At 35.2% G+C, this 72,089-nt stretch overlaps 1 protein-coding gene across 1 annotated transcript; it reads right to left on the bottom strand.

The window, feature by feature from the left end:
• Positions 1 to 44,023: 44,023 nt before the first annotated feature.
• Positions 44,024 to 44,571, bottom strand: LOC141519987 (pituitary tumor-transforming gene 1 protein-interacting protein-like). Its single transcript, XM_074231906.1, has one exon. It carries the CDS (start codon positions 44,569 to 44,571, stop codon positions 44,053 to 44,055), a length of 519 nt encoding a protein of 172 aa, XP_074088007.1. The 3' UTR covers positions 44,024 to 44,052.
• Positions 44,572 to 72,089: the final 27,518 nt, after the last annotated feature.

Below are 72,089 nucleotides of genomic sequence, written 5' to 3'. Positions count from 1 at the left end.
AAGTTTGTAATTTTGCTTTCATTGAGTCAAAAACTATTCGACACTTGACAAGTCATAATTATTTGATGTTTTATTGTTGTTAATATCAATATATTTTTATATTTAATTTTGATGTTATTTCACTCTCAATTTATGTAAAATAAAAATTTTAAACATTTAAAAAAATTTGTTTCATATTCTTTGTCATCAACATTCCCCTCCCTCTCTTTGAGAAGGAAAACATATGTAATATGGATTATAGAGATTATATATATATATATGTACAATTGTGCACAGTATTTCCAAATTAACCATGTTACAAATTAAAATAACCCTCTCTCTCAAAAAAGATGAAACAAAAAACAGAACCCAAGAATAATAAATACATTTATAAAAATATGATTTTAATATGTATGCAGACTTCATTAGTTTTTTTCTCTGAAGATGAGTAGAAATTTTTATCATTAAAATTTGAAATTTTCTCGGGGCTTTCCTGAGAAAAACTAAGGCATTCATACTTTATCATCATACTGATATTATTGTGTATAATGTTCTCCTGGTTTTGTTCATTTCATTTTGCATCAGTTCATTTAAACCTTACCAAGTTTTTCTGATAGCCTACTTATAATTTCTTATAGTACAAGATTTTCTATCACAAGCATTCAACAAAACGTAATAATTTCTCAATTAATGGAAATTTCCTCAATTTTCAATTCTTTTCTACCACAAAAGTGCTGCTATACATATTTTGTATATATACATATATATATATATATATATATATATATATATATATATATTAGTCCTTTTATTATATCTTTGATAACTTTGGTGCACAGACCTAGTAATGGTATTGCATAAAAGGGTATATATCCTTTTGGGCATAGTTGCAAATTGTACTCCAGAACGATTAGATCACTTCACAACAGCATGCACAACAGTATGCACATCCCCTCTAAAATTTGTCATTTCATTTTCTGCCATATTAGCAATTCTAATAGTATAAGGTGGCACCCTAGAGTTCTTTTAATTTGAACTTCTCTAATTATTAATGATTTAGAGCTTTTTTATATGATTATAATTAGCTTTGATTTCTTTTTCTGAAAATTGCCTGTTCATTTCCCTTGATCATTTATCAATAGGATATTGAATCATATTCTTATAGATTTGACTTAGTTCTCTACTTAACTTGAAAAATTAGGCCTTTGTCAAAGTAATTAAAGAAAAGCTCCCCCCCCCCATTTCCTGCTTTGCTTCTAATCTTGGCTGCATTTTTTGTTGTTTATTTTTATGCAAAAATTTGATGCAATCAAAATTTTAAATTTAATATTAAAAATTTTAAAATTTAAATCTTTTAAATTTGATACAATCAACAATACCCATTTTTACATCCTGCTATATACTCTTTATCTCTTATTTGGTTATAAATAATCCTTATCTTTATCCATTAATCTGGCATAAATAGTTAATGTTTTCCTTATTTTCCTATAATATCACCCTTTATCTCTAAATAATGTACCCAATTTAATCTTAGTTTGGAATATAGTGTGAGGTGTTGGACCATACCCAGTCTATGCCAAATTTCTTTCCATTGTTCCCAGAATTTTTTCTCAAATAGTGATTTCTTGGGGCAACTGGGTGACACAGAGCACTGGCCCTGAAGTCAGAAGGACTTGACATCAAATCTGGCCTTAGACACTTCATAATTACCTAGCTGTGTGAATTTGGAGAAGTCACTTAACCCATTGACTTACAAAAAAAAAGTCAAAAAAAAGGAGAAAGAAATTCAAGTACTGACTTTTTTGACTCAAAATTTTGGATCTTTTGGTTTTTCAAATGCTAAATTACTATGATAATCAACTTCTATTAATTGTGTAACTAATCTAATCTGCTGATTTGCTACTCTATTTCTTAACCAGTACCATATTGTTTTAATGAATACCACTGTGCAATATAGTTTAGATGTGGTACTGCTAAGCTACTTTCACATATTTTTATTGATTCCCTTGATATTCTTGAAGTTTTTGTTCTTTTACCTGGATTTTTTTCTACCTCACTAAAATATTTTCAAAGATTTAATTGATGTAGCCCTAAATAAGTATATTAATTTATGTAAAAGTTTCATTTTTATTACATTGGCTCTGCCAATAAATTAACCGTTAATATTTCTCTAATTCTTCAGGTATGATTTCATTTTTTGTGAAAATCATTTTGTAATTACATTCATTCATATCACTTTAAAAATAAATTCTCATTTAGGCTGGTTTGCCAATTTGCAAGATAAATGCAAGTTGAGTTCATTCTCTGGTCAGATGGGATTAGTATAAATAATTTCTTTCTCAGTCAAGTACTCAAGAGTATTTTTACTCAGGTCTTTGCTGAATTTTGTTTGTAATTACTTTCACTCCTAGTAAAGTGTTTTCTTAAAGTATTCTTTGCTCAGCCTACTTCAATATCCTTTGCTATATAATAAAATTGAAGTAGATTTAAGATTGTTGGTTATTAGTATCACAAGGTCATTTCAAAAGAAAACTAATGGAATCCAAATGAGGGTGGAGGTAGAGTTAAGTGTTACAGTCATATCCCTTAGTTCTATCTTCTGTAGTTCTGAGAATACTGTTAAAAAATTCTAAACGTCTCCCAGAAGACCAGAATCTCTCTGGTCTCCACTCCAATCAAAGGTATACAGAGCTTATCAGCACACTCTTATTATTATTGACCTACTCATATCCAGGAGGGAGAGTCAAGGGGGCAGAATGAAAATAGTTACTCTAGTATCAAAGTTTACTTCAGCATCACCTGTTAACAAGTATATCTATCTCCAGTTCACACCTTCTGGGACTCAGGGTCACACTTGACTAGACCTCTGAGTCTTGTCCAAACTTTCTGCTTTAGTAGACTTCCCAGTCTTAGCTTAACAACTGCTTGACCTTTAACAATTTTCCTGTCCACCAAATCTTGTTTAGCATTTTAAAAATTACTTATCTGATCATGTTAAATTGTCAGAACCTTTCTAGCTAGTCAAATTCTAAGTCTAGGCCATCATAGTAACCCTTGCCCTATTGTCACTCATACCCTAGTATAAAAATAATTGTCTTCTTTTAGGTTTGGTCTATTTGGGTTAGATAATAATAGAGCCTATCTCACACCAGTTTTGTAAAGATTAAGATAATTCGTGTAAAGAATTTTACAGACCTTCAAGTTACATGCATTTTGCTCATTGATATTATTATTAAATGCTATTATTAAATAATTGGTGATTCATTGAACCTAAAAGTTAGGTAAGTAGGAGTTCAGATCTTTGTTCCTTCTTCCAGTCCAACCATGATCAGTAGAAGCAACTTGTGTGGAGAACACTTTGCCAACAACTTCCAACCAAGTGTCAAATACATGACAGGTAAACCAGTCAAGTTGAATTCAGAAAGCACCCTAAGAGAGAGAGATAGGGACCATGTCAGATAAATCAGATGCTTACCACCCTTGCTCAGATCTTGAAGGTGAGAGCTCAGGATACTGAACCAAAAACATCAGAATAGCAATATTTCCAGATCAATATCCTTGGCTATCATCTTGGGAAACTATTCCTTTGGAGATGCAGCCTGACAACTATTCCTAAAGGTGATACACACACACACACACACACACACACACACACACACACACACACACACACACACACAGACAAACAAAGACACAGAGCACCTAAAGGTGATAGTTTCAGAAGACTCAAAAGAAATTTCTTTGAACAAAAGGTTTTGACACTGTCAAATATTTCTTTATCAGAAACCAATTTCATTTTTATGAATGGAAATGATTTTAATGTAGGTCATTCAGCATATAGGGGTCAGGCAACATTCATTGATTGCTTGTCTAAAGAAGAAGCATGAATAGCCTCTTTGCCCATTGTCACCTAAGCACCATGGAGTTTTTCCATCTGACATACATGAAAATTGTTCTCTGTGTCACTTCCCCTTTAGAAGGTGAACTCCTTGAAAGCAGGGACTATCTTTATATTTGTAATCCTAATGCCTAAATTCTTTATTCATACATTATTAGATTATCAAAATAAGAGGATTTCATGGACTTTATTTCACTGAAAGAAAACTGTAAGGACACACCTAAGAACAGCCTCAATCTTTCCTTGGGCAATCCAAAGTTTATCAACAAAATTTATTTTGGTTATTATTTTCCATTTTTAAAAAATTTTGCATCAACCAAAGTTTCCTGAATTCTGAATATATGAAGATGAAAGCATAGTTGAGAATTCTTATGATAATATATAAAACAGACAGCATTAAGTAAACGTATAATATATAGCAACTGTAATCAAATGTATTTACTGCTGATAATTTTAATTAAGGAAGTTGTTAATGGAGTTGTGTATATTCAGGAAGGATTTCATGACTTTATTTTTAGAAGCACACACATTGAAATTTACAAGTCATATGAATTAAATGAATCTAGTGATCTACATGTAATTGAAAGCCATCCTTCTAGTACCAGGGAATAATTTTAATTGCAAATGTTATTAAACTGTCCTTGTGAATTTATATGTGTGAATAAAGTTCTTCTTACTGTAGGGCTGTTTACTTGTGACATACACTGAGCAAACATTAAAAGACATAAAAAATTAAAGTAAGTTCATTTCATTTTCATTCATTCTTAGAAATGTTTACTTTGAATTAACCCCCAATATCTCTAAATGCCATTCTTTTGATACAAACTCCACCAATAACATTCTTTGTATAGAATTATTGAACAAGAAAATTTCCAAAATGGATAGATAGGGAATCAGTCAGTCAGTTAATAAGTAATTATGAACTGCCTATTAAGTGTCTGATGATATTCTAAGTTCTAGGAAACCAAAGAAAAGGAAAAGACAGTCCCTGATCTCAAATAACTAACAGTCTAAAGGCATCACATAATTTAATCTCCTGATTTTACAGAAGAGGACTAAATCCTAGAAAGTTTGAATTATCTGCCTAAGATAATGCACAAATAAAATGAGATGGAGTCAAAGTCTTTAAGATACACACACACACACACACACACACACACACACACACACAAACTCAATTGAACAAAATAAATAAACTGGTAGGTTTGTGTTTTTTTTTTATTTTCAAGTGATTGGTTCAGTTAGACATTAGAGCAACTTTTTTGGTATAGTCTTCAGAGATAATAAAAATGAATTCACCAAGGTCTGTTTCCATAACATATCCATAGTGATGTTCAGTGCAAATTCAATAGGGAAAGGGATAAAATTGACAATTCAAATCTGCAGCAAATGAAATATGAATCCAAACTACATGCTCTTTACATCCACAGACAAATACGGGTAAAAGGAATTAATGGTAATGATAAGACTGTGTCTAAAAACTACAAGTAATGAGATAGAAATCTATGTATCAAACCTCTTTTATTTTTTGTAAAGCACTTTACTTTTATTTATTTTTTCACGTTATTGCAATACCCATGTCGTAAAAGTAAACATAATTTCAACCCTATCATAAAGAAATAGAAACTTCCGAAAAAATAAAGTGAGGGGTAAATATTCACTATCATTTGTGTCTTTGAAATGGAAAACATTCTTTTTTTCACTAATCTATCAGAAAAATTGTTTCAATATCTTTCTCACAGTTGTTATTGCTATCTGTATTTTCCTTCTATTCTCTTTCTCCTTTCTCCTTATCCCTCCTCAAAACTGTGTTGTATCTATCTACCCTCTCCAATGATTTTCCTTCTCTTCTATTGCCTACAGCCCCCTCCCCATCCCCTTTCTCCATCCTTTTCAATCCCTAGGGCAAGACAGGTTTTCCTCTCTAAGCTACTTTCAATGACAATAAAGGCTCACTTACTTCTCCTCACTGTCCCTCCTTTCCACTCCCTTGCAAAAGTTTTTTTTTGGCATCTTTTATGTGAAATAGCAGTGCATTCTATCCCCCCTCTTTCCTTTTCTCACAGTACATTCCTTTCTCACCCTTCCCATTGTTATATTATACCTTCATATTCAGCTCCCTCCTGTGCCTTGTCTATATATGCTTCTTCTAACTGTTCTAATAAATTAGAAAATTCATATGAGTTATCAGAATCATCTTCCCTTGCAGGATTACAAGCAGGTCAGCATCATTAAATCCCTCATAATTGACCCTTCCCATCCACTCTCTCTATGCTTAACTTGTGTCAAACTTTGTGTTCAACTCTGGCTGTTTCAATAGAAAAGCTTGAAAATCCCCTGTTTCTTTGAATGTCCATCTTCCTTAGAAAGTGAATGTTCAATTTTTCTAGGTAGTTGATTCTCTTTTGTAATCCAATCTCTTTTGCCTTCTGGAATATCGTATTCTAAGCACCATGACCCCTTAATTTAGAAGCTGCTAAATTTTGTGTTATCCTGATTGAAGCCCCATGATATTTGAATTGTTTCTTTCTGTCCACTTGTAATATTTTCTTCTTGACTTAGGAGTTCTGAAGTTTGGCTATAATATTTCTGGGAGGTTTTTTATTCTTTCAAGTGGTGAGTGGTGGATTCCTTCAATTTCTATTTTACCTTTTGCTTCTAGGCTATTAAGACAATTTTCCTGGATTATTTCTTAGAAAATGAAATCTAGACTCTCTATCTGGTCATGACTTTCGGGTAAGCCAATAATTTTTAAATTATTTTCCTGCAGCTGTTTTCTAGGTCAGTATTTTTAAATGAGATATTTCACTTTTTCTTCTAGATTTTTTAGCATTTCTTTTTTTATTTTATATTATTTATAAATGTTGTTGGAAGAGTAATCAAAAATCCTCCTCCCCACAAAAGGAGTTGCATTCTTTATCATAAGCCCACCAAAGAAGTTGTTTCAATACTTTCCCCACAGCTGCTATTGATAGGTGTATTTCCCTCCACCTTATTCCTTCCCACTCTCAGTTTTTTTTTTCTGTTCTCTTTCTCTGTTCACCCTGTCTGTGCTCAGAAGTGTGTTATATCTGAGTACCCTCTCCCTCAGTCTTCCTTCTCTTGTATTATCTATTCCCCCTTCCCTCCTCCCATTCCCCCTTATCCCATCCCTTTCTTTTCATTTTTCTCTAGGGTAACATAGGTTTCTATACCCTATGAAGTGTGTATGTTATTTTCTCTCTGAACTATTTCTGATGCCTCCCCCTCGCTTTTCCCCATTCTACTCCATTGTAAAAGCCTCCTCTTGACTCTTATGTGAAATTTCTTAATTTCTTCTTCATCTCTTTTCCCTTCCTCCTATTACTTTCCTTTATCATCCATCTTTTTTACTATATTATACCATTGTATTCCATTCCTTCCTGTGTCCTGTCTATATATTCTCCTTCTAACAGCTCTTATAAATGAGAAAATTCATGAGTTATCAATATCTTCTTCCCATGCAGGATTACAAATAGTTCAATGTCATTAAGTTCCTCATCATTAGTCCTTCTCATCTACCCCATCTATGGTTAACCAGAGACCAGGACTTAGAAATCAAACTTTCTGTTGAACTGTGGTTGTTTCAATAGGAAAGTTTCAAAGTCCCCTGTTTCATTGAAAGTCCATCCTTTCCCCTGAAAGAGAATGTTCAGTTTTGCTGGGTAGTTGATTCTTGGTTGTAAACCAAGATCTTTTGCCTTCTGGAATATCATATTCCAATCCCTATGGGCCTTTAATATAGTTGCTTCCAGATCCTGTGTAATCCTGACTATAGAGCCATGGTAGTTGAATTGTTTATTTCTGTCAGCGTTTAGTATTTTCTCCTTGACTTTGGAGTTTTAGAATTTGGCTATAATATTCCCAGAAGCCTTTTTTAGGGTCTCTTTCAGGAGCTGACCAGTGAATTCCCTCAGCTTCTATTTTTACCTTGTGCTTCTAGGATCTCAGGGCAATTTTGTTGGATTATTTCTTGAAAAATGAATTCTAGACTCTTTTCCTGGTCATGACTTTCAGGTAGCAAAATAATTTTTAAATTATTTCTCTTGGATCTATTTTCGAGGTAGGTTGTTTTTCCAATGAGATATATCATATTCCAATGAGATATTTTATTCTAATATTGGCTTTCTTGGAGCAGTTTATTTCTTCCTGATTTCTTGTGAAGTCATTAGCTTCCTTTAGTTACATTCTGCATTTGAAGGAGTTATTTCCTTCAGATATTTTTTTAGATCTCCTTTTCCAGGTGAACAGTTCTGCTTTTTAAAGGTATTCTTCTCATCATTTGCTTTTAGTTTTGCTTTTTTTTCCTATTTGGCCTAAACTGGTTTTTTAGCATGTTATTTGCCTCAGTATTTTTTATATTTCTTTCACCAAGCTGCTGATTTGGTTTTCATGAGTTTTCTACATTTCTCTCATTCCTCCTCCCAATTTTTCTTCCACCCCCCTTAATTGTTTTTCAAAGTCTTTTTTGAACTCATCCATAGTCTGAGCCCATTTTCTATTTCTCTTGGAAGTTTTGCATATGGAAGATTCGATTTTGTCATCATCTGAGTATGTGTTTTGATCTTCCATGTGACCAAAGTAATTATCTATGGACAGATTGTTTTTCTTTGTGAATTTTCTCAGCTCAAGATGAATTTACCACACTTTGGGTTTTTTTGGGACACCCCTCTGGGACCGTTATTCCTCCAAGGTTTTATGATCTCTTGCCTTCACTTTGATATGTAGATGACCACAGGGCTCCCCTCCACCCTAGAATTGTGAGTAGCATCCCTATTATCTTAATATGGAAGGCCAAACTGCAACCTGGATCTGAGTGTGGGAAAACAGCAGAGTCCCACCTCAGGGAGAGGAGAGAGATTATTTCTGTGGTCTCACCCAACCACCCTACCATCTGTGGGTTATGCTCTGGAAGTGCAGGCCGGTTTCCCTGATTCCTACTGCAGGTTCTCTCCTCAGGGCTTCTCTGATGCCAGTGCTCATCACTCTACCCTCATTCTGGTGCAGCAGAGTTCTCTCACCTCCTGTTCAAGCTGTTGCCAGTGATCGCTGGGCTGGACTGGGCTGCGCTGTGTCCAGGGCTTTTTCCAACCCCCAGTCCCAGTGAGACACACCTTTCCCATGGAACTTCAGAGTTATCTTGTGATGGGAAAATGTAACTCTCAGTCTTTCTGTGGGTTCTGCACCTCTAAATCATGGCTAGAGTTATAATTTGATGGCTTTTCCAGTTGTTTAGGGAAGGAGTTTCTAGGAAATGGTACATTCATGCTGCCATCTTCACAGCTCTAGTTATTTCAGTAAGAAAGTTTGAAAGTCCCTTGAGAGTCCATCTTTTCCTTTGAAAGAGGATGTTCAGTTATGCTGAGTGGTTGATTCTTTTTTTGTAAAACAAGATCTTTTGCTTTCTGGAATATCATATTCCAAGTCCTATGAGCCCTCAATGTAGATACATCCAGATCCTGTTTAGTCCTGTTTATAGAGCCATGGTAGTTGAATTGCTTGTTTCTGGGAACTTTTAGTATTTTCTCTTTGACTTGGGAGTTCTAGAATTTGGCTATAGTATTCCTGGAAGTTTTTCTTTATGGATATCTTTTAGGAGGTGATTAGTGAATTCCCTCAATTTCTATTTACCCTCTGCTTCTAGTATCTCAGGGCAATTTTGCTGTATTATTCCTAGAAAAATGAAGTCTGGCTCTTGGTCATGAATTTCAGGTAGCCTAATAACTTTTAAATTATCTCTTCTGGATCTGTTTTTTAAGGTCAGTTGTTTTTCTAATGAGATATTTCACATTTTCTTGTAATTTGGGGGTTTTTATTGGTACAATTTTATTTCTTACCAGGTTCTCATAAAGTTATCCACTTCCTTTAGTTCCATTCTGCATTTGAAGGAGTTTTTTTTTTTCAGAGAGCTTTATTATTTCCTTTTTCACCTGGCCAACTATGCTTTTTTTAAGGCATTCTTCTCCTCATTTGCCATATGTGTTGCTTTTTCCATTTGGCCTAAACTGGTTTTTAACATATTTTCTTCAGTATTTTTTGTATTTCTTTCACTAAGTTGCTGACTTGGTTTTCATGATTTAATCTCCATCACTCTCATTTCTCCTCTACCTCCCTTAATTGCTTTTCAAAGTCTTTTTTGAGCTCACCCATAGCCTGAGCCCATTTTCTATTCTCTTGGAGGTTTTGGATTCAGAATTTTCAATTTTGTCATCATCTGAGTATGTATTTTGGTTCTCCATGGGAGCAAAGTAATTTTATATGGTCTGAGTTTTCTTTTTTCTGTTGTTTGCTCATTTCCTCAGCCTATGACTGATTTACTACACGTCCAAGACTTTGGTGTTTTTTGAGACAATCCACAGGGATCTTAATTACTCCAAGGTCTTATGAGAGACTTCAGGCCTCCCCTGTGTCCTACAGCTGTGAGGATGGTCTTTGCTCAGATATGGTAGTGTGGAAGCCTGAGTGTGGGCAAACATCAGAGTCCTGCCCCAGGGACAGCAGAAGGATTTCTGCAGTATCCCCTGACCCCCTTAGCATCTATGGGTTGAGTGCTCTGGACATGGTGGGTGGCTCTGCCAATTCCCACTGCAGGTTCTCACAACAGGGTTACTCTGAGGCAGGAGCTCCATTCCACACTCAGTCTGGTGCAGCAGAATTCAGCACTCCTTCTGGCTATTCCTGATGATTAAACCGTCCCCTTTGTCACAGACCGAGGCATCCAGCTCATCTGTGCTGTGCTGTGGCTGTGGCTGTGGCTGCACTGTGGCTTTTTCCAACCCCCTTGTCCTGGTAGAACAGACCTGTCCTGGAGATCTTCTAAGTTATCTTGGACTGGGAAATTGTATCACTAAGTCTTTCTGTGGGTTCTGCCCCTTTAGATTTTGGCTATAGTTATAATTTCATGACTTTGGGAGTTTTTTGGAGAATGAGTTTCTGGGAATTCCTGACTTCACATCACCTTCTTAGCTGTGCCTCAATTTTTGTTTTAGTTTTACATTTTTTGGTTTTGTTTTATTATTTCTTGATTTCTCACAAAGTCATCAGCTTCCCTTAACTCCATTCTAGATTTGAATGACATATTTTCTTGAGAGAGCTTTGTATCTTTTCCATCTGGCCAATTCTGCTTTTTAAAGTCATTTTTCTCTACATTGGCTTTTTGGACTGCTTTTTGTCCATTTGAATTAAACTGGTTTTTAAGATGTTATTTTCTTCAGTACCTTTTTTTTGTAATTCCTTCACCAAGCTGCTGACTTGGTTTTCATGATGTTCCCATATTGCTCTCATTTCTCTTCCCAATTTTTCCCCTGACTCCCTTATTTGATTTTAAAAATCTTTTTTGAGGTCTTCCATAGGTTAAGACCAATTTTTATTTTTCTTGAGGGCTTTGGATTCAGAAGCTTTGACATTGCTATCTTCTGAACATGTATTTTGATCCTCTGTGGGATTGAAGAAATTGTCTATGGGTGGATTTTTTTTCTCTTGTTGTCTGTTCATTTCCCCAGCCTATGATTTGATTTTAACTCTTTGTCAAGTTCTGGCTGTTTCTAGGGTACCAAACCTTTGAGGGTTTTTGAAGTTTTTTACAGGGACCTTCCCCAGGGACCTCAATTCCTCCAATGTCTTATCAGAAACTCTGATCTTCTGGTCAGTGTTCTGGTCTGTGGATGACCACAATCACTCCTTTCTGACCTGGATCTGTGAGGAGGGTCCTCACTGTGCTATGGCAATAGGGGGCCCCAGAAAGCAACCTGGATGTGTGTGTGTGGGCAAAGCAACAGAGTCCTGCCTCAGAGGTAGCCTAGAGACCTCTGCAGTCTCCCTCAACCCCCTTACCATACAGGGACTGCGTGCTCTGGAAGCAACTACCAGATGGCTCCCTGCCTGGTGGCTCTGAAGATCTGCTCCTGATTCTGAGGCCACTTCTGCACTGAGGCCTGTGCTAGACAGGACTCCCCACTTACTCTGGTGTGGCAGACTTTTCCCACAGAACTTCCAAGTTGTGTTTGTAAATTCCAAAGCTTAGAGGTCTGGAAATATCCCCCTGCTTGGGCCCTGGTCATAAAGTCATGTCCCCCAGGGGGCCTGTAGGCTTTCCTGGATGACTGGAGCTGGTTTGCTACATTACCTGGGCTGCGCTTTCTAACCCCTGTGTAACAGACTTTCCTGCAACTCTTCCAAGTTTTCTAAGGCTAGAAAATTGTTTCACTCAGTCTTTCTGTGTGTTCTGTCACTCTAGAATTTTGTTAAAATTGTTATTTAGAGGTATTTGAGTGATATGCGGGAGAGTTGCTGGGATTTCTTGCCTTCACTCTCCCATCTTCCCCCTCCATTTGCTAATGAATAATCTATAGATTGGTAGAAAAACAGATAGATGGATATAATGATAGATGTATCAATAAAAACATTGTGCATGTATCAACTATATTTTTGGATGATAATTTTAATTAAAAAAATTAATGGAATTGTATTTATTCTGCATACAACAGATAAAGGATGCCTCCAAAACTCTCGTTGCAATTTGAAACTATTAAAAGATAAAACTACACAAAGATTCTGGGAATATTCTGAATATATTTATAGTAATCATCATAATGTCTATATCCTCTCTTCAGATTCAATTGAAGGATTTTGCTTATTTTTGAGGGTAATTAGGCTGATTTCTAGCAATACCTTTTTATTTTGGAATATTTTGCATTTGCCTTTGTTTTGTTTCTCATTTTCTAATGTACTTCATTTAGTATTTCCTTAGTATTTATCCTGTTTGATTGTGGACTGAAATGATTCTTTAAAGACCAGATTTAATTGGTAAAAATAATAAAGTATTATTTTAGGAAAGAAATACTAGGTTTTCCCATGTGCAACTTCTTCAAATATCATTGTAAGTGTATTAAGAACTACAATTTTTTCACATATTCATCCTTAAAAACCACAGAATTAAAAACACACAAAAGATAATAATGAAACATGTGTCACTAAATGTGGTGCTCAACTGATAGGAATCTAACTAAATTTGGGAAAAGCAACTTAATATAGTTTTGTCTGGTAAAGGTCAAATATGCATAGTTATCCAAGTAGCAGTAGATTCACAGATACATAACAATTGATGCAACAAAAAAGTAGTTATATCAAAATGACAGCTTATCTCAAGGAAATTATATGCAATTGTAATTTTGTCATGTGTATTTATATACATCTTTTAGTCCTTAGTCTTTGAATGACTGTAAGGGGGAAGGGCATATGTTGGGTCAGTTACATATAAAGCCAGGACATGGAAAAATCAGAGGGGAGTCCATGTGATATTCTACTCCCCATACAAGGCATATGTTGATACAATGAAAAGAAAGCTTCTAGATTATTTAATAGTGCCCTTTGTATTAGGTGGTAGATATATAGAATGAAATATCAGCAGTTAAGTAGTACAATGGTTAGAGTGCTAGATTTTCTTTTTCTGAATTGGGATTAAGTACATTATTTTCTCTTCTGTTAATTTGGGCAATTTAAAGTTTTGTATAATTATTCATCCACTTATAATGCCAGATTTGTTTGCCTACATTTGGAAAAAATGGGTCTTAGTTTCCTCTTCATGGACTGTGAATTCAGTTTTTTTTCATTTTTGATACTGGTAATTTGTTTTTCTTCCTTTAAAAAACCAAATTAAACAAATATTACTTTTATTGTTTTTAATAAAACCAATTCTAAGTTTTATTCATTAGTAAAATAATTTTCCTACTTTCAATGCTATTAATATATTCTTTAATCTTCAGTGTTTCTAATTTATATTTTGTTCTTTTTCTAGCTTTTTAAGTTGCATGCCCAATTCTTTTTATTTTGCTATTTTATTTATGGAAGCATTTAGAGATTTAAAATTTCTGCTAATGGCTTTGGCCATATCCCACAAGTTTTGTTATGCTGTCTCATTATTGTCATTGTCTTGGATGAAATTATTGATTATAGTATTTGGTGTGCTCATTCTTTAATATTAGGCTATTTAGTTTTCAATGAATTTCAATCCATCTTTCCATGACTTTTTGTTAAACCTGATTTTTAATTCATCATTATATGAAAAGGATTCACTTAATATTTCTACCTTTTATCATTTGTGAGATTTTTATGCCTTAAAAGAAGTTTAATTATTTGTGTAGGTGCCAAGTATAGAAAAGAAGGTATATTCCTTTCTATCTCCATCCAATTTTCTTCAGATATCTATCATATGTAACTTTTCTAAATTGCTAGTCATGCCTTTCACTTTCTTGTTTGTTTTGTTGTTATATTAATCTTATTCTGAGTGAGTGAAATAGAGGTCCCCCCAATAGTATAGTTTTCCTGTTTATGTCTTCATCTAGCTGCTCCTCTAAGAATCTGAATGTCAAACCACTTCATGCATATAGGTTTAGTATTAATATTATTTCTTTGACTATGATACCCTTTGGGAAGCTGTGGTTTATTTTTTTTTATCATTTTTAATGAGACTTATTTTTGTTTTTACTTTATCTGAGATAAGGTTTGTAATTCCTATTTTTCCACTTCCATAGAAGTATGATATGTTATACTCTAGACCTTTACCTTAAATTGGTGAGTATCTCTCTATTTTAATGTGTTCCTTGTAAACAGTATATTGGGGAATTCTGTTTTTTTAATCCTCTCTATCTTCTGATTCCATTTTTTGGGGGATAGCTCACCCCTTTTACAATTGCAGTTATGATTAATCAGTCTATATTGTACTTCCTATCTTTCCTTAATTTAAACTTTTTCTATCCTTTCACCATATTATTCCTCACCTATTATTTTGCTTCTAATCACAGCCTCTCTCATCCTTCCTTCCCTTTTATCAACCCCCCCATTTTCTTTCCCCTTTCCCATCCTACTTTTATCCTATCTTCTTTCATTCCTTATATCTGTCCTTCTTTCCTTTCTCCTTTTCCTTCCTAATTCCCTGAATGGTAAAATAAAATTTTAAACTCATCTAAACTCTGTTATTCCCTCTTTGAGTCAAATCTGATGATGAGATTGAAGTAATTCTCACCCCACTCCCTTTTTCCCCCCTCTACTGCAATGGGTCTTTTATTTCTCTTCATATGATATAATTTACCCCCTTCTGCTCCCCCTTCCTTCCATACCAGTACAATCCCCATTATTTTTGTATCTTAATTTTTTTATATTCTCCTATAAAAATAACCTTATGCCCATATCTTCGATCTTTGCACACTCCTTCTAAGGGAAATACAATTCTCAAGAGTTCCAAGTATCATTCTTCCATGTAGGGATGTAAGCAGTCTAATCTTAGTGAATAAAATTCTTTTTTTCTCCCTGTTTATCTTTTTTTTAAATTTTTTTTTGCAAGGAAATTGGGTTAAGTGACTTACCTAAGTTCACATAGTTAGGTAATTATTAAGTGTCTGAGGCTGGATTTGAACTAGGATCCTTGTGACTCCAGGGCTGGTGCTCTATCCACTGTGCCACCTAGCTGTCCCCATGTTTATCTTTTTATGTATCTCTTGAGTATCATGGTTGAAGATTGAAATTTCTGTTTAGTTCTGGTCTTTTCATCAGAAAAATTTGGAAGTCATATATTTTGTTAATAATCCATCTTTTCCCCTGAAATTGTATGCTTACTTTTGCCTGGTGTATGATTCTTGGTTGTAATCCAAGTTTATTTGCCTCCACAATATCATATTATAGGCCCTTCAGTCTTACTATTGATACTGGAAATTTTGCCTTATTCTGTCTGTGGTTCCTTGGTATTTGAATTGATTCTTACTGGTTGTCTACAGTATTTTCTACTTGACCTAACAATTCTGTAATTTAGCTACAATATTCCTTAGTGTTTTGATTTTGGTATTCCTTGCAGGAGGTGATTTTGGGATTCTTTTATTATCTATTTTAATCTCTGGTTCTAGGATATCAGGGCAGTTTTTTCTTGATGCTTTCTTGATAGATGACATTAACCAGGTTCATTTTTTCTGAACATGATTATTAAGTAGTCCAATAATTCTCTAATTATCTTTTATTGATCTATTTTTCAGGTCAGTTATGTTTCCCATGAAGTACTTAACATTTTCTTCGTATTTTATCACATTTTTGTTATTGCTTAACTGATTTTCTCATTTTTTGGGATTTTTTTTTGTATGCAAGGTAGTACAGTCCCCACGGTCACACAGCTAGGTAATTATTAAGTGTCTGAGGCTAGATTTGAACTCAGGGCCTACTTACCCCATAGGCAATGCTCTATCCACTGTGTCACCTAGTTGTACCCTTGAATAATTCTTGATCTATCTTGAGTCATGAACCTCTCCCTGCCTAATTTTATTTTTCAAGGAATCATTTTTTTCAATTAGTTTTTTATCTCCTTTTCCATTTGGCTAATTCTATTTTTCAAGAAATTGTTTTCTTTTGCCACTTCCTCAATTGTATCATTGAATGAATTGCTTTTTTTTTTATTTATCCCATTTTATTTTCTGAAGAGTGGCTTTCTTTGTCCATTTTCCCAATTCATATATATATATATATATATATGTATATATATATATATATATACATATATATGTATGTATATACAATCTTTCTAATATACATATATTAGAAAGATTTTATTTATTTTGAGTTTTGCAATATTTTCACCATTCTTGCTTCCCTTCTCCCACTCCCCGAAGAAGGCAGTCTGTTAGTCTTTACATTGTTTCCATGGTATACACTGATCTCAGTTGAATGTAATGAGAGAAAAATCATATCCTTAAGGAAGAAAACTAAAGTAGAAGAGATAACAAAATTTCATAATAAGATAACAGTATTTTTTCCTAAATTGAAGGGAATAATCTTTGGTCTTTGTTCCAATTTCACAATTCTTTTTCTTTATACAGATAATATTCTCCATTGCAAATAGCCTAAAATTGTCCCTGATTGTTGCACTGATGAAATAAGCAAGTCCATCATGGTTTATCATCACTCCCATGTTGCTGTTAGGGTGTACAATGTTTTTCTGGTTCTACTCATCTGGCTTAGGATCAGTTCATGCAAATCCTTCCAAGCTTCCCTGAATTCCCATTCCTCCTGGTTTCTAATAGAACAATAGTGTTCCATGATATACATATATCACATTTTTCTAAGCCATTCCCCAATTGAAGTACATTCACTTAATTTCCAATTCTTTGTCACCACAAACAGGGCTACTATGAATATTTTTTGTACAACTGATTATTTTAGTCTTTTCAATAATCTCTTCAGGGTATAGACCCAGTAGTGCTATTGCTGGATCAAAGGGTATGCACATTTGTGTTGCACTTTGGGCATAATTACAACCCAATTCCATTTTTAAAGAACTTGTTTTCTTCAGTCAACTTTTGTGCTTCAATTTTCATTACGTTGCATTTTGTTGAATTTATCATTCCCCTCTTCTGCTTTTCTCATAGTACTCTTTTGTGTTGTAGTCTTTTGAAATGGTGTTCTGATCTCCCCTATCTCCATTGTAGCTTTCTATGGTCAAGGTTTCTCTCTCTCTCTCTTATCTTACTCATTTTGATCTCTACTCCTGGGAAACAGGGACATTGTTCTAAGCTATTTGTGTTTGAGGAGGGATCCACTCACAGACCTTCCACATTAGGGATTCAAGTGGCTTACTCACTGGATTGGGGCCATCAAGTCTAATTGCACTGGTTGAATATGGGGTGTGAGGCTCCCAGTTCACTTCTGGACTACTATTTGTGCCCTACCAGCTGATCTGCTGTACAATTAGCTTACTGAACCAGGACCTTAGCCATGGATATTTTCTGTGTCTAGATTTTGACTAGATTCCTGAATACCTCAATTGTCCCATGATAGAGATTTGTGCTGGTCTCCCTTCCATGTACCAGGTCATGTTCTCCCTCCACCCTAGCAAGACAGGCCTTTTCTAAAGTCTTTCCCAGTTACTTTTTTTTAAAAATTAAATTTATTTTTATTTTCATACCTATGATATTTTTATACATTATTAATATGTTCTTGTTTAAAAGTAAACATAATACCCCTCCCCCAAAAAATATAGATTCTCATGAGCAATAAAGTAAAGGAAAGAGAAAAAACTAAAATTAAATTTAAAAAATGATAATAATAGGGGAAGCTAGGTGGTGCAGTGGACAGAGAACCAGCCTTGGAGTCAGGAGCACCTGAGTTCAAATCTGGCTGCAGACACTCAACAATCACCCTGGGAAAGCTACTGCAACCCCATTGCCCTGCAAAAACAAAAGGGAAATAAATAATAATAATAATAATAATAATAATGATGATGATGATGATGATAAATGTGTTTCAGTCTGAATTCCAACACCTTCATCTTTCATGGGTGGATCACATTTTTATGATAAGGTCATCACAAAATCTACTTCCATATTTTTCAATGGTTGCTGTTGCTGATCGCAACTCTCTCCATTTGTACTTCCCCACTAAAATACATTTTATTTTCTCTCTAATTTCACTCTGTCCATCTTCTTAAATGTGGTGTTGGGTAGCTGAGTGACAAAGCATACTGATCACCAGCCCCGGGGCCAGGAGGCTCCGAGACCACATAACACTACTAAGGCCCATCAACCACCTGGTCCTCTGGTACCTGACAGGCCATCCAATCTCAGTTCTTTGCAAGAAGGAAAAAATAAATGTGTTAAACTTTACCACTCTTCCCCCACAGTCCCTCCTTTCCTCCATCATTCACATCCCCACCCTTCCCTCTATTCCCCTTCTCTCTTTCTTACTCTAGATGTCTATATTGCAATGAGGATATATGCTGTTTCCTCTCTGAGCCACCTCTGATGAGAGTGAAGGTTCCTTCACTCCCCCTCGCCTTCCCCCCTTCCATATCATTGCAATAGTTCATTGTAATAAAAAATCTTATTATATTAAAGATCTTAACCTATTTCACCTCTCTTTTTTCTTACTCCCATTACATTTCCCTTTTAGCCATTGACTTCATTTTTACAGTACATTATATCTTGAAATTCATCTCTCTCATGTGCTTCATCTATAAAAGCTCCTTCTACCTGCTCTATTAAATGAGATATTTATTATGAGTATTATCAGTATCATTTTTCTATGCAGGTATACATGCAGTTCATCATTGTTAAGTCTCTCATATTTTACCCTTCTCCTCCACTCTCTATGCTTCACCTGAGTCCTGTATTTGAAGATCAAACTTTCTGTTCAGTTCTAGCCATTTTAACAGGAACATTTTAAATTACCCTGGTTCATTGAAAGTCCTTCTTTTTCCCTGGAAGAGAATGTTAATTTTTGTTGGGTAGTTGATTCTAGGTTGCATTCCAAGCTCTTTTGCCTTCTGGATATTATATTCCAAGCCCTAAGAGCCCTTATTGTAGCTGCTGTAAAGTCCTGTGTGATCCTGACTGCAATTCCATGATATTTGAATTGTGTCCTTCTGGCTGCTTGTAACATTTTCTCTTTGACTTGAGGGTTCTGGAACTTGACTATAATATTCCTGGGGGTTGGTTTTTTGGGGATCTCTTTCTGGAGGAGAATGGTGGATTCTCTCAATTTTTGTTGTACCCTCTGCTTCTAGGACATCTGGGCAATTTTCCTGTAGGAATTCTTTAAAAATGATGTCAAGTCAATGATCATAACTTTCGGGTATCCCAATAATTTTCAAGTTATCTTTCCTGAATCTGTTTTCCAGATCAGTTGTTTTTTTCAATGAGATGTTTCAAATTTTCTTTTAGTTTTTCCTTCTTTTGGTTTTAAAGTATTGTATCTTGACTTCTCATAAAGCCAGCAGCTTCCTTTAGCTCCATTCTAACTCTGAAGGATTTGTTTTCCTCAAAGACCTTTCTTATCTACTTTTCCATCTGGCCAATTCTGCTTTTTAATGCATTCTTCTCCTCAGTAACTTTTTGGACTGTTTTATCCATTTGACCTATGCTGGTTTTTAACATGTTATTTTCTTCAGCATTTTTTGGATCTTCTTGACTAAGCTAATGAATTCTTTTTCATGGTTTTCCTGCATCTCTCTCATTTATCTTCCCAAGTTTTCTTCTATCTGCCTTACTTAATTTTCAGTCGTTTTTGAGCTCTGTCATAGCCTGAGCCCAAGTATCATTTTTCATGCAGTCTTTAAATGTGGGAGCTTGTACTTCCTCATCTTAAGACTGAGTATTTTTTTCCTTCTTGGGATCATAGGCAATATGTTTCTCAGTGTTGTTCCTATTTTACTTATTTCCCCTGCCTGTGCCTGATCTTGGGGTGCTTCCTGAGTTTTTGAGTTATTGGGACCCCCCCACAAGGATCTCAATGTGTGAGGCTCTGTCTTCCCCCTTGGTCTGTGAATGACCACAAGTGCACCCCTATGCTATGGGGCTGAGGTGGGGAATGCTGTTCTGTGGGCGGCCTAGACTGTGATCAGGATCTGAATGGGGTCAGAGCCCCAGAGTACTGTTACAGGTACAGAGGGCAGACCTCAGAATTTTCTCTCCACTCCCCTACCTTTGGTGAACTGAGCACTCATGGATCAGTTGCTTTGGGGCTCCTGCTTCCTGGCTCTGCCTGCTTCTGGTTCCTGGATCTGGGCTGACCCTGTCACACTGCTCACTGAGTACCTTGAGGGCTGGGCTTCACAAACTCACTCTGGCAGAGGTTGCCTCGCTGATCTTCCAAGTTGTGCCCAGTGTTCCCTGGGGTGAAGGTCAGGAAGCTGGCCCCCTGCCATGAGCCGTGGCACCCAGGAGCCCTGGCATTGCCTCAGGGAGGCTGAAGTTACTTTACTCTGGCTGGCTGTCCCTCTAATCCCATGGAGCCAAGCCTTTCCACTATTTTCCAGGTTACCTTGGGCTGCAGAACTGCCTCAATGGACCTTTCTCTGGGTTCTGTCTCCCACAACTTTAGTTAGAGTCATTATTTTGTGAGTTTTGAAATATTACATATATAGAGAGAGCACCTAAGAGTGGCTCTTCTGCCATATTGGCTCTGCCTCCTCCCCAGTTATCTTAAGGTTGAAAATGCTCCACTCTCTTCATTTGTGGGTTCTGTTACTCCAGAATCCATTTAGACTAGACTTAATGTTACTTCTGGGAGTGCTTAGATTACGTCCTAGTTTCTCTCTGTCATCTTGATTCCCTCCATCCCCACCCTATAGCTCTAAATTTTAAAATAATTTATGCCAACTTCCTTTAGATTTTTCATATCATAAGATTGCTAACAATATTTAATGCAATGGATTTTTTAAAAAATTACATCTAATTTCTTTCAATTCTAAATCAAATGTTCTATTTGGATAAAAGCTTTCAAATTTTCTACAATTCATATTTTGTTTTTTTAATGTCATATTTAGATATATAATTTTACACCATACATAGTATAAAATTACTTTTCATTATTATCTTTATATGGAGAAACTTCTTTTATTTATAGTACTTTCAGATAAAGTATTATCAAATTCAGAGATAAATATTTTGTCTATTCTTTCATTTCGTACCTAAGGACAATAAGGTCCAGAATGATTATGTGATGTAACTTTCCATTTGAAATAAACATCAGAGTCAGCTAACTCAACTCTTTTATTTTATAGATAGGAAACTATTGCCCATATGTATTAAATGACTTGTTCCAGGTATTTTTTGTCAGTAAATGGAAGATACACAATTTGAAGTCTTATGCTTCAGTTCCAAATTTATTACTCTTTCTATTACAAGGCACTCTTCTAGTTTATTTATAGTATATTTTGTAAAATATTGGCCTGTACTCTCAGTAGTTGATGAATATTATATTCCCTTTCTGATAGTTCATGTATTTGAATTATCCAAATACATGTCTATTGTGACATGTTTTTTCTGAGTCTTTTTATTTTATTTTTCTCTGATTAACTTACTGATTTTTATCCTGTATCAGATTTTTTCTATAATTACTGTTTTGTATTGTAATTTGAGATCTGATAATGCCAAGCTCTTTGCCTTACTACTTTTAAAAATTATATTTCTGGACATTCTTGACCTTTTATTCTTTCAAATTAATTTTGATATTCTCTTGTCTAAACTTTAAAAATATTCCTTTGGCATTTTGATTGCTACGATACTAAATCTGTAGAAAAGTTTAAGTAGTATTTGTAGTGCATTAAAATTTCCTAGTCATGAACCTAGATTATCTCTCAAATTATTTGGAACTTCTTATATTTTCATTAAAATTATTTTGTAGTTAATTTATATCACTAATATATCATACATATATTAACCTACCAAGATATGCAATTGCAATTATATAAACCTTGTGTATGTTTTGGCATGGGAATTCCAAGATTTTTAATATATTTTATTTTCTATCTTAAATGGCATTTCTTTCCTTGCCATTTTCTCCTGGATTTAGTTGTTAGCATACAGAGTCATTGATGAATTTTATGGATTTATTTTGTATCCTGCTATTTTACTGAACTTATTGATTGTCTTATTTTTTTCTATAGGTTCTCCAGGGTTTTAGAAGCAAATCTCTGTATGATTGGCAAAAAGAGAAAATTTATGTCCTCATTGACTATGCTTAATTCTCTAATTCATTTTTTCTCACCTGATTATTAAAGTTTCTATTTATAACACTGAATTAAATAATGAACTAAACAGCAAGTATTCTTGTTTTATCCCTGATCTTATTAGGGAACACTCCATGTAAAAGCCAATCCCCTTGTTTGCAAAAAGATTCTTATCTTACAAAGTAAATCTTTAATTTATATGATTTTGTGTTTTTTTAAAACAAAAGAATGCTGCATATTGTTGAAAGAATTTTCTATTCTTATCAATAGTCATGTAATATGAGATCTGCAATGCACTATATATATCATCTTGAATCAGTCTCATCTCATTGTCCTTCAGTTTTATCTTTAAAATAAGAGTACATTCTAGGAGACTTCAGAGAAGGAAAGAAAACAAAGAAAGGGAATAAACATTTATTAAATGCCTAGTGCATGCCAGGTTCTATGACAAGCACTTTACCAATATTATTTTATTTGAATTATCACCCAACATGGAATTATTAACCTATTAATATATTGTCATGTAAAGCAATTTTCTGAATTTTAAAAATGGTGTTGCTTTCTGTGATTTTTCTCTAATTATTTTTGATGTATAATTAATTAATTGGTTTCTCTATTTCCATTTTCCTTTATTTTTCCTCTTCCTTTGAGTATAATCTACTTTGCTAAACTCTTCAAACTTCTGTTACCAACTCTGAGTTTTCCTTTTGAACTTTTCAATAATAGCTTTAATATTGATCCAGCCACTTTCTTCAGTATTTCTGACCACTACCCTCTCTATGGATTCTGAAATTTTTATGTTCATTCTATTTTCTTTTTTGAGTTTCTAGTTGTACACATTTATATAATTATTTTTCTGGAGATTTTTTTTCCCTAACATTTCTACCAGGATATTTGTTTCTTCAGTATCTTTGCTAATTTTTTTCAGGGATGCCTTTGTGAGAATTCTTCTTCTTTCTTCTCTCATCTTGTAGCACTTTTTAAAAATCTGATAAATATTTGTTTGCTATTTTTAAGATGATAAATTTACATATTTCCCTTTTTTGTTGGAAATCCCTTTAAGAATCTTGGAAAAATTAGGGCTTCAAGTAATCTAAATTATATATTTTTGCAAGGCAAACGGGGTTAAGTGTCTTGCCCAAGGACACACAGCTAGGTAATTATTAAGTGTTTGAGACTGGATTTGAACCCAGGTACTCCTGACTCCAGGGCCAGTGCTTTTATCCACTGCGCCACCTAGCCACCCCAAGTAATCTAAATTAAAAGACATCTTAGATGTCTCACACATTTCAATGTCTTCCTCTGTAGAAATTGCCTCTCCAATTCTTTATTATAGAATAATTATTCATATTTCTACACCTATGCATTGATGTGTCCCAGAGTTCCATTTTCAACAGTTTTCATCCTCCTCTCTTACCTTTTTCCCCCCTTCCTCTCCTTTACATTGTTCTTTTCCCCTCCCTCTCCCTTTTCTTCTATCAACCCAAATGAATTAGTATAACTTTCTAAGCAATTTATTCCCAAATCTACATACTCAATTCTAATCGTCTTCTTTATACTAGCCTTGTATCTCCAACTGTGTGAAGACATCTTCACCATAAGCATCCTGAATTAATTTCTCTTACAATCTCCTCTATTTCTTTAAAGTATATAATCATCATTCTAGTTATACTAGGAACTAAGGAGTTAGTATCCTTAACTCTTTATTCCCACATCCTACCTAGCAGATGCGCTCACATTCCATCTTGTCAATCCTACCACCACAAAATCTCTTAGAGATGTAACCTCTCTACTCACAATACACCTATTTTAATTGAGGCCTTCAGGATCTGTTGGCCACCCCATTGGAACAATCTCCTAATTGGTCTCCCTGCAGCCAATTTCTTACTCTCTCAAACCTATCTCCCACACAGAAAACAAAGTACCATTCTTAAAACATATATGATCATGTCATGGCTCTGCTCAAGAATAAGTGGTTCCCAATTGCCCCCTGGATGAGGTAAATATTGTGAATATCTTTTCTAAAAAAACAAATGATGCATCTTTATTTACATGTCTTTCCATAATGATTGCCTTATTATTTTACCTCTTCAACACATACATACAAATTCTAAATTCTCATCAAACTAGGTTTCTTGCAGATTTCTCTATAAAGTTAGGCTTTACAACATTCAATTTACTCTTACTATGCATGTTCACATAAAGTAAGTTTCCCATTCCTGGATTGCTTTTCTTCATCACCCCTCAGTTCCCTTCAGGGTTCACCTTAAATTCTCACTCCAACAAGAGATATTTTCTGAATCTCCCATATGTTAATGCTTCCCTTGAAATCACTTAGCATGGATTTTTTGGTCTATGTGGGTATATGTACATATGCCTGTCTCTCTCTCGCCCTCCCCTCCCCTCCCCTCCCCTCCCCTCCCCTCCCCTCCCCTCCCCTCCCCTCCCCTACCCTCCCCTCCCCTCCTCTCCTCTCCTCTCCTCTCCTCTCCTCTCCTCTCCTCTCCTCTCCTCTTCTCTTCTCTTCTCTTCTCTTCTCTTCTCTCTCTCTCTCTCTCTCTCTCTCTCTCTCTCTCTCTCTCTCTCCTTTTATTTCATCTTTCTATCCCAGACTATAGAACTATAGAAGATAATGAAGGGCATGGAGAACAGTTTCAAATTTTTGTCTTTTATTCCCAACACATTCATAGCAAAGAGTCAAGCAGGGGTCAGAGGAAATATGGGGGTGTGTTTGTGGGGAAGGATAAATATATAAAATATATAAAACATATGTAATATTTAGCAACTTCAGACAACACATAGTAGGCACTTAGTGAACTATACTAATTTGAATCTTATCTAAGTGATCATTTTTAGTGATGCTTCATAAAACAGCCTACTCCATTATTGGGAAACTAACTTTTAGGAAGTTCTTCATTTTATTGAGTATAATTTGCTTCACTATAAACCTCCATCCATAAGTTTTACTTTGCCCTGTGAAGCCATACAAAGTCTATTCTCTTCCTTATATGACACCCTATCATATACCTGAAGACAGATATTCAACATATCTCAAATGAGGAAAGATATGGGAAGAAACTTCCACATCACATTTTTTGCAAAAATGAGATGTTCACAATGTGTATATTTTGTTTTGTAGATTTTGCATATTTTGAAATGTTATATATTGATCAAGTATGCCCTTTCATCTACCTCCTTTTTTTTCTTAAAACATATTTGTTACATGGGATAGCTCATTAGGAGAGGGAAAGGAAGAGTTTGAGAAAACCATATTGATGTAAAAAGAAATACATCAACAAAAAACTTCATTGAATAAACCAAAAAATCAATATAGTTATTTAAAAAGAAAACAACTATCTGTGTACTCTCCAGTCCCTTTCTTCTCCAGACTGAAGTTCATCCTAACTATTATTCCAATGTTATTATTTCAAGATTCATAACGAAAAATTGAAAAACAGTCAACACCATTATAGTGGGAAAAATGGAAAGAGAACATTTGAGAAGAATTATTTTTTTAACAGATTAAAACAGACTTTTCATAATCTCTTCAACTCAGGATAGAAATATTTATGCAATTTTTCTGGCACTCTAATCCAATGATTATTTGTATTTCCCTGAAGTTTTAAATGAACTTCTGCTTGATCATTCCATGAAATGTTTTTGAGGATATCTGTCTTCATAGGAAGTGCTGTCAGTCTTTAATTAACTCAACTTTCAAATCTTGCCTCTGAAGCTCATGACCAGTGTGACCCTGGACAAGTTATTCAATCCTCTCTGAGTCTCTCTAATGCCTCATATGTAAAAAGAAGAGATTAGCCTACATGGTTTAAAGGTCTCTTCCAGATCCTAATCTATGATGTTATGAATGAGACTTGTAAGCATGTGTTTTTTTTTGTTTGCTTGTTTTAAGTTATAATGAAGCCCCACTTCTACATATCATGTCTTTACAAAACAGTCTTCCAAAACCCTAGTCTCAAAATTAATTGATCCATGGTCAAATCACATCTTTCAAATTTGATTTCAATCCTTTTGTTTCCCAATTCTTTGTTGGATAATTTGAAATGTCTTAGAAAAATCAAATAATAAAAAGTGCATATTCTTTCTTTGAATTCATGGTGTGTGACCTCTATCACTCAAAAGTTCCCCAAACTCCCATTTTTAACTAAGAACATGCAAGTCTTTTCTTCTCTATTTATATAATGTTCTCATCCTTGAATTTCCAAGAAATTATATCCATGAACTTTCTCCCTAGGGAAATCATCACAAATATATATGATCCAGAAATACAGCAGTATATATTTTTAAAGCTGTTACTCCCTTCCTGTTCTCAATCTCCCCACCCCCTTCTCCATTAAAATGTCTTCATAGAAAATCATAGTCATGGTAGTGGAAAGCAGTATCCATCTTTTCCTTTTTAACAAATGTTACTGATACTCTCTACATTGTATAGAATTAATGAAAGATCATCTTTCTTCTAGCATGTTGTTTATAAAAGATCATTAGACCCTGAGATCAATGGGGACATAACCAGTTTTGAGTTCAGTAGATATAATGGGAACATACTTGTAACCACAGGAATAAGGTGGTTTGTGGGATACAACATCTTTTGGGACTGAAGTTTGTAAATCATGTCCCCTTGAAATCAGACCACTTCTCATGGTCTTGGGAAAAAGAAATGAAAGAATTGACTCTGCATTCTTTCCCATCCTATTACATGTTTGGAAGAAGCTGAAGGATTCCATTGAGATTCTTGGTTCAGTGATGCTGAACATCTAACAAGAATATAAGTTGAAAAGAAGAAAATGATCTTTTAGATTTTTCATGTGAGTGTGTGTATGTGCACACCCAGATTGTGAAGCTTTTCTTGGCCTAAGTTAAAGTTAAGTCCCAAATAAATAATTCATAAGTAAAAGGAATATGGTATCCTAGCCCTCTAGAAGACAAAAGAATATATTACCTAGTGTATGTCCTTTGAACATGGAAAAGCTTTTTTGCTTGTTTTAGTAAGACCTGGCATTAGATGATAAAGTAATATGACTAAAACCTCTAGGAAATCCCCTTTTTGGATTCTGACTTCTGAAAAATGCAGAAAATCCTTTTCTTTCTATTTTGTTCTGTTGCAATTGACTGTATAATGGTCTCACTGTCCATTCAGAACCTGCTGTATTCAGTAGTTCTCCAAAAAGGATGACATTAGGAAAGATCCATGAGTCCAGGAGCATAATTTTGTGAGTACATCTAACTCTAGGGAGGGTCACTGGGAACTTCACAAAACACCAAGCTCTTTGTGACTATAGAGAATTACAATTCCTTCTTCATTGTAATTCTAAATCACAAGTCATTTGAAAGTAATATGATTGAATTTCTAAATGTCAGATCAGCAAAGTAATACTTTGAGATGACAAGTCAGCACAACTGAATTATTTTTAACATCTGTGGGTTGGCAAATATTTTACCTGGGGAACCTGGGTCAGGGATAATATGGGGGTGTGTTTGTGGGGAAGGATAAAAATATAAAACATATGTAATATTTAGCAACTGCAGACAACAACGTATAGTTAATAAATGAGGAACTGGCCTCATTGGTATGAGCTCAAGAGTCTTACTGAAGATACATACTGGCAGCATGAACTGAAAAATCTTTAACCTCTTGATGTTTTAAACAACTCTCTAGAATTATAAATCTTATTGAATGTATTGGTAGAAATCTATTACTGTTACTAGCACAAATACTACTATAGTACTGGTACTACTAGTTGTAGTGCTAATACTTCTACTACTATGACACTTCTGCTGCTGTTGCAGCTACTGTTGCTTCTACTACTGTTAGCTAACCAGGTACCTAGTTTTTATAAAGTACCTCTTATATGCCAGACACCGGGCTAGAGTACCTTAGAAATATTACATTAGTTGATTCTCACAACACTCCTGGTTGGAAGATTATTATTATTACTATTATTATTATTGTTGTCGTTGTTGTTGTTGTTGTTTGTAATTTTACAGTTGAGGTAGCAGAAGCAAATAGAGGTTAAAGTGACTTGCCCAAGATCACAGAGCTATTCAGTGTCTGAAGACAGATATGAACTTGTCTTCCTGATTCTAGACCCAACACTCTATTTACTGAACCACTTATCTGCCTATGAAAAGCTTATTCATCTAAGAATTTCTTGTGACAATAAAATCCCAGTTGTGGTCCCTATCCATATTTAACAACTCCGCAGTCATAGCTGGGAATACTGTGAGTTAAAAAGTGGTATAGTCAAAAGAGGGGAAAATAACCATTTTCAAATGGGGCATTCAGGGAAGTCTTAAAGGAGAAGGTGAGATTTAACTTTTGTTTGTGTGTTTTTTTTTAACAGAAAAATAAAGCCTAAGACCCCACACTGTTCTCTTGTTTTCCTGGCTCTGTGACTAAAGAGTTGTAAGGGAGGGGTAGGGGGAAAGGGTAATAAAAATTAATTTCAATTTTTCTCACCATTAATTAATTTTATCCTATCACTTTCAGTAATACATTTTCAAGGTGGGGTGTATTATCTTTAGCCAAAAGATGATGAATTTAAGAGATAAAGTTGCCCTTTAAGTGTTTTTTTTTTTTAGGTTTTTGCAAGGCAAATGGGGTTAAGTGGCTTGCCCAAGACCACACATCTAGGTAATTATTAAGTGTCTGAGACTGGATTTGAACCCAGGTACTCCTGACTCCAGGGCCAGTGCTTTATCCATTGCACCACCTAGCTGCCCCTAAGTGGGCTTTTAAAGAATTAATAGAATCATGAGAACATGATGTCTCAGGAGATTAAAGGAGCAGAGAGTAGGAAAGAGGAGAGGAATGATTAACAGTACCAAATGTGTAAAGGAAAAGATTACTTGAATATACTTGGATTGAACAGCTGATTCACAAGCTGTACAGATCTACACAGTTCTTAGCTGAATTTGAATTGAAATTTAATTCCCCCTAAAGTGAGGAAGAAGGGAGAAAACAAAAGGACACCAATTGGAATAAAACAACACTACAGGGTTTTTTTTTTATAATTTTTATAATTTTTTTATAATTTTTATAATTTTTTATTTTAAGGCAATAGGGTTACGTGACTTGCCCAAGGTCAGACAGCTAGGTAATTGTTAAATGTCCGAGGCCAGATTTTACTGCAGGATTTTTTATGAATTTTTTTCCTGACAAAAATCTCACCTACTGATTACTTAAAGTTATTTCAGATAACTTTATGCTCTTAGTTCATTAGGAGAGATTTGTACAGTAAGGTTATTCTAAAACCAAGCTGTTGACTTACAAATATTTGATTTATTAATGAACCACTCCCCCTTCCCCCCTTTCAGATTAGATCTGGAATTTTAATGATACTTGGGACTCCCTAGTGAAAAGAAGCTACTTTTACCAATGCAGATCAACACTTACACTGCCATTTGTAGTTTTAGAGAGGCACTTGAGCACTCGGGCCACTCAACTAGGATGTCTTAGAGGTGAGATTTGAAACCAGGTTTTCTGATGCTGTGCTAGCTCTCATGTTCTATATATGGGAAAGAGAAAAGGGCACCAACAGACCTGCCATCCTGATATCTTGGAGATATTTGTCCTTTTCTTTCCATTTAAAGTTCCAGAAATGACACAGAAATGATATTCAGTCTCCTAGAAGGAATTTAACTCTTCCTCCATCATCAGAAAAAAAGAAATAAGCAAGAAATTAAGAGTCAAGTGATGGTTATTGTGCTAATAACTACCTGAAAAATCTGAGGGAATTCGTGTCTCAATTTTGAGGCTCAATTTATTCATTTACAAACAATGGGGCTGGAATAGATGAAATCTAAGGATACCTCCACCTGTAAATCATATGATCCTAAAAGACAAAGTTCCTGCATTCATGGAATTAACAGTCCAGATGCAAAGACTTTACTGCTAGGCATTAAATGATTAGGGTTGCATTGATTTTTAGTTTGACTTATAGTAGGGCTCAACAAATGATCTGTACTTTCTATCTTTCTATATCTTGTATGTATTTGTTGTATACCTGTTACATTGTAAGCTACTTGAGAGAAGAGAAGGGGTTTTTGTATCCACAATTTTAATTGAGTGTATGACTCAGAATAAGTTTTTAATAAACTTTTGTTGACTGACTGTTGACTGATTTCAGTTTAGAAATTTGTAGTTTTAGAAACTTGGCATTATCATTGAGTCTTCACTCTTCCTCTCCCAGATATTGAATTTGTTGCAGGTTCTACAATATCTAATTCCATTTGTCTTGCATCTTATCCCTTCTTTCTGCTTGCATAACTTTTATCTTGTCTGACCTTCACAACCTTTTGCCTTGATTATGACAATGGTGTCTGTCTTGGTCTTCCTGCCCCAAGTATTCTCTATTATCTTTCTCTTTGCTTCCAAAGGACTCTTCTTTAAATGCTGCTGTATGCTACTTCTCTCTCTCTCTCTTCAATATATTTTATTGATCCTAGGGAAAAAAAATAGTAACTACTCTCTTCAACTTTCAAAAACCTTTTTAACCTGATACTAACTTCTTTTTCCAAGCTCATTTATATATTGCTCTTCTTTTCACACTACTCATCAGTCAAACTGTCCCTTCTGTTTCATACACACAGCAGAAACTCTATGCACCATCCTTGTATCTTTAGCACTGGCCTTCTATCCGCCAAGCACTCCCTTCTCATTTCCACCATTAAAATCACTTATTTCGAGAAACAGTTAAAATACCAGTCTCTACATGAATTCTTTCCTAATGCTCTCAGACTTCAAGGGCCCTCCCTAATGACTGTTGTAGAAATGATAGTTAACATGCAAGGTTTGTGAAATACTTTATATACATTATCTCATTTAATCCTCTCACAATTCTTGTGAGTTTCATATTATTATTATTGTCACTGTACAGATGAAAAAACAGATTTGAAATCTGGGGCATTATTTGAACTCAGATCTTTCTTTTTTCAAACTTATTATTCTGTCACTAAATTACCTAACTGCCTTAAGTTCATCAAAAGTTGTACCTTATCAAATTTTTCTTTCTCAAGAAATACATATTTGAGAATAATTAACTGTACAGTGGGGATACAGAACAAACTCTGTAGGATAGGTTGACTCTCTATAGAAAACTATATGTCTATTACCTTAGTCAGTTCTATATGCATTCAGAGAGAAACAAAATGTGGCCCTTTCCCTTTGATAAAAATGATGTAGAAACAATAGCACCTGAGGGTGAATGTGTCTGTGTGTGTGTGTCTGTGTGTGTGTCTCTGTGTGTATATGTGTGTGTGTGTGATACATGAAAGCCACCAATGATTGACTAAAGGTAGGATGCCAATACCTTTCTATATTTCATATTAGAGGGGGGCCTTACTCTGCCCCTTGCTCTAGTGGCAGCCTCTTCAGCAACAGTTTTGCAATCCTTCCTTAAAATTGCTTGCTTTCTTGGAATTGGAATTCTATGTTTCAGTTAGTGTTAAATGACAGTGAAGCTTCTTAGGGTATTGAGCTCCTTGCCAGCTGACAATGGAGGAAAGTTAGTTAGACTGGTGAATCTCTAGTTAACAACAAACACAGTCAAGAAGTCGATAATAGCTTCAATGCTATAAAGAAACATTTGAATGATTCTGTTGCCATCTGTCTTTATTTTGCTAACTCACTCCATCAAGATCCCTAGGAAAGCCATGCATGAAGAAGTAATGAAAAGGAAAAAATAAAATCACACTGCCATAATTTGGAAATGGACATTTCTATTTTTTATGATCTAATGGTGAATCCTTATCCCCTGTCTCCATAATATGTTTTCAAAGTAGAGAAGAGCCATAAAAGGGACCAAATTCTAAATTTATTTTTTACTTGGACCCAATCATATTTATTTTAAAGAATATTTTACAAGAATGCCAAAAAGCAACGTGTTATTTACAGCATGGGCCTGCTACCACAGTACTTTACATTAATTTATATAGGATGGGGGGGGCAGAAGTTCATTTACATAAAGCCACAAGAAATTGCAAATTAGACCATACTTTTGGGGAGATGGAAATCAATCCCTTTAGAAGGGTCAAGCTTCTGATTGAATAATGCCTGTGCACACTGATAGAAAAAAGAAGACAGATTCACCAGCTATTGATCTCACAGCCATTATCACCCATGTTCAATGATATCAAAAGAGCATTTTGTTTTCATTAAACATTGGATAAATTAACAAGGAAACCCAGAATATAAGTCTCAGTGGTGGTCCCTTTTGGACTCTTGTTTCAGAGATTTTATTATGACTCCAACAGCTATACTTTCAAATGATCTTTCCCCTTTCAGTATTTATAAATATGTTGTACTGAGACTGGAACACATACCTATATTAAAACACACCTTTAGGAGAGTAGCTGTCATATTAACTGTCATGGTTAATGAAACATGGGAATTTGCCCTTCTCTTGCAAGAGAGTTAGGTTTACAAGTACTTGAGAGTGGCAAGTGCTCTATCTTCTCTAAATCAGGATCTTTATATTTGGAGACAAAGATAAGCATTGTAGAGTGCCTAATCTGCACCAGATACTGTAATAAATGCTTTGCAGATATTATCTCATTTGATATTAAAAATAGACTTGGGAAGAAGGTATTGTATTAATTCCATTTTATTGTTTTTTATTTTTAATTTACATTTTTATTTATTTACACATTACTAAAATAGTCTTGTTGTAAGAGTAAACATAATCCCTCATCCCCACCAAAATAAAAATAAAAATCCTCTTGAGAAATAAAGTGAAAGAAAGAGAAAAATAAGTCCTTCAGTCTATGTTCTGATACCATCAGTTTTGTCTATGGGGTGGATTGCCTTCTTTAATGAAAGTTCATCAGAGAAGTTAATTCCATAGTTTTCCACAGTTGCTGTTGCTGATTGTAATTCCCTTCATTCATTCCTCCCCACTACCATTTATTATATTTTCTCTTTCTTTTCACTCTGTCTCTCTTCATATGTGTGCTATGTCGGGCAGCCAAGTGGCGTAGGAGACAGAGTACCAGTTCGGAGGCCAGGAGGCCCCAAATCCACATCCCATCCCAGACACCCAGCAACCACCCATCCCCTTGGTCCTGGACAAGCCACCCAATCTCACCACCTTGCAAAAAGTAAAAAAGAAAATGTGTTATATCTAAATATTTTCTCCCATGATCCCCACCTCTTCTCCCCCATCCCCTTTCCCCATCCCCTTTCTCTCCCTTTTCTTCTAGATTTCTATATCCTATTGTGTATTTATGTTGTTTCCTTTCTGATCCATTTCTGATGAGAATGAAGTTTCCCTCATCCCCCATCACATTTCCTGTCTTCCATACCATTGACTCTTTTACATGAAATATCTTAGTCTATCCTACCTCTTCTTTCCTTTTCTCTCAGCACATTTCCTTTTCGCCCATTGATTCCATTTTTACAATATATTATACCTTTAAGTTCAGCTCTCTCCTGTGCTTTGTCTATATATGCTCTTTCTTATTGCTCTAATAAATGAGAAGGTTCGTATGAGTATTATCAGTATCCTCTTCCCATGCAGGAATACATGCAATCCATTAAATCTCTCAGAATTTACCCTTCCTGTCAACTCTTTCTATCCTTCACCTGAGTCCTGTACTTGAAGATCAAATTTTCTGTTCAGCACCAGTCATTTCAAAAAGAACATGAAATTCTCCTGTTTCATTTAAAGTCCATCTTTTCTACTGGAAGAAGATAATCAATTTTGCTTTTAGTTGATTCTTGGTTGCATTCCAAGCTCTTTTGCCTTCCAGAATAGTACATTCCAAGCTCTATAAGCCCTTAATGTGGATGATGCTATATCTTATGTGATCCTGACTGTAGCTCTATGATATTTGAATTGTTTTGTTCTGGTTCCAATATTTTCTCTCTAATTTGGGAGTTCTGGAACTTTGCTATAATATTCCTAGTCTAGGGATTGGGTTTTTTTTTTTATCTCTTTTAGGAGGAGATAGGAGGATTTTTCTCAATTTCAGTTTTGCCCTCCACTTCTAGAATATCAGCACAATTTTCCTGGAGATATTCTTTACAAATGAAGTCAAGACTCTTTCCTGATCATGACTTTAAGGTATTTTTTCTCTCCTGGATCTGTTTTCCTGGTCAGTTGTTTCTCAGTAAGATATTTCATGTTTTCTTCTAGCTTTTTTCTTTCTTTTGATATAGTTTTATTGTGATTTGATTCCTCACAAAATCATCAGCTTCCTTTAGTTTCATTCTACATTTAAAGGAGGTGTTTTTTTCAGAGAGCATTCTTATCTCCTTTGCCATCTGGCCAATTCTGTTTTTTAAGGCTTTCTCCTCTTTCAATTTTTGACTGCTCCTTCATTTGACCCAAACTGCTTTTTTAACATATTTTCATCAGCATTTTTTTGGATGTCCTCCACCAAGCTGTTGACTTGGTTTTCATGTTTTTTTTTCTGCATCTTTCTCTCATTTCTCTTCCCAAATTTTCCTCTCCCTCCCTTACTTGATTTTCAAAATATTTTTTGAGCTCTGACATAGTTTGAGCCCAAGCTCTTATTTTTCTTGGAGGCTTTAGATACAGAAGTTTGGACTTTCTCATCTTCTGAGTATGCATTTTGATCCTCCATGGGACCAAAGTCATTATCTATGGTCATATTCCTTTTTTCCTGTTTACTCATTTCCCCAGCATGTGGCTTGATTTTGGGGTGCTTCCCAAGTTTAAGTATTATTGGAACACTCCCACAAGGACCTCAGTTCCTTCAAAGTGTTATGAGAGGCTAAGACTGCTCTCCTTGGCCGTGTTCTCATCTGTGGATGACCATAAGCACATCTCTCTGCTCTGGAGCTGGTAAGAGGGTCTCTACTCTATGGCAATGGGGGATCCCAGACTGCATCCAGGGTCTAAATATGAGCAAAGTATGAGAGTCCTGTATGAGGGCCTGAGGAAAGACCTCAACAGTCTCCCTCCACCTCCTTTCCTTCTGTGGGCTGAACACTCTGGAAGCAGCTGCTGGATGGTTCCCTGCTGAGCTGCTCTGTGGGTCTGCCATTTCCTGGGATCTGGGCTGTGCTGACAGCCACAGCCGCACCAAGCAGGGCCATGTTGTCCTGGGCTTCACACTTGCTCTGGCAAAAGTTTCCCCACTAATCTTCCAAGTTGTGCTTGGTGTTCCCTGAGTTGGCAGGTCAGGAAACAGCTTGTCCTGCCAGTAGTCAGGGACCCAGGGACCTAGGCACTCCACAGGCTGTTCCCAGAGGGCTGGGACTCCTTTACTCCAGCATGGTGATCCTAATTGTGCTGCCACCCCTTCCAACCACATGGAACAGGGCTTCCCATGGTATTCCAGGTTAACTTGGACTGGAGAATTGCCTCACTGGATCTTTCTGTGGCTTCTTGCCCTCATAATATTTGTGAGAGTCACAATTTTTAGGTTTTTGAAAAATATTTTGGAGAGAGCTCCTGGGAAAGACTGTTCTCATGATGCCATCTTGACAACACCCATATTTCTATTTTATTGTTGAGGAAAATGAGTCAAACAGATGTTAGGCAACTTATCCAGGTATAAAGAGCTAGTAGGTATCTAAAGTTCTGTGGGAACACAGGAATTCTGACTCCAGCCTCAAATTCTGCCCATTGTTCATTGATTTCACTAGTACTGGGTAGCTTGAGTTAATTATCTACTTTGATGATCACTTTGTGTAAACGTATTTACCAAGCTTCTGACATAGATGATACCAAGATGGGGTCTATATTAATTGCCTAGGGATGAATATTAGTGAGAGAAGGACTGGATTTGGGTTCAGAAGTCTTGGTCCTTCATTTTATTACTGATGGAACCTAGACCAGTCACTTGATATCTCTGAACCTGTTTCCTTATAATATATATAATGAGATAGTTGAGCTCAGAAATTTCTCATGAACCTTCTCTATGATCCTATATATCCTTCAAGGAGCTTACAATCTAATTGAAGAGACAAAATTCACTATTATAAAACAACATAAGACATCTCACCAAAATGGTGGAGAGAAGACAGGCACTATGCTAATGTCTTCTCTCATATATAATATGAAACAAACTTCTTAACAGAAATTAGAACCACAAAACCCAGAAAAAGAAATTAGGAGAAGAATATCTACTAGCAAGGTCTAACTCCAGGGATCCAGAATATAGAGAGCCAGCAGGGATGTGGTGAGATCCAGGCTAACTTAAAATCAGCTGTGGAGGCTTTGAGTGTAGGATACATGATCCAAAAGCCAACCAGTCCATGGAGGGTTTGGCAGTGGGAGTAGCAGTCTAGGGATCTCCAGAAGGGCTAGAGGGTGAATTCAAGTGCAGACAGTTGTAGAGTGTGGCTGGAAATCAATCCACTGGGCTTGGTTGGTCTGGAGGATCATGGACTCCATACTTTCATTTCAGCAGAGTCCTCTTCTCAGAATAACATGGTAACAGGCACCCTCTTCCCCCAGGCTCAGGCATGGCAGTGAAGCTCCCTCAGTTAATTAGAGAGATAAGCTACCTTGCCCCAGGGCCCAGCACATATTGATCAAGGATAAAAGTACCCAGCAGCACCACCCACACCCTCCAGGCCAATGGAGAGGGCCTGAAATCAAAGTCACAGACATTCCAGAGAAAACAACCAAGACTGCCTACTAGCTGGCCCACTTGGAGATAATAAGCCAATTCAGCAAAACCTCTAGGGATCTCAACACCAAATTTCTGTGAACCAGCCCCTACCCCACACAAGAGCTTAGGAAAATGAAGAAAGGCCCACAGAAAGGGGTGGAGAGTCCATAGAAAACTATCTAGAAAGTAACTCAGAGAGATATAGGACATCTGAGGAGAATATGATTTGGTGTTCAGCCCCAAAAGACTTCCTTGAAGAAATCAGGAAGGAGTTTAAAAATCAAGTGGAAATTTTGGGAAAAGTAACTCAAGAGAAAATTAACACCTTGCCACAAGAAAACAAAATCCTAGAAAAATACAATTAGGCAAATGCAAAGAGAAAATAATTCTCTCAAAATCTCAATTGAACAAATGGAAAACTCCTTCAAAAATAGAATTAATAAATTGGAAAAAGAGTTGCAAAAGGCAATTGAAGAAAATTCTTCTCTAAAAAAAAGAATGGCATCTGTGGAAAATAATGACTTCATAGGACAAGAATCTCTTAAACAAAACCTAAAACATAAAAACTAGAAGAAAATTAAAAATAACTAATCACCAATACCACTTAACTCAAGAATAGATCTAGAAGTGACAACTTAAGATTCATTGGACTAGTTGAAAATATTGAAGAGGAAAAAAAACCCTGGACTTAATATTACAGCATTTAGTGATGGAAAATTTCCTTGACACCATGGAAACAGAGGGCAAAATAGTTATTGAAATAATACATCAATCCCCTCCTGAAAGGGATGTTGAAATGAAAACATCAAGGAATATTGTGACCAAATTCCAGAATTATAAAAGAAAAGAGAAAATTCTACAAACAGTAAGAAAGATACAATTTAGATACAAAGGAACCATAGAAAGAATTACACAGGACCTGGCTGAATCAACATTAAGGGATTGAAGGGTCTAGAATGCAATATGCTAAAGAGCAAGGGAGCTTGGAATGCAGCCAAGAATTCCCAACTGGCAAATCTGAGTCTTCTTTTCCAGGGAAAAAGATGAACATTTAATGAAATAGGAGACTGCCAACTTTTCCTGATGAAAAGTTGAGAGCTAAATAGGAAATTTGGACTTCAAACAGGAGACTCGAGACAGGCACATGGAAAAGTTTTAAAAAAAAGAGGGGTGGCTAGGCAGCACAGTAAATATAACACTGGTCCTGAAGTCAGGAGTACTTGAGTTCAAATCCAGCCTCAGACACATAATAATTACCTGGCTGTGTAGAATTGGGCAAGCCACTTAACCCCATTGTCTTGCAAAAAAATATCTATTAAAAAAAGAAAGGGTAAAGAAAAAAATACTGCTATCCAATAAGATGAAACTGGCTCTATCCCTATGTCGGAGAAAGACTCTCATAACTCTCAAGAATTGTAACACCAATAGAGAAAAGGCAATAATTAGAGAGAATATACTACCCAGAAATAATGGACACTTATGTCTTAACCATGATGCCGATAGAATAATTTAAAACAATATTTCCTTACAACAGGGGACAGTAAAGAGACAGGAGGATGGAAGAGATTGAATGGGGTAAATCATTACATAAAGAGGTACAAAAAGGAGCGGCTAGGTGGCATAGTGATTAAAGCACTGGCCCTGGAGTCAGGAGTACCTGGGTTCAAACACGGTCTCAGACACTTAATAATGACCTAGCTGTGTGGCCTTGGGAAAGCCACTTAACCCCATTTGCCTTGCAAAAACCTTTAAAAAAGAGGTACAAAGGACCTATTGCAATAGCAGAGAAGAAGGGAAGAGGTGAGAACCACCTGAAACTTGCTCTCATCAGATTTGGCTTAAAGTTAACAAACACATCAGTTAATTTAATAAACTTATGTTACCTTTCAAGTATTAAAAGAAGAAAGGAGGGGGGGAAGAGTAACTGAAAAAAAAGAAAAGAAGGAAGAAGGGTAAAAGGGAAAGGGGAAAGAAAAGGAGGGGGTTGAATATAAGGGGTAAACACACTGAAGGGGTGGTATTCAGAAACCAAATGTTAGGGATGGATAAATTGAAAAAAGGGGGAAAATAGAAACAGAAGACAGTATGGAGGGCAATAAAGCATTAGGAATCATAACTTTGAATGTGAATAGGATAAACTCTCTCATAGAACATAAGTGATTAGCAGAGTGGATTAAAAACCAGAATCCTACAATATGATGCTTACAAGAAATTCATTTGAAGCAAAGAGATAAATATAGAGTAAAGGTCAAAGGTTGGAGCAAATATTTATTTTGCTTGAGCTGAAGTGGATAAAGCAGGGGTAGCAATCATTATCTCAGATAAAACAGCTGCAAAAATAGAACACATTAAAAGAGATAAGGAAGGAAACTATATCTTCCTAAAAGTTATCATAGACAATGAAGCAATTTTAATACTAAACATGTATTCACCAAGTGGTATGGCATCCAAATGCTTAGAGGAGAAGTTAGATGAGTTACAGGAAGACAGCAAAACTCTACTGGTGGGAGACCTCAGCCTCCCACTCTCAGATAAAATAAACAAGATGGAAGTTAAGAAGGTAAACAGACTGTTTGAAAATCTAGGCATGTTAGATCTTTAGAGAAAATTGAATGGGGATAGAAATTGATATGATTATTTTTTCTGCAATACATGGCACTTACAGAAAAATTGACCATATACTAGGGCAATAAAAACCTAATAATCAAATGCAGAAAGGCAGAAATAGTGACTACATCCTTCTCAGATTATGATGCAATACAAATCATATGCAATAATGAACCAGGGAGAGATAGACCTAAGCATTATTAGAAACTAAAGAACCTCATTTTAAAGAATGAGTGGATCAAGCAACAAATTATAGGAAGAATGAATGATTTAATTCTAGATAATGACAATAATGGGATACAGCCAAGGCAGTTGTCAGGGGATATATTATATCTTTAAATGCTTATGTGAATAAATTAGAGATAGAGGAAATGAACAAACTAAAAAATGTAGCTAAAAACTAGAGAAAGAATAAATTAAATACCCCCAATTAAATATCAAATTAGAAATTTCCAAATTCAAGTAGAAATTAATAAAATTGAAAACAAGAAAGCTATTGAACTAATAAATAAAACAAAGAATTGGCTTCATGTAAAAACAAATAAAATTGATAAACTACTGGTTAAGTTGATTACAAAAAAGAAAGAAGAAAACCAAATTGCTAGTATCATAAATGAAAAAGGTAGACTCACCTCCAATGAGGAGGAAATCAAAGTAATAATTCAGAAATATTTTGCCCAACTATATGGCAATAAATTTGATAATCTAAGTGAAATGGACAGATATTTGCAAAAATATAAGTAGCACAGGTTAAATGGAGAGGAATTTAAATACCTGAATAACCCTAACTCAGAAAAAGTAATTCAGTAACCCATTATTGAACTCCCTAAGAAAAAAATCACCAGGACCAGAAGGATTCACAAGAGAATTCTATCAAACATTTAAGGAACTATTGGTTCCAATTCTATATAAGCTCTTTGAAAAAATAGGTGAAGACAGAATTCTGCCTACCTCTTTGTATGACACCAATAGAAAGAAAATTATAGACCTATCTCCCTGAGGAATATAGATGCAAAAATCTTATATAAAAATATTAGGAAAAGGATTTTAGCAACTTCTCACTAGGATAAGTCACTATGACCAAATAGAATTGATCCCTGGAATACAAGGCTGGTTCAATATTAGGAAAACTGTTAGTATAATTAATTGTATCAATAACAAACCTATCAGAAACTGTATGATTATATCAATAGACGCTGAAAAAGTCTTTGACAAAATACAACACCTGCCATGGCAGACTAAGAAATTTTATGAAAAAAAAATACAAAACATTTGAAACATAAATAAGACCAGATTTAAATAACTGGACAAATAGCAATTGCTCATGGATAGTCTTAGCTAATGTAATAAAAATGACAATTCTACCAATTAAACTATTTGTATATTTCCCTAACAATAAAAATTCCAAAAAATTACTTAAATTAGTTAGATAAAATAGTAAGTTAATTCATATGAGAAATAAAAAGTAAAGAATTTCAAGGGATTTAATGAAAAAATATTCAAAAGACAGGGGCTTAACCCTATCAGATTTAAGATTATATTATAAAGCATCAGTCATCAAAACTCTCTGATATTGGCTAAGACACAGAGTGGTGGATCAGTGGAATAGACTAGGTTGAAAAGAGATAGCAGGAAATGATTATAGTAATCTGCTGTTTGATAAACCCGGAGTTCAGCTTGTGGGGAAAAAAGCTGTTGGGAAAATTTGAAGAAGTTGGTATGGCAGAAACTTGGGTTAGAGCAACACCTCATATCCTATGCCAAGATAAGATCAAAATGGATATAGGATCTAGACATAAAAGACAATATTATAAACAAACTAGGAGATCACCTTTCAGATCTATGGAAAGGGAAGCAGTATATGACCAATGAAGAGCTGGAGAACATAATTAAAAATAAACTAGATAATTTTGATTACATTAAATTCAAAAGCTTTTTCACAAACAAAAAGCACTATAACCAAGATCAAAAGAAACATAGTAAATTGGAAAACAATTTTTTCAAGTATTATTTCTGACAATAGACCCATTTCTAAAATATTTAGAGAACTGAGTCAAATTTATAAAAAACACAAGCCATTCCACAACTGACAAATGGTCAAAGGATATGTGAATGCAATTTACAGATGAAGAAATCAAAGCAATCGATAGTCAAACGAAAAATTGCACTAAATCATTACTTATTAAAGAAATGAATATTAAAGTATCTCTGAGGTACCATCTTATACCTCTCAGACTGGCCAATATGATGAGAAAGGACAATGATCAATGTTGGAAGGGATATAAGAAATCTTGGACAATAATACATTGTTGGTGGAGCTATGAACTCATTCAACTTTTCTGGAGAGCAATTTAGAATTACTCCAGAAGGGCAATGAAAATGTGTATATCCTTTGATCTAGCAATGCTACTACTGGGTCTATACCCTGAAGAGATCATGAAAAGGGTTAATAAAAAAAACTTGTACGAAAATAGCCATAGCAACCTTGTTTGTGGTGGCCAAGAACTGGAAATTAAATGAATGCTCATCAATTGGGGAATGACTGAACTAATCGTTGTATATGTATGTTATGGACCACTATTATCCTAATTGAAACCAGGAGGGATAGGAATTCAGGGAAACTAGAAGGATTTGCATGTACTGATGCAGAACAAGGTGAGCAGAACCAGAAGAATACTGTACACCATTAAAGCCACATGGAGTTAATGATCAGTCTTTTTTTGTTTGATTTTGTTTTTGTGTTTGTTTTTACAATAAATCGTTTTTATTTGAAACTCCCCAATTTAAGGCACTCACAAGCATGAGGATGGCAGCCTGTGGCTTCAGGCAGAATAGAAAAAAAAGCAGATACAATTTAAGAATCTGGGCTCCTCTAGGTAAGAAAAGATTAAAAGCACAACAGTCATCCCAGTGATACTTGCTGGGCTTTCCAAGGGAAGTTCCTCTTGTTGCATGGCAGGTAGCTCTTCAGCACCTTTTCCTGGAAGCCCTTCCCCCAACCCTAGGCCTCTCCTCAACAGATCCATCGACAAGGAGATGGACACCCTTGCTTGGGTGACTGAGGAATTTAGGGAAGCACGATTCAAGCCAAAGACAGCTTCTTGGAGGCTAAGATTTTTCAGTGTAGAAAGGTTAATTCACAGCAAGACCATTACATACATCATACAAAAAGTGTTTTTCAAAAGAGTGCAAGAATAACATTTTTCAACATTGCTGAAGATTAAAAGTAGCTTTGGGTTACACTGTATGCTGACTTTTGAGAAGAAACTTCCTCTACCTTCTCCACAGCAGAACAGGAGTACAACAATGGAATTCCCCACCTTGCCGGGCCTGTGCTGCCTGGCCTTGATGGAGCAGATTCTGCAGCATGAGAAAGAAGGGCTGCCAGAATGGTCCCCTGTTCTCACCCTGTTCAACACTGTCAGGAGCTGCCCAGCACACTCCTCCTCAGACAGCTTGCTATGTCCCCCTGAAATACCAGCCAACTCCACCTCAGAGGCAGAAACGAGCAGCAGCCCTCGTGGTTCCATGGCAGATGATTGGGAATCCCTGCTTATTTGCCTCTGCCTGTCAAAGGTCTCTGGTCCCCTCCTAGAGGTCAGCTCTGTTCCCCAGGCAGGGGTCCCTGTAGCATACTCACACCCTCACAGCCAAGCTCACCTCTAGAGAAGGTTCTGAAGAAGGCACTATTTTAGGCCCATACAGAGGTATTGCCCTTTGTCCCTGAGGCTGAATGGAGCAGGATGCTGTTTTCAAGTCCTGTTCCCAGAGCCAGAAAAATTTAACTGAATCTGTTAAAAAACAGAAGGATCCTAAAAAAACAAACAAAAAAACCACCCCCCAAACCCACTAATTTTGGCTGACTTTTCCAATGCCATCTTTGTATGGTACTTTAGAGAAGAGAATGAACCCAAGTATGCAGATGGTAGCTTCTTTTGGGGTGAACTAAAGACAACTTCCCATATCACTCTCAAGAAAGGCACATATTTCAATGGGTGTCTGATCATTAGGGATTAAACGGAAAGGATGACTGCATATTTCAAACCAAACAAGGCTTCTGTTTGAAATCAAAAACAATGCTCAAGACACTGTGCTGAGGATGACTTGGGAGGAATGAGAAGGGCCAACCGAGAGCAGAGGTATCTCTTGACTCCCAGAGGGGAAGGCGGCCAAGAAGATAAAAGGGGAAGAAGTTTTCCAGCCTCTGTGCTGGGGCGCAGTGTCGGGGATCCAAGAAGGAGAAGGGCTCCTCTTGCTGGAATGTCTAGAATCTGGCTAGAATAATTCATCAGGGATTAGAGAGGGTTTCACTTGAACATAAGGCTCTTTACTGAAAGCAGCAGATTAATGGAAGATGTGGATGTGACTTCTGACCGTATGCTTTCCTAGGACCTGGAATCCTCTGAGCAGCCTCATTCCCCTTGGGGAAATTTGGCCGCCAGCGGCCAACAGGAATTTCCACAGAGGCCTACTTCTCAAATCTGGCGTATGGGTTCTGTTCTTTAAACAGCCCATATGTTTTCCTGATTTCTTCATGTCTGGACTTCATCTCTGCTCTCCTTTCCTCTTGCCCTACTTTCCCTTCTTCTCTCTCTCTTGCAGCACGCTCTTCTTCTTTATCTGGCCTGCTTTGGTTCTTCCTTTTCCTACAGCAGTAGCAGCAGCGGATTGTGAGGCCCAAGAGGAGGGCTCCTCCCACCACTGACATGGTGATGATCAAGGCTTCGAAGTTAACGAAGTTAACGCAGCACACACCCCATCTGGCAGAGCTCAGTTGACAAAGGGAGGAGGGTGGCAGGATGTTATGGACAGGATAATCCAGGCAGGCTTTGTTAGTATTGCACCAAAAACACGAGACGTTCTTCAGGCATTCGGTACAGGCCGTGCTCTGGGCGGCCACGACCGGCCCGGCCGGGGACAGGAGCGGCAGCAGTAGCAGCAGCAGCGGCCCGAGAAGTGCCGGCCAAGCCGGGCCCTGGAGCTCCATGGGCGTTGTTGGCTTGGCGGCCTCAGCGGCTCTCGGAGGTGGAGAAAGGCGCGGCCGCAGGCAGACCCGGAGCCTTCCCGCCCGGCCAGCATCTTCAGAGCCACTCTAATTATCAGTCTTAATGAACTTGCTCATTCCATCAGTGCAACAATCAGAGACAATTTTGGGGTATCTGAGATGGAGAATACCATCTATATGCAGAGAAAAAATTGTGGAGTTTGAACAAAGTCCAAAGACTGTTACCTTTAATTAAAAAAAAAAACTTATCTTATGTGATTTTGCTATCTCTTATGTTTTATTTTTTTCCTAAAGGATATAATTTCTCTCTGAACACATTCAACTTACATCAATGTATAGCATGGAAACAATGTAAAGACTAAACTTCCTTCTGTGGGGGCTGTGGGGAGGGAAGCAAGATTCGGGGGAAAATGTAAAATTCAAAAATAAGTAAAATAATTATAAATAAAAAAATAATGTAAGTCAATCATCGTTCATATGAAAAATATTAGTGTTTGGGTTTTGTTTTGTTCTGCTCGATCATAACCTTAAAAGCTGAGCATATGGTATCATAATGTGCATACTTTAGGACAACCATTATTTCTTCAACATAAGTACTTATCCTACCTATCACAAATGTTCATCCTAACTGGTCTTTTTATCTTGTGTAGTTTTTTTTCTTTCCCCTAATAAGCTTTATCCTAATGAAACCCATTACATTTCTTTCTGTTTTTCTTTGGATGAATGAGAACAATTTGTCTCAATGACCGTGAAAGTGGCTGAAGCAAACAGTGTGGAGTGATGAGAGTGTAGTCAGAGGTCCAAGTTGCCATGGTCATCTGTTTCATTGTAAGCCTATCACAGTCACCCTGACCTTTGTCCTGACACTGGGCTCCTATGACTTTGGAGGAAAACAGTGAGCATGATGATTTTACTCAATTCTATCTGATTCAAATTCAATTCATGCACAAGTCAAGATGTCACCTGTGATGTCATTGTTCCTCATAGGAAACAAAGCATGCACAGCTCTAGTATATCCTCCTCTTAATTAAGCTTTCTTATTATTTGTTCTGTTAGGAATCACTTCTAATTCCACTCCTAATACATCAATCAACAAGTAGTTTTGAACATCTATGATTATTCATACATTATGTGAAATGCTGTGAATGCAAATATTTAAAAAATAAAGTAGTTCCTATTCTCAAGGAGTTCATATTCTTACAGATGAGACAACATGTCTATCTGTGTCTGTGTATCTACACATATGCATTTGTATGTGTACATAGTTATACACAATTTAATTAACTATATGCTGCATAGATGCAAAATAAGCATAATGTGTTTTATCCTCTTCTTTTCTCCTTTAGCATCTTTTCTCCTCTTGCAACAATCATCCCTATGTAGCAATGTCATGCTTAAGAAATAGCTCTTTCGTTTTTGTGTTCATTGCATGAATTATCATTTATTGATTGTTGATTGAAGTAAGCCCAAACCATGCCATATCTTAGCTAGGCAGATCTTGAATTAGTTTGGGAATGTGAATGTGGATGTGAAATATTCTGAATGTCTTCTGCAATCCTATAGTGGAATTTTTTTCTTTCAGAGATTATAAGTATGATAGAATGTATCATTTTCATGTTTCTGGATTTGTTACAATGTACTTATTTTTTGGGTTTTTTTTTCAAGGCAATGGGTTAAGTGGCTTGCCCAAGGCCACACAGCTAGGTAATTATTGTGTCTGAAGTCGAATTTGAACTCAGGTCCTCCTGACTCCAGGGCTGGTGCTCTATCCTCTGCACCACCTAGCCGTCCCTACAATGTACTTATGAATATTTTGTGCATTAAGATTTTTGGAGTAGAAGAAATAACTGTCCTATGGACAATCTCCATATTGTGCACAGGGGCAACTAGGTGATACAACTTGGACTCAACTTGGAGAGAGAAAGACCTGAGTTTTAACACCTACTTCAAGTTCTGATGAGCTTTGAAACTCTAATCAGACAATTTAAATTCTCTCATGGGAAAATGGTGGCATTTACCTCCAGGGTGGTTTTAAGGACCAAAGGAAATAAGATCTAAAGTACTTCTATACAAACATCTGTGAAACTGTTGCTGCTGCTGCTGCTGACAGTTACTTGCTACCTATTTTTTAATTGATATATTATTGTTCCAAATACAGACTATGAAAGTTTTCTCAACAATCATCCCTATGCATATGTCTATTTTTAAGTTACAAAATTTCTTCCCCCGTTCCCTTCTCATCCAACTCCCCTCAGTGGTGAACAATCAGGTTAACATTGTACATACATATTTTTGATAAATATATTTACAGATTAGGCATTTTTGTTATGAGGAATTCAGGATTAAGAGATAATTTTTATAAAGTTTTCATCAGATTCTGAAGGATTTTTATCTTTGTTTTGTTTTGTTTTTCTTCTTCTGGATGGCCTGCTACCTATTTTGAAGAGAGATTCTAGTAATGAGTCATCCTAAAACTTTGTTTTAGTGATGTCCCCAGAATAACTCTGGGGTGAGAGTAATGATGAGAAGTAGAAAGTCTGATCTCTCTTCTTTGACTTGTGTGCCTCAGAATAAATCATGTCCATGGGAGTCCAGAATCCAAGCCTTTTGGGTGGACAGGAGGATCTGAACAATGGGTCACAAGTAAACATCCAGTAACAAATTTTTGCAAGGTTTATAAATCAAGTTACTGCCTGCAGAAAATTTCTATCAAGACATGTGTGGCCCAGGCTGGATTATATCTCCTTTGTTTCTAGGCATTATAATTAATTGACAGTTTTGTGAATGGACTGAGAGCCTTAATCATAAAAGCCACCAACAAGCATGCAAATAGATTCAATTGATCTGTGCCCCTTCTTAATGTCTGAGCTTTATTCCACTGAGGGTTCAGCTGCTCCAGTTTCCTGCTAACAAGCCTTAACCAAACTGTTTTCATCTGCAATACTTAGAGGAACAAAATCTTGGTTATATTTAGAAATGAAAGATTATGGAAATCTATGCAAATGCATAAAGCCATAGGAGGGGCATAGAAAGAAGACAGTCTTAATAGTCAGGTCCTTTCCCTTCTTTAAAATCTTACTGTTCCATTTGCCATCAGACAAGTTCTCTGAGTTGTACAACTATGGGTCATAGTGGATCCACCTTGTGATCAAGAGAACTGACTATTAATTTTTCAGTGTGAGCATTTACACCTTATAGATCATCAAAAGCTATAAACCAAGGTATGCTGCCTTACTTTTTGGGGTTCTCTTAACTTAGAAAATTAGTGGAGAACATCCTAGTAGTGCAGGTTAAATGGGATAGCATGTTATATATGTATTTCCCCCAGAAGAGTCAGTTAAACCCCAGTTAAACATTTAGTCTTATTAGATGGATGTGGGCAGACTGTATAGCAAAAAGAAAAAGAAAGAAAGAAGGAAAAAAGAAAAAGAAAAAGAAAAAAGTGGTGATTTGCAATCATTTATTCATTATTAATCCATTCAACAAACATTAGGTTCCAGTTTTGTTACAAATAATAGGCTAGATGCTAGCAGTATGATGATAAAAGCAAAACAGCATCTAATCAAGGGTTTGATGGTGAATGTTTAACAACTGGCTCTCCTCCAATTACCTTCAAAAAAATCTTGATATATTTTTAAAATTCCACAATGTAGACTTGCAACTTTTCCAAAGGAGGAAAGATATTTTTGCATTTCATTTCTTTAGAATCTTGACCTTCATAATTTTGTAAAATTCACTTTTAATTGTTTGTGATTTCTGTCCTTTCCATGAGAGTCTTGTATCATTATGCATACAGTTTTACTAACTCTGCATAGATTCATGAAGTCTTTTTTTAAAAGTTAATTCATATAAGACAATGGGGTTTTAAGAATGACTTGCCCAAGATCACACAGCTAGGTAATTATTAAATGTCTGATACTAGATTTGAACTCAGATCCTCCTGATTCCAGAGCCAGTACTCTAACCAGTGTACCACCTAGCTGCCCCCAGTTTCATTCAGTCTTTATGTGCCTCTAGTGTTGATCATATTAATCACTGGTACTTTTATTTTTTTCAATTTGTTAGTACATCCCTACTCATGTGGTAACTCTCCCTTCACACCCTGCACAAAAGCCTTGCTTTTTTGTAACAAATTTGTCAAGCAAAACAAATTGATTCATTAGTTGTATCTGTAAATATATGTCTCAGTCTGCACTGCCACATTACCTTTGTATCAAGAGACAAGAAGCATAATTCATCATTTTGCTTCTGGAGTTTTGAATAATTGATCATAGTTCTTCATTCATAGTTGTTTCTCTACAATCTAGTAATCATTGAATAAATTATCCCACTGGTTCTGCTCACTTTGCATTGTAAGAGTTTATAAAGTACTCTTCATTTCCCTGAATCCACTCTTTTCATCATTGCTTATGGTACTATAATATTCTATTTCATTTATTTAACATAATCTATACAGCCTTGTTTGAATTAATAAACACATATCATTTCAAGTTCTTGTGTACAAGAGTGTCTTTATACATATTTGTACATATTGTTTTTTCCCCTCAATTTTTTATAATCTTAAAAATCAAATGTCTACCAGATGAATTTGTAGCAAAAATTTTTGCCCAGTTAATTCTTTCCTTCCCGATTATAATAGCATTGTTTTTGTTTGTGCAAAACTTCAATTTTATGTGTTCCACATTGCCTGTACTATCTTCTCTAATCCTGTCTCCTATTTGCTCAAGCACTCTTCTCCTAACAATAGTTGTGAAACATTTATCTTTCCCTAATCCTCAATTTTAATTAGATAATGAATCTATTTGAAGCCTGCTATAGTAGATAGTATGCAATAACCCAATTTTCTATCAAAGTACTTTATATCTCACACTATTGGATAGTTTGATATTTTGTTGCAATGGATTCAAAACTGGAAAGTTTGAATTCCAATCTCATATCATCCAGGTAAATTCTTATTATATTAAAAACAAATTATCAAAAAAACCTTTGTTTTTGACAATAGTTATCTTCTAACAATCAGTTTTGTAATACAAATTTTGAATCCCAATTTCCTCATTTGTCCAATAAAGAGATTAGATCATTTCCTTAAGAGTCTTCATACCTAAGTATTCATGTATCCACTTTCACCAGTAGAATATAAATTCATTGAAGGCGGTGAACCTATCTCTGATGGTTAATACATAGTTTTACGTGCTCCAAAATAATTACCAAAAAAGATTCGCACTTTTTGGTTGGGGGAAACTGAGGCAAACAAAATGAAATCACTTGCCTAAGGTCACATAATTACAAAATGAGGCTAGATTTAAAATCATATCTTCTTGTCTCAAGACATAGTGTTCTCTTTCTACTGTGCCATCACCTGTCTCTTCTGTTATAAGACTTAGCAAATACTATGAAATCTTTTATCATATAATTTTGGGTTTTCATTGCACAGGAAACCCCAATAGTCTTTTTAAGAGAAAGGTGTTCCCCACAAATATGATATTCTACTTGGTGTTATTTTCAGTGGCTGCTTGAGGGTCTGGTCAGGTATATTATAAATCTGAATTATCGGGTTGGGGTACTTTTGCCATCACGTACTTTAACAGCTGATTTTTAGGGTGGTAAGACTTAACTGCTGTTATATCTGGTGTATATGTTAACTTCAATAAGGAGGAAGTTTCTTTTTGTTTAATCCTCAATAGGGTAATCTGTATGCTAAGATATGACATTGTATTGATTAAATATCTGATGTCACACAGTATTGTATCACTATCACCTCTGGTTGGGTGAACATCTTTCCAGAGCTTAGACTGCATTAGGTCATGTTATCTCCAAAGTTTAGAGAGAAATGCAATGTCCCTGGACAGACAATTGAGCACTGTTCAGCAACACTGAAGTCTTTTAGAAATCAGAGAGAATTATGACACAGGCACTAAAACCTGATAAATGTCCTAGAGATGAGCAGTTGGCATTTTTATTTACCCTTAACCATAAAAAACTACAATAAGAGGACAGCCATTCACTCTTGGAAACCAAGAATCAACAAATTTAAAACAAATGAAATGAAACTTCAAACTTCATGTCCATAATGCCTCCTGGACACTCATATCTACTAAGTTACCCTTCAAAACCAATTAAGACATTTTTAACTGAATGAAGAAGACATATAGAATCCTTAGGAGGGTAGAGAATGAATTGTGGCCTTTAGGAGGGGAGAAGTTTATTTTTTTTTTGAGTAACTCTGTAGTCTAATTTCTAAGAATAGAAGGCAGAACATAGAATATTTAAACTAGAAAACAGACTCACAAATGATCTAATACAACTCTTTCATTTTAAAAAGTTCAAATTTAAATTCACAGAAGTTATTTGAGATCAGAAAGATAGTTGATGAAAAAACTAGCAATATAACCTAGGTTTACTAGCGAGAGCAATAAGTAATAATTCATGAAAAATTGGTAAACAACAAAAAATATATCCCTCAGATTTCTATTGGTTCAGATAAAAGGAGTTTATTTTGACAAAGGAGATGTAAATACAAAATCAGTTAAAACAAACTATAAAAAAGGACTATGCTAGGAATTAGTGAATAAATAATATGAGATGAATAAAAATAAAGACCTATTATAGCAAAGGGAAAGAAAGGAGAGTGTGAACACTGAGTAAATCTTATTTGACCCAGAGAAGGAATAACATACATTTGCAATTGAGTTTAAGATTCTACCCTACTCTTCAGGCAAGTATTGGGAGGGGAAGGGAAAGAAAAGGGAAGAAGGAATTGATGAAAGTGATGGTGAAATAGGGGAGAGCCAAGATGGAGGGGTGGAGGGAGGAAATCCAGGCAACTCTTCTACTCCAAATACCTCTAAATAATGACTCTAACCAAATTACTGAATGGCAGAACTCACAGAAAGACTGAAATGAAAGAATTTTCCAGTCCAAGACAGATTAGAAGATCCACAGGAAATGTCTGTTACACTGGGGGTTAAAAAGGGTTGCAGCACTGCCCAGATTATACTGTCACCAGAGCAAGTTGGCTCCAGTCATACAGGAACCGCCCAAGGGACACCTGGGTCCATGGTCCAGATGACTCAACTCAAGGATTGCCAAGAACAATGTGGAAGGTCAGCAGGAAAACTCAGTTGCCCTAGAATGAACATGGAGCCAAATTAATTGTAGGCCTCAGGGCAGACCTGACTCCAGGAAGCAGAGGAGGTTTGTGAAGCCACCGGTAGGGAGCCACCTAGCATATGCTTCCCGCATGCTTAGGTCACAGTAGGTAAGGGGGTCAGGGGGTCAGATAACGTTTTGTTACTTCTGAAGCAAGACTGTATTGCTTTGCCCATAGTCAGATCCAGGTTGCAGTCTGGGCCCCAATCTAAGGAAAAGGATATTTACTGCCATAATGTAGAAGATACCCTCATCACAGTTCCAGGGCAGAGGGTAGTGTTTGTGGTCATTCACAGACTAGAACAAAGGCCAGAAGAAGCTAGATCCTCTCACAAGAGGAATTGGGGTCCCTAGGGGATGTAGCCATGAAAACAGCTGCAAAAGCTTGGTAAAGTGCATCCTCCACCCTGGAAATGGAGCCCCACCTTAAGAAAGAGTTAAAATTAATCATAGACTGGAGAAATGAGTAAACAACAGAAGGAAAAAAATGACCATGGACTTTGTTACTATGGAGGATCAAAATATACACTCAGAAGTTAACAAAGTCAAAACTTCAATATCCAAAGACTCTAAGAAAAATATGAAATGATTTCATGCTATGGAAAAACTCAAAAAGATTTTGAAAAGCATGCAAAGGAGATAGAGGAAAATTTTGGAAGGGAAATGAGAGTAATGTGGAAAAACCATGAAAAGCAAGTCAGCAGCTTAGCGAAGGGTTTAGCTAAAATACTGAAGAAAAATAACACTTTAAAAACTAGTTTATGAGGGGTAGCTAGGTGGTACAGTGGATAAAGCACAGGCTCTGGAGTCAGGAGTGCCTGGGTTCCGGTCCGGTCTCAGATATTTATTGATTGCCTAGCTGTGTGGCCTTGGGCAAACCACTTAACCCCATCTGCCTTGCAAAAAACCTAAAAAGCAACAACAACAACAACAAAATCTAGTTTTTGTTAAATGGGGAAAAACAGTCCAAAAGGACCATGAGGAGAAGAATGCCTAAAAAGCAGAATTGGCCAAATGGAAAAGTGACACAAAAGCTCTCTAAAGGAAAAGAATTCCTTCAAATGTAGAATGGAGTGAGGGAAGATGATGACTTTGTGAAAAATCAAGAAACCATAAAACAAAAACAAAATAATGAAAAACCAGAAGAAAAATGTGAAATATTCCATTAGAAAAACAACAGACCTGGGAAAACAGCTCCAGAAGAGAGAATTTAAAAATTATTGGGCTACCTGAACGTCACAAGCAGAAAAAGAGTCTAGACTTCAATATTTCAAGAAATTATCCAGGAAAATTGCCCTGATATCCTTGAAGCAGAGGATATGATAGAAATATTAGAAATCCACCAATCACCTCCTGAAAAAGATCCTAAAATTAAAACTCCCAAGTATATTATAGCCAAATTCAAGAACTCCTCAGTCAAGAAGAAAATTTTACAAGCAGCCAGAAAGAAACAATTAAAGATTTTGGAGCTATAGTCAAATAATGCAAGTCATACAAGATTTAGCAGCTTCTATAATAAGGGCTCAGAGGGCTTGGAATTTGATATTTTGGAAGGCAAAAAACTTGAATTTCTACCCAGAAAAATTGTACAACTTCTTTTAGGGGAAGAATGTATTTTCAATGAAATAGTGGTCTTTCAAACTTTCCTGCTGAAATAACTAGAGCTGAACAGAAAGTTTAATATTCATATAGAGGACTCTGGTGAAGTAGAGAGAAGGTGGGTGGGAATGGCAAATTATGAGGGATTTAATGATGTTGAACTGCTTGTTTTTCTGCATGGGAAGATGATACTGATAACTTATGTGAACCATTTCATTCATTAGGGCAGTTAGAGGGAGCAAACAGACAAGGCACAAGAGGGAGCTGAATATGGAGGTATAATATATTATAAAGATAGAGTCAATGGGTGAGAAAGTAATGTATTGGGAGAAAGGAAGAGAAGGAAAATGGGCTAAGTCATTTTACCTAAAAGAAGCAAGAAAATGTAATGGAAGAGGGGAAGGTGAGGGGGATTGAGTGTGTCCTCACTCTCATTGGAAGTGATTCAGAGGGGAAATAGCATAAATACTCAATTGAGTATATAAATCTATCTTACTCTAGAGGAAAATAGGAGAGGAAATGAATGGAAGAAAGGGACAAGGGGGAAGGGAGGGAGTATAGGTGATGGAAGAGAGGAGATTAACACACTTGTGAGGAGAAACAGAGAGAAAGGAGGGAGAGCATAGAATAAATGGAGGGGGGGAGGAATAGGATGGAGTGAAATACAGGTAGGAATAGCAACTGAAGGAAAAATTACTGGACTTGTGATAAAAAATGCTATCCTTTCCAAAGACAGAGCTGAATAGTATCTGAATACAGACTGAAGCACATGTTTTGTCTTCCTTTATTTTTCTTGAGGTTTCTCTTTCTTTGTTTGTCTTTGTGTGTGTGTGTGTTTGTGTGTGTATGTATGTGTGTGATTATGTTTACTTTTACAACATGACAATTGAAGTAATGGGAAAATAATGAAAGTAAAATGTTCTTTAAAAAAGGGAAGGTGAAAGTGTAAGTGTAAGTAAACTTAAAGTTAAAATTTAAAAGAAACGTTAAAGAAAAAAGATAAAAAACTTGGCTAAGTAGAAAAGGAAAGAGAAAAGTACAATCAGAAAAGATAAGGGGAGTTTACTGTAACTACATGTCAGAAGCAAGAATTGAACTCATGGCTTCTTGACTACAAAACTGATTCCCTATCTACTGTACAATGCTGCTTCATTAATTATATTATTAAGATATATATAATAAAATAACCACATCATATGTTATACTCATATCAACATATAAATAATATAATTATCTAGTACATTTAATAAAAGCACATTCATCTTATAATTTATTAGATTAGTTATCATATATTATGTATAATATGCCATAATATAAATGTAACAAACTATAATTACATAATTAATGTACATTATTACTAATTAATATATAGCTCAAAATAGTACTGAAATAGTACTTTTAAATTCATAAAGATTATTTTATACCACAACTTGGTGAAATCTAGGGCAAATACCATTGTCAACAGTTTTATAGATAAAAAAATACAGTTAATATAATTTAAGTGTGGTGATCTCAGTCACATAGTAAAAAATCACAGTGACTTCCCAAACTCATGTTCATTAACTCCCAATTGTGTATTACGTTTTATACAACTTTAGCTTTAGTAAGAATTCATAGAAAAATGCTAATTTTTATTATATTTATTTATGAAGATATATTTTTGACTTTCTAGATTGTAAATTCCTTGGAGGGAAAAACAAAACCTTTTTTGTAAATATTTTACATTTATCTCAGCACCTAGAAAAGAGATCTACAACTCACAATTGAATAAAAACACATTATTGAATCAATGAAGTACATGTTGATAGATTTCTAAATAATTAAATTGTAAAATTTTTTTCAACTCATATCCAATGCTTAAAGAGTTGTTAATATTAAGAATTATGGTTGAGTTAAGTGATATAGTAAATAGCCTGCTAGACAAAGTAAAAAAAAAAAGTCCTGTATTCAAATTCTTTACTTTCTGTTTGGCCATTTGTGAGTCACTTCAACTTGCTGAACCTCATTATCTATTCATATGCAAAATGGAGATAATAGTAATAGTGGCTGAGCACCTTCCTCTGTGGTTCTTGTATCTACCTAAATAATATATTTAAGTATTTTGAAGACTTTAAAGTGATACAGATAAATAGATATGCATATATATGTATATATATATATATATATAGCATTCAAATCATTGTTGACTCATTCTAATACTCTCTGAATCAAAACACAAATAAATTGACTGGTTAGGAATAAACCATTTATATTCAATTACACTACCAGAGTTCATGGAAACATGGATGTAAACAGTAATACAATAATTGAATGCAAAATATTAGAAGAGAAATTATTGGAGGTAGTTAGGTGGTACAGTAGATAGAGCATTGGTTATGGAATCAGGAGGACCTGAGTTCAAATTTGACCTTAGGCACTTAATAAGTATGTAGTTGTGTGGCCTTGGGCAAGTCACTTAAAAAAAAAAAAAGAAGAAAACAGGTAGCAAGAAATCAGTTGTTAGATTTTCCAATATAGAGTCAGGAAGACAATGAAGTGATAAGAGGTAAGATAAAAGGCAAAGTCAATATAGTTTGATACTTACAGAGGATCCAAAAAAATTTCAATATTAAACACAAAAGAAAAAAGGCACAAACAAGAACAAATGATTTTTCATGGCTTCTCATTGGACAAGATAGTTGTTTGTTGTTTTTAATAGAAATTGAGGACCAACCCTATCCTTCCTTGTTCTTCTGATCAACCATCTAGTCACCTAAATGGTTAAGAGGCAACTTTGACATAGTACTAAAGGACAATTGCCTGAAGTGGAAATACAGCTGATTCTAATTAACCCTTGGTGGGCAGTTTGCATTTAAACATAATTGTTTAATGGAGAGAAGAAATGACTGGTGCTAAGGGTTAGTATATTCTGAAGAGGGAGACAATAAACAATCTACCCCCCAAAAAGTACAAATTCTAGTGTAAATTTCTTCTTTCATTTTATCCATATCATGAAGGATCCTTGTATTTTGCAGGATAAGAAATGGAGGTTTCTTTGAAGGTCATTGATTGAAAAACTAAAGAGGGGAAATAATAACAATGATAATTGCAATAATATTAAGCTAACATTTATAGTACCTATTAAGTGCCAGATATTGTGTTAAATGTTTTACCAGTAGTATCTCCTGTGATCCTCACAATAATGCTAGAAAATAGGATTATATCCCCATTTTACAAATGAGGAAATTGAGGCAAACAGAGGTTAATGATTTGCCTAGAGTTGCACAGCTAAGTGTTTGAGACCAATTTGAACTAGATTCTTCCTGACAGAAGTCCCAGAACTCTTATCTACTGTGCTATCTGTTGCACAAATTAGACAAGGCAAAGAAGACCTATTCTTTCATTTACAAGTGCCATTACTGTGTCAAATTTAAGTGTCCTAATTGTTTTTTCTTCATTATGTGTGTCTTCCCACAACTTCAACATTACTGAGATTTTTGCAGCATTCACTAGTTTCATAAACTAAGACCTGGGAAGGATCTCAATAGTCATCTAACTTCACCTGTGCTCAACAGAAAACCCTCCTATAACACATTTATGTCTCTGCTTGAATACCTCTAAGGAGATGGAAACATAATCTCTCTAGGCACTTGGTTCTGATTTTAGATAGCTCAGATCATTAGTAAGTTTTTCCTGACATTGAGTCTAATCAAATCTATATTCTTATATTATTGTATTGTATTATTGCCTAATTCATTTCTCTCCATTTTTTCCACAATTATAAAATGAGATACTTTATTCAAAGCTTTGCTAAAATCTTTATAAAATATATCCACAGTATTTCCTTCAACTGATTAGTGGCCCTACCTAAAATGATGAAGATTAGTGTGGCATGGCATGTTCTTGGTTAAGACTGGATGACTCTTTGAAATCAATGTTTCCCTTGCTAGATGTTTTCCAACTAATGCTTTATTCCAAAACTTTCCCAAAAAATCAAAATCAAGTTCACTAATAATTTAACAGACTCTCATCGTTGTCATTTTACTGAAAGGAACTACTCTGTAGAATTAGCCATCCATGTTCCCATGTTCTCAGTTTTCTAAGTTGATTGGTATGGTAATATATCCCAGGATTTAAAAAATTTTTCTAATTATAATCATTTTGCATGTTTTCCTCCTCAAATGATTATTGATAATATGAATTTTTTTTATAATTTTTTTTATATTCTACAAACTTTCTCCCCCATCCCACCCCCACCAGGAAATAGTTCTTAATTTTATAAATTTCTGTCTTACTATTTTTCTTATATTTCTATTAGTTTCACATAATAGCTTTTGGCTACTATTGGTAGAATCTACATTTTGCTAAAGCACTTATCATATCAAGCTGTTGTGGTAAACTTCTATGTAGTGTGCACTTTGCTAATTCTTTCCTTAAATGATATTGCTTGTTGCTATGTGATAGCCCATAACTCCTTTGTTTTGCCCTTATTTCTTCTTCACCTCAATTAATGTTTTGAGTTTCTTCCTTTATCACTTGTCCTTCCTTTCTTATATTCTTATTCTCTCCTGCTCTCTCTCCAAAACTGACAAAAATCATGGATATCCAAGTCAATATTTATTAAAAACTCTTTGAAGTTTGTGTTTTCAGTCAGTAGAAAGAGTAGTATCTGCCATCCTTTGATGTCTCACTAATAATAATAATAATAATGATAAGAAGAATAACTCAGGAATTTGTCTATAAAATTTGTCTAGTAAATTAAGGCAAAATCCATAACTTAGAATGCATGGCCATATTCAAGATCATATTAAAATAAAAGATCACAGAATTGAAGATTTGGAAGTAACCTGATGGATTAATATAGTTACCAGACACAAATACTCCTTTTCCCTCACTTTGGAGGGAAAGAAATGGGCTCCAAGAGTTGAACTGATTCCTTGAGGTGACAAAAAAAATAGCAAAGCTAGAACTTTAGCAGGGTTCTTGACATCCTATTCAAACCTTTTTTCTAATGTACTATCTTGAGTGGAAAGGAATCAATGTGGAGTCAATTTTGGATTTTCTTTTGTTCAAGATACTCTAAATCTTACAAGATCCCTTTTATCTGGCATGAGAAAATATGTGTTGAAAGATATTTTAGTGATAAATTAAAGAAGTAGCTTGGTGGTATAGAGTGCTAAACCTGGACTCAGGAAGACTTGAGTTCAAATTTGGCCTCCAACATTTATTAATGATGTGATCCTCAGTAAGTCATTTAACCTCTGTTTGCTTTAGTTTTTCATCTATAATATGTGGATAATAATAATGTCTATGTCCCAGAGTTATAGTGAGGAACAAAGGAGATAATAGTGCAAAGTGCTTAGGATAGTGTCTGATATACAATAAGCACAATATAATTATTTGTTGTTGATTTTGTTATTATTAAACTGAGGCCCATATATGTAAAAATATTAGTCCAATGTTACATAGATATTAAGTAGCAGAACTAGCATGCAAGCTTGTTCTTTTGATCCTGAATCAAATGTTCTTTTCATTGTGCCAGAGCTACCTCTGTTGGTTTTGTTCTTGAGATTTTATGGTACATATAAATTTGTATTTATTTTTTATTCTAAGTTTAACGAACACCAGATGAAGTGAGTTTTCATTCCAATAGCAGGACAGAAAAAGACTGTCCATGAGACCTCAAATCTCTATTATGTATGCTCTTCTTTTTTTTTTTTTTTAAGTATACAAGGTTTAGGGTAGCTAGATGGCGCAGTGAAAAGAGGTTCAACCCTGGAATCAGGAGAACCTGAGTTATATGTGGTCTAAGACACTTAATAATTGCCTAGTTGTGTGACCTGGGCAAGTCACTTAAACCCATGCCTTAAATAAATAAATTAAAAAAAAACATTTATGTATACAAGTTTTCTAAAAGCTCTTTCAACTTTAACTTGCACGAAGACTTTTGTATCACCTTTTAAGAGAGATTCACCTTGTAGCTTTCAAAACTGTCCAGTGTGTCCATACTTCTTTCTGGGTTTCTTAATATATTCTTCTTTGAGCTTTTTTAATTAGTTAAAAAAACCCTCTATTCTTTATTCTTTCTGTCCCTATCTGTCTGTCTGTCTGAATCTTTCTCCCTCCCTCCCCATTTTGGTGTATATATTAATGAAGTAAGGCAGCAAAATATAGTGGATAAAAAGTCTGACCTCCATCAACATGGGTTCAAGCCTAACCCCAATAAGATATTGAAAGAGTCACTTCAGATTTCAGTATTCTAAGCTGCAGAATAATCGATGATCTACATTAATGGGCATAATTTCCTGAGCAGATGTTCCTTATACCCATGAAATATCAATTCGATTAAAAAATATTGAAGAAATCCCTAAACTCTTCACTGAGATACAATATGTGGAAGTTCAGACTGTACTTATCTTAAGAACCTACCTGGAAGAACAGTTCTCTAGACTTCATTAAAGGGATGTACTAGAATTCTAGTTCATACCCCACCAAAACTAGACCTTGTGAATTTGCTAAATTTGGTAAATTGATATGGCTTGATTTTGATTTCTTCCAGCTTATTTTTTCTATAACCCTCTCCCGGTGTTCAATGTCCTCAAATTAATCTCTAGGTGCCCAGATTTGCCAGTGCATGACCTCTCTCAGGACTCTCCTTGCCCAAATCACCTCTTATTTCTACTCAATATCCTCTGTTCTGTTTTGTCTTATTTAACTTATGAATGAATGAAGGATTTAAGAGACTCTTATGCTTAAAACCTTTCATAAAAATATCTTGATGCCTTTACAAGCTAAGTCTCCACATGTCTAGGGGAATAGAATTTAGGTCCTTCAGATAGAGATAGATAGATAGCTAGAAAGAGAGAGAGAGAGAGAGAGAGAGAGAGAGAGAGAGAGAGAGAGAGAATATAAAATGTATACCTCTATGATAATAGACATATAAACAAACTTAATTATTCATAAATGTATGTGTTTTGTGAGTATGTTACACCTATTCTCTCTAAATTGTATTCTTTGAGGCAAAATATTAAATTGTAGTATTACTTATATGACTTACATGTGGCAGTGATACTTGGAGAAAAGCTGTGAACCTGAAATATAATTTAAATGAGCAAAAATTGCAAATAATAACTAAGTGGTTGTCTAGTACATTTTATGATTATGGGAATACATCATTTTGAATGTATTTGGTATACAAAATTTAGGACTTATTTACATGATAAAGTAGGGAACAAATTTGCTTCATAAAAATCTCCAAAATAAGACAAATTCAGATTTAGATTGAAAAAAGAGAGAAAGAGATGTTACATTATTAATAATGTGACAATATAGCTCAGTAACCCCCAGGACCAATAAAAGCTAGCGTGATCTACAGAGCAGCTGGAATGTAAAATCAGAAGAAAAGACAGATAACAAATTTAAAGTACTGGAAGGTCCTGACATTGCAAGTGCTTGCCAATATAGAGCTTTTAATTTCATTCTACTCATTTGCATTTTAGAATCTGGACCATTTAACTTAGTACTGGGGGTTACTTCAAACATTTTTGAAGGAATTTGGGTTTGGAAATCAATCAGAATTCCTAGGCTAGAATCTTATCTCTGCCACTAATTACTTCTGTGACTTAAGGCATCTGAGTCTGCTTCTTCATTTTTTAAAATTATGGGACTGAATTAGATGTGTTATAAGTTTTTTTTCAGTCCTGAATCTATAATGTCATCTGTTAGAAATTTCTCTATTAAACCAACCATTAATATTTAATGAAGTCAGTAGGAAAATAGTAGTGGCAAAGAAGTGGAATTCGAGGGCATGTCCATCAATTAGGTAATGACTGAACAAACTGTGATATAAAAATGTAATGGAGAACTATTTTTCTGTAAGAATTCCTGAATAGGTGAACTTCAGAAAAGTCTTAAGAGACTACATGGACAGATGCTGAATGAAGTGAACATAACCAGGAGAACAATGTACATATTAACACATATTAACAAATTTTCTTAGAATACTGCTGTTTTGGAAATGTGTATCTATTTTTTCTTAATAACAGCTGGATTTTTCACATTGTAGTTTCCTTTGACTGCTATTAAAGTTAAAAGTTATTGTTTATCCAACAAATATTTAAAGTTCACTATGTTCAAGGAGCTGTGCTAGAATAGTAAGAGAGACCAAAAAAATGAAACGACTTTGTCCTTTAATACATACGTGGAAAAATAGGGAAAAATATCATATGAGGGAAACAAGCAAAATGCTTTCAGAGCTCAAAAGAATGGGGAGAATATTTTTTCCTGGAACAATGAATACTGGGAAGTATTACATTTCCATGAAATGTTGGGATTTCAATAGGTGAAATAAGAGAGAAGTATGCCTTATAGAGGAAGCAATGATATGAATAAAAGTTAAGCAGCAAGAAAGCACAATGTGCATTCTAAAATTCACGAATAGTTCACTTGGTTATTGTTTTGAGTTTGCAGAAATGAGTTCAAGTTTGTAAAAATTAGGACTTCAATCAATTATTCAATAAACATTTCTCAATTGCTTATAATGGATCAGGCTCTATACAAGGGATGCGGTATACAAAGTTTCCCTTAAGGAGCTCACCTTCTATCAAGAATTCAATCTGATTTGAAGAGATCATAAAAGAGGGGAAAAGGCACACATGTACAAAAATATTTATAGCAACTCATTTTTGTGGTGGCAATTGGAAATAAGGGGTTGCTCTTCAATTGAGGAATAAATCCATGAATGTTTTTTATTGTATTTTTATTAAAGATTTTATTTATTTTGAGTTTTACAATTTTTCACCTAATCTTATTCCCCTCCCCCCACATAAAGCAATTTGTCAGTCTTCACATTGTTTCCATGTTGTACATTGCTCCAAATTGAGTGTGATGAGAAATCATATCCTTAAGGAAGAAACATGGGGGCCGCTAGGTGGCGCAGTGGATAGAGCACTAGCCTTAGAGTCAGGAGTGCCTGAGTTCAAATCCAAATCAGACACTTAATAATTATCTAATTGTGTGGCCTTGGGCAAGCCACTGAGCCCCATTGCCTTGCAAAAAACAACAACAAAAAAAGAAACATAAAGTATAAGAGATAACAAGATCAGACAATAAGATGTCAGTTTTTTTTCTAAATTAAAGGAAATAGTCCTGGGACTTTGTTCAAATGCCACGTTCTTTATCTGGATACAGATGGTATTCTCCATTGCAGACAGCTGCAAATTGTCTCTGATTGTTGCACTGATGAAATGAGCAAGTCCATCAAGGTTAATCATCGCCCCCATGTTGCTGCTAGGGTATACAGTGTTTCTCTGGCTCTGCTCATCTCACTCAGCATCAGTTCATGCAAATCCCTCCAGGCTTCCCTGAATTCCCATCCCTCCTGCTTTTTAATAGAACCATAGTGTTCTATGACATACATATATCACAATATACTAAGCCGTTCCCCAATTGAAGGACATTTACTTCAATTCAAATACTTTACCACCACAAACAAGGCTGCTATGAATATTTTTCAACAAGTGATGCTTTTACCCTTTTTCATAACCTCTTCAGGGTATAGATAGACCCAGTAGTGGTATTGCTGAATCAAAGGGTATGCACATGTTTGTTGCCCTTTGGGTATAATTCCAAATTTCTCTCCTGAAAGGTTGAATGAGTTCACAGCTCCACCAACAATGTAATAGTGCCCCAGATTTCCCAAAACCCTTCCAACAATGATCATTATCCTTTCTGGTCATGTTGGCCAGTCTGAGAGGAGTGAGGTGGTACCTCAGAGAGGCCTTAATTTGCATTTCTCTAATAGGTAATGATTTAGAGCAATTTTTCATATGACTATGGATTGCTTTGATCTCCTCAATTGTAAATTGCCTTTCCATATCCTTTGACCATTTGTCAACTGGGGAAAAGTTGTTTTTTTTTAAATTGACTCAGTTCTTTGTATAATTTAGAAATGGGTCCTCCATCAGAAATAATAGTTGCAAAGATTGTTTCCCAATTTACTACATTTCTTTTGAACTTGGCTACAGTGGTTTAATCTGTGGAAAAGCTTTTTAATTTAATGTAATCAAAATCATCTAGTTTGTTTTTAGTGATGTTCTCTATCTCTTCCTTAGTCATAACTGCTTCCTGTTCCATAGATCTGACAGGTAAACTAGTCCTTGATCTTCTAATTTGCTTATAGTATTGCTTTTTGTGTCTAAATCCTGTATCCATTTGGATCTTATCTTGGCATAGGGTGGGAAGTGTTGGTCTAATCTCAGTTTCTTCCATACTAACTTCCAATTTCCCCAGCAGTTTTTTTCAGAGAGAGATTTTATTCCAATAGCTGGACTCTTTGGGTTTCTCAAACAGCAGATTACTGTAATCGTTTCCTGCTGTCACACCTAGTCTATTCCACTGGTTCACCACTCTATTTCTTAGCCAATACCAGACAGTTTTGATGCCTGGTGCTTTATAATATGATTTTAGATTGGGCAGGGCTAAGCCCCCTTCTTTTGCATTTTTTTCATTAAATTCCTGGAAATTCTTGACTTTTTATTTCTCCATATATATTTACTTCCAACTTTTCTAACTCATTAAAGTCATTTTTTAGAATTTTGATTGGTAGGGCACTAAACAGGTAGTTTAGTTTTGGTAGAATTGTCATTTTTATTATATTACATCTACCTATCCATGAGCAGTTGATATTTGCCCAGTTATTTAAACCTGATTTAATTTGTGTGAGAAGTGTGTTTTATAATTGTTTTCAAAAAGTTTCTGAGTCTGACTTGGCAAATAGACTCCCAGGTATTTTACATTGTTTGAGGTTACTTTGAATGGGGTTTTTCCTTCAAGCTCTTCCTGCAGTATCTTGCTAGTCATATATAGAGAGGTTGAGGATCTCTGAGGGTTTATATTATATCCTGCAACTTTTCTAAAATTGCTCATTGCTTCCAGTAGTTTTTTGGATGATTTCTTAGGATTCTCTAAGTATACCATCATGTCATCTGCAAAGAGTGAGTTTTGTCTCTTCCTCCCCAATTCTAAATCCTTCAATTTCTTTTTCTACTCTAATTGCTGAAGCTCACACTTCTCATACAATTTTGAACAGTAGTAGCGATAATGGGCATCCTTGTTTAACCCCTGATCTTATTGGGAATGCTCTAGCCTTTGCCCATTGAACATAATGCTTGTTGATTGTTTCAGATAGATACTGCTAATTATTCTAAGGAACAGTCCATTTGTTCCTATACCCTCTAGTGTTTTTAGTAGGAATGGGTGCTGTATTTTGTTAAAAGCTTTTTTCAGCAGCTATTGATATAATCATGTAATTTATGATAGGTTTTTTGTTGATATAATTGATTATACTAACAGTTTTCTTAATATTGAACCAATCCTGCATTCCTGGGATGAATCCTACTTGGTCAAAATGTATTATCCTAATGATAACTTGTTGTAATCATTTTGCTAGGATTTTATTTGAGATTTTTGCATCTATACTCACCAGGGAGGTAGGTCTATAATTTTTTCTCTGTTTTAATTCTTCCTGGTGTAGGTATCAACCTCATATTGGTTTCATAGAAAGTGTTAGGCAGAGTTCCACCCTCCCCTATTTTTACAAAGAGTTTATATAGAATTGTAACCAATTATGCCTTAAATATTTGTTAGAATTCACTTGTGAATCCTTCAGATCCTGGAGATTTTTTCTTAGGGAGTTCAATGATGGCTTGTTGAATTTCTTTTTCTGAGACAGGGTTGTTTAGGTATTTAATCTCTTCTTCATTTAACCTGGGAAACATATTTTTTTAAATATTCATCCATTTCACCTAGATTGTCAAGTTTATCGGCATAGAGTTGGGCAGAATAATTTCAAATCATTACTTTAACTTCTTCCTCATTGGTGGTGAGTTCACCTTTTTCATTTATGATATTAGCAATTCGGTTTTCTTCTTTCTTTTTTTAAATCCAATTGAGCAGATGTTTATCAATTTCATTGATTTTTTTTATAAAACCAACTTTTGGTTTTATTTATTAATTCAATATTTTTTTGCTTTCAAATTTATTAATTTCTCCTTTAATTTTTAGAATTTCTAATTTTTTTATTTAATTGGGGATATTTAACTTGTTCTTTATCTAATTTTAGTTGCATATTTAGTTCATTGATTTCCTATTTCTCTATTTTATTTATACAAGCATTTAATGATATAATATATCCCCTGATAGCTGCTTTGAATGAATCACATAAGTTTTGGTATGTAACTTATGGTATTTGTCCTAGATATCACCAAGTTGTGTTATAAAATATTCTTAATGAATTGAAAAGTTTTTCAGTATTATTTTGAGTTATATATTTATTAGTAATAATGTACATTAATTATGCAATTATATTTTGTTAAATTCATATTATTATGGCATATTATACAAAATATATGATAACTAATCTAAGAAATTATAAGATGAATGTGCTTTTTATTAAATGCACTAGATAATCATATTATTTACATGTTGATATGCATATAACATATGATGTGGTTATTTTTATTATATATATATATTAATAATATAATTAATGAAGCATCATTGTATAGTAGATAGAGAAACAGTTTTGGAGTCATTAAGACATGAGTTCAAGTCTTGCCTCTGACATATAGTTACAAGATAACTCTGGTCAAGTTATGCATCTTTCTTTCTTCCCTCCTTAAATTGTTCTAATTAGTTCCATCTTTTTTAAGCTATGGTCCAGGAACTTTAAAAAAATGTTTTTTGATTTTTGGGGTCAATTTATAGAATTGATTTTACTTTTCATTTTATATTTTTATTTCATTATTTTAAAATATTACTTTGAAAAGGGATCCAGACTGCTAAAGTGATATATGTTATAATGTCCCTTGGTCCAGATATTCGGTAACATGTAGTTCCAGGTTACATAATGAAGATTTGAAAGATATGATATAGTAGCCTATTAATATATCCATTTGGTTGGCCTCCATCACTGTGTAAGTTAAACAGACTTTTTGAATATCATAGTCAGAAAGAAAGGAAGTGGTCAACTAATTTAACCCACATCTGAATATAAATCTCTTCAACTACATACCTGAGAAGTGGTCATCCAGATACTGATGAGAAGAAATCAGCTATCTACAAAGGTAACATGTTTTGGGTTATAAATGGCTATAAATATTGGGAAGTTTTTCCAAATGTCAAATCTCAATTTGCAATTTAGGATCATAGATATGGACCCAGACCAGATTTTTGATGTCATTCTGTACTAACACCTCATTTTATAATTGAGGAAACTGAACCCTAGAGTGGTTCTCACAATCTCCAAGGTCATGTAGGTGTTAAATGGTAGAGCTAGAACCTGAATCCAGGTCTCCTGATTTTAATTCAATTAATTTTTTACACTGTACCTCTCATCTAATGTTCCTAGTTGTTTCCTCTTGGACCATGCAGAGTTAGCTCAGCACTCCCAAAACAGCTCTGTCTTTACTCTTGGTTAGCACTGCCAAAGCCACTCCAATAAGGAGGCAAAGGTCTGTGAAGTAAACAATGTACACTTTGCCATTGTTCTAAATATGCTTGAGCTGGTTTGACAAATGAGTGGAGGTGCCAGGTGAATGAATAACAACTCCATATTAAAAAAACACAAGTCTGCTTTCCTCAGAGGCAAAATGCATTTCCAATAAATCACCACTTCACATTTTAAAGTGCTTATCATAAAGATTTCTTTTTAAGTTATCAGGACATTTTCAAAACAGCCACTTGAAGTTTAATAACGTCCCATATGGCTCTAGAATATTTTGTCAGGGGAAGAGAAAAGAGACTTGTGGCTTAGAGATGCAATTCATTTCATTTTCTCCAATATCTTTTTGCCTTTTTCAAAAACTGATCAGATCGTCTCTAACTTTTATTATTTTTTAAGACTCTTCAGGATGCAGAAAAAATCAGGATGGAAAATGAATGAGTACACACTAATCAAGGTGGTCAAAGGTAATGGGAAAGATTTAGGTACTGTTTTGTATAAATTATTTATGCCTTTCAAATTTTCAAGAAAAACCTGGTCTGGAAGTTCATAATATTCAGATGCAACTATTAGTATGCTATGCATCTCTTCATGATGGAAAAGTTTATTTGACCTTAAAAAATTTGTCTTTATATATTCATTATTTAATCAGTCCTTCGTTTATGATAGCTATAGCTTACAAGAGATCTTACTCATCCTGGTATCAGTGTGCCAAGTGGCACCCCCATACCAAGAAGTCTTATGTAGCTGTAAGATCCTTTCTTCTCTCTGGCATAGGGGTTGATGGTAGTAGCTTAGGAAGTCTCCCTCACTTGGTCTTCTGACCCAAGGTCCAAGGTCCCCCTGCTTATTTAAATTAATCTTTAAAATTTCATTTACAGAGACATTTTTCATTGCTTGCCCAGGGCACCAGAATTCTCAGTTATAGCTCTGAGCATGTATTACTTATGAGTAAAAACACAATAAAAAGACTTTACCAACTCAAACCAACCTAGAAAGATTTGGCTGACAATAAACTCAACAGATGCATTTATTAACAACTCTAAGTCCAAACACATATAAATTAAATTGCTGACTCTTTATACTAAATCTTAATTGTGTTGTTAGCAGCCTCTGTCAACTAGTCAACCAGAGCCATCAGATTAATTTCCCATGAAAAAATATATATACAGGCTTGATTGTAAACAGCCTGACAGACTGCAAAAGATTGGTTTAAGAATTTTAATGATGGTCATGATTTATTAATGTACTTGTCTACATCTGTTGCAGAGAACAGCATGCATGCCTCAGTGGGACTCTCTGATTTGTTGAATGTAAACCAAGTAGACATGTAAAGTACTATAGGCCTGGATTCCATTTCTAGAATGTCTTGGGGATGGTTCTTCTGTTAGCCCCGAATGAATTTGAATTTTCCATATAATTTCATTAACAGCAAAGCCAAAGTCTTCTGCTCTGATTTAGGAGGAGCTAGGCCAATCTCAGATTCTGCAGTTTATAAGTGGAATGGCATAACCAAATTTATATGAATGATTATTTTACAGCATAACCACAAGTGGAAAGAAACCAGTTGTTTTGCTCTTCTACAACTCCCCATGGGCTAAAGAAACATAGGCTATGGCCCAAGGCTAAGACATGACTAATTATAAACACAGATTTATCTGGCTCTCTGCTCACTTTTCTACTCTACCTGAAAATAAACAAAAGCAATCTGATGAGTTTACCTTGGACCATGATTGTGCTAATGATATTCATCAGAGGAGTTATGAAGTTGAATTTTATTTGTATTTTTTACATTTCATTTATTTATTTGTTTGTTTGTTTATTTATTGAATAACATGCACTACTGTCTTTTTTGTCAAGGTATTGAGTTTCACATTTTTCTTCCCCCCACCTTTAATAATCATGTTGTGAAAGAAGAATCAAATAAAAATGGGAACAATTAGAGAGAAAAAAATATATGAGACCTTCTAAAAATTCAAGATAATAAACTTTGGTATATATTTAAACTCCATAGTTCCCTCTCTGGATATGGATGGTATTTGCCATCACAAGTCTTTAGAATTGTCTTTGATTATTGTACTGCTGAAATGAGTAAGTTAATCAAAGTTGATCATCACCTAATGTTGATATTAGCATGTTACAATGTTCACTTCACTCAGCATCAGTTCTTACAAGCCTTTCCAGGCTATCCTGAAATTCAGTCTGTCATGATTTCTTTTAGAAAAAGTGTTTCTTCACATTCATATACCACAATAGGTTTTGCCATTTCTATATTTATGGGTATTCACTCAATTTCCAATTATTTGAAACTAGGAAAGGTACAACTATAAACATTTTCACATGTGTTTTTTTTTACTCTTTTTTGTGATCACTTTAGAATACAAATCTCTAGTAGTGGTATTGCTAGATCAAAAGGTATGAACAGTTTTTGCCCTTGGGCATAATTCCACATTGCTCTTCAGAAAGGCTGGATTAGTTCACAATTCCATCACTAATGCATTAGTGTTTTTCCACATCCCTTCCAGCATTGCTCATTTTCCTTTTTAGTCATATCGATCAATTTGATAATTGTGAAGTGGTATCTCAGAGTTGTTTTAATTTTCATTTTTCTAATCAATAATTGTTTAGAACATTTTTTCAAATGACTATAGAATTGTCTTTATATATCCTTTGACAACTTATCAATTGGGGAATGACTTATATTCTAATGAATTTTACTAAGTTCTCTAAATAATTTAAAATGAGTTCTTTGTCAGAAACACTAGCTATAGGACTTCTGGCCAAGATGGCAGAGTGGAAACCAGACACTGTTTTAAGGTCTCCTGGCTTTCCCTTTCCCTCAGAACTAACATGAATCACATCTCTTAACAGAGATTTGATTGACAAAACTGAGAAAAAGAAAATAGAAAAACATGTCCCAATAATGTCTATCTAGGAGGAGCATGGATGAACCAAGGGCAGAGAGCAGAGAGTCAGTCCAGGGATGGTGTGGTAAAGCCTCGAGGACCAACCTAAGATCAGTTGTGGAAGCTTTGGCTGTGTGAGTGGCAGACACAGGGAGCATCAATGGAGATGAAGGGGGAGTTCCAGCACAGAAAGATGCAGAGTGTAGCTAAACATCCATCTGCTTGGCTCAGCTGGTCTGAAGGACCTTCAGCTGCAGGATCCATACTTTCAGGAAAGTCTTCTTCTCAGAACAAATACAGTAGCCCCCCCCCCCCCCCCCCCAAGCTCAGGCATGCACAGCAGAGCTCCTTCAGATGAATAAGGGGATTAACCACCTAGCTCCAGGGTGTAACCCATATTATTCAAGGATAACAGTATCCAGCTGTACTGCTCTCCCCTTCCAGGCCTAGGGAGTGGGCCTCAAATCAAGGTCACAAACATTCCAGGGAAACAGCTAGCACCCCCAGCTGGCCTGACCACATGGAGTTACTAAATTCAGTAGGCAAAGCTTCTAGGAATTTCAACACCAAAGGTCAGTGAATCCTCAACCAAACATCTTAGGAAAATGAAGAAAAGCCAGTGGTAAAGGGGGGAGGGGTCCATAAAAAAATCTCTTGAAGGGAAAGATCTAATCAGGAAGGAATTTAAAAATAAATTGGGAAAATTGGGAAAAGAAAGTCAAGAGAAAAGTAACACATTACAAGAGGAAATTAACCTCTCACAACAAGAAAATAATAATCTCAAAATCACAATTGGAGCAATGGAAAACTCCTTCAAAAATAGAATTGACCAATTGGAAAAGGAGTTACAAAAGGTAAATGAAGAAAATTCTTCTCTAAAAAAAAAAAGAATGGAATCTGCGAAAGCTAAGTACTTCAAGTCACAAAAAAAAAATCTGTTAAAACCAAAAAATGAAAATGTAAAATACCTCATTGGTAAAACCACTGACCTCAAGAATAGATCCAGAAGAGACAATTTAGAAATCATTGGGTTTCCTGAAAACATTGAGGAGAAAAAAAAAAGCCTGAACTCATTATTATAGGATTTAGTGATGAAAAATTGCCCTAATATCATGGAATCAGAGGGCAAACTAGTCATTGAAAGACTACATAGATCCCCTCCTGAAAGATATCCAAAAATGAAGACACCAAGGAATATTGTGGCCAAATTCCAGAACTATCAGATAAAGGATGCAAGCAGTCAGAAAGAAGTAATTTAGATACAAAAGAGTCACAGTAAGGATTACACAAGACCTGGCTGCATCAACATTAAAGGATCAAGTGGTCTGGATAATGATATACTAAAGAACAAGAGAGCTTGTAATACAGCCCCAAGAATTCACTTTCTGACAAAACTGAGCCTTCTCTTCCAGGGCAAAAGATGAACATTTAATCAAATAGGAGACTGACAACTTTTCCTGATGATAAGATCAGAGCTAAAGAGAAAATTTGGTCATCAAACAAGAGGCTTAAGAGCTATATAAAAAGGTAAGAAAACAAGGGTAAATTAAAAAAAACTACTATCCAATAAGATAAAACTGGCTATATTCCCACTTGGGAGAAAGATTCTCATAATGCTTGAAAAGTGTAACTCTATGAGAAAGAATATAATTAAGCAGATGTAATAGACACTCAGGACTTTATCTATGACTGATAGAATGATTTAAATCAATATCTCCTTTAAAAGTGAGGACAGTAAGAAGAGGGGAGGATGAAGGAGATTTTATGGGTTAAAGCACATTACTTAAAGAGGGGCAAAGGACTTATTGCAATCAAGGGGATGAAGGGAAGAATTGAGAACACACTGAATCTTATTCTCAACAGATTTGGCTCAAAGTCAACATACACAGAATCAGTTAAATCAAGAAACTTATCTTATCTTTCAAGTATTAAAAGGGGGCGGGGAGGAAAAGAGGAACTAACAGAATGAAGGAAAGGAAAAAGAGGCAAAGGAAAAGGGGAAAGAAAGGGGAGGGGTTGATAAAAGGGGGAAAACACATTGAAGGAGGTGGTATTTAGAAACAAAATACTGGGGAGTATGGATAAAGTAAAAAAAGGGGAAAATACAAACAGAGGGAATATGGTATAGAGGGGAATGGAGAGTTAGTAATTATAATTTTGAATGTGAATGGGATAAACTCTCCCATAAAATGTAAGGAAATAGTACATCATATTAAAAACCAAAATCCTAAAATATGCTACTTTTAAAAAGACTCATTTAAGCAGATATCTGTCTATCTCTATCTCTATCTCTTTCTCTATCTCATCTATGTATATATCTATATACACACAAACATATATATATATATATAAAGAGAGAGAGAGAG

The sequence above is a fragment of the Macrotis lagotis genome, chromosome 4 (assembly GCF_037893015.1).
Source record: "Macrotis lagotis isolate mMagLag1 chromosome 4, bilby.v1.9.chrom.fasta, whole genome shotgun sequence".
Classification (NCBI taxonomy): Eukaryota; Metazoa; Chordata; class Mammalia; order Peramelemorphia; family Peramelidae; genus Macrotis; species Macrotis lagotis.
This window is presented reverse-complemented; position numbering and strand designations above follow the sequence as displayed.

Coding starts and splice junctions, on each gene's coding strand:
- LOC141519987 (XM_074231906.1), bottom strand. CDS start 44,571: ATGGAGCTCCAGGGCCCGGCTTGGCCGGCACTTCTCGGGCCGCTGCTG.